At 36.1% G+C, this 72,089-nt stretch overlaps 3 protein-coding genes across 3 annotated transcripts in view; 2 read left to right on the top strand and 1 right to left on the bottom strand.

Annotated features, from left to right (window-relative positions):
- Window positions 1-27,901: 27,901 nt before the first annotated feature.
- On the top strand, window positions 27,902-30,538 carry LOC145167885 (phosphoinositide 4-kinase gamma 4). Its single transcript, XM_079087152.1, has 2 exons — window positions 27,902-29,813; window positions 29,897-30,538. Exons 1-2 carry the CDS (start codon window positions 28,479-28,481, stop codon window positions 30,275-30,277), a joined length of 1,716 nt encoding a protein of 571 aa, XP_078943278.1. The 5' UTR covers window positions 27,902-28,478; the 3' UTR covers window positions 30,278-30,538.
- A 1,054-nt stretch (window positions 30,539-31,592) lies between these two features.
- On the top strand, window positions 31,593-32,432 carry LOC145167884 (uncharacterized). The gene has a single exon (XM_079087151.1). The coding sequence runs from the start codon at window positions 31,734-31,736 to the stop codon at window positions 32,352-32,354; it is 621 nt and encodes a 206-aa protein (XP_078943277.1). The 5' UTR covers window positions 31,593-31,733; the 3' UTR covers window positions 32,355-32,432.
- A 35,643-nt stretch (window positions 32,433-68,075) lies between these two features.
- Window positions 68,076-72,089, bottom strand: part of LOC145167883 (uncharacterized) — a 5,069-nt gene continuing 1,055 nt past the window's right edge. Inside the window, exons 1-5 of the mRNA XM_079087150.1 lie at window positions 71,044-72,089; window positions 69,145-69,761; window positions 68,851-69,060; window positions 68,559-68,773; window positions 68,076-68,484 (exon numbers count right to left, since the gene is read on the bottom strand). The exon at window positions 71,044-72,089 is cut by the window's right edge and continues 1,055 nt beyond it. Coding sequence (XP_078943276.1) covers window positions 68,445-68,484; window positions 68,559-68,773; window positions 68,851-69,060; window positions 69,145-69,761; window positions 71,044-72,089 — 2,128 coding nt within the window. The 3' untranslated portion in view covers window positions 68,076-68,444. The remainder of the gene's footprint in view (window positions 68,485-68,558; window positions 68,774-68,850; window positions 69,061-69,144; window positions 69,762-71,043) is intronic.

Below are 72,089 nucleotides of genomic sequence, written 5' to 3'. Positions count from 1 at the left end.
TTACCCCCTGTTTTGAGAGTTGTACCATTTCAGTCCCTTGAAAATCATATTTTCGCAATTTTTGGGCCTATGGGCCGAAAAGCCCAAAAATTGGCCCATTAAGCTACAAATTACATATCTAGTCTTTTGAAGAGTATAATATTCATAAAAACATTTATTTTAACTGTTTTGACTCTTTTGGTCCTTAAGAAAACCGTGAATGACAATTTTTAACCCAACTTTTGTTTATTTGACAATTATAGTCCAAAAATGAGTTTTATGTTGCAATATGTTTATTATAACCTTAGAGGGTAATTTTTCTTGACTTGTTTAGTGTAATATATCTTAGATCATGTTTATTTTCCTTCTTGTGCCATAGATCTCGAGATTTCTTTCCTTTTTGTTACATATTTACCACATAAACACATAAAATCACACATACATACATGAAATCACACATAACATACACATACACATAGATCTACACATTTTACTTGTATTCTCCCCCATAAAACTTGTGAAAACCGAAAATAGAGGGGTATGAACTCACCTTTGCTTGTTGTTTTCGATTTGAAGAAGAAAGGGAAGAGTTTGATGCTATTTTTCGGCCCTAGCAAGCTTTCTTGGGTTGATTTCGAAGTTAAGAAGCTTCTAAGGAGTAGATCACGAAAATGGTGTGAGTTAGGAGGAAGTTTTGATGAAATAAAGAGACTAGGTTATGGATCTAAACAATAACTTACCAATGATGATGATTATTGTGGAATAACCTCCTTGAAAAGCTTTAAATCTCGAAAATTTGGAAGGAGAAGTGAAGAAGTTGTTGTGAGTTCTTGAGAGAAGCTTAAGTGAATTGTGTGTGTGTGTTTTTCCTTTGGCCGAGAAATAAGAAGAAGAGAAGGAGAAGAGAGAGAGGTGAAAGGATGGATTGCATGGAGATTTGTGATGGTGCATGGAAGTCCATAATGTAATAAGGAGGTGGCTAACCCTCCTTATTTCATTAATTTCTATTTTTTTTTTGGTTTCCTCTTGGGCCGAGAAAGAGAGAAGGGAGAAGAGGATTTGGGCCTTTTGTGCTTAAGTCTCCTAATGTGAAGCCCAAGTTAATGGTTTTCAGCCTAATGGGCCCTTAAGAGGTTTTACGGCCCAATTTGTATAAAAGAATGAGTTTTATGGCCCTTTAGGGCTAATTAGATTTGTTATGGCCCAATAAGGGTATTTTATTTCATTCTAGGCCCATTATGGCCCAAAATGTTAAAATAAATGAAAGTGAGTCCAATTAGAGCCTATATAAGAGTTCTAAGCCCAAAATAGTCAAAATTGGAAACATATTGGTCCATTGGGCCCAATAAGAAAATCCTAGTCCAAAACGGACTTAAACCGGGATTTTTAGGGTTTCCAATTTTTTTTTGTTGACTATTTGAATGTTTGTATAGGGTATTTGATGGAATTTTGTTGTCATTGAATAAACACCATACATGTTTCCAAGTTCTAGCTACCATGTCATTCTTTGTTAAGTGTTTACAACGTATCAGAATTCCCAGTTGTGACAGGTTTGGAACTAAAGTATTCAAAAGTGTAACTTTACAAATTCCAAAACTTGAGGGCAAGTTTTGAACAATTCAAAAAAAAACTTTTGGAATCCATAACATATGAGTTTAATATGGCGTTTAATGACAAGATACTTGAGAATCCATAACTTGAGGACAAGTTATGGATGTCATAAAACAATTTATGGAAAAATACTCTTCAAGTTTTTATAACCTATGGCTTTAAAAACTCTTTTAAAGAAAAACTTTTGGTTTTCCATAACTTGAGGACAATTTATGGAATCCATTAAAGGTCATTTAGATCATCTGGTAAACAAATAAACATGTCAAGAAAAACTATGATCTAGATTAAACTCATATGAACAAGACAATTCAAATCAAACAATTTTCATGTAATTAGCCTAACCATTAAACTAATACAAAACATGAATCTATTGACAATTATCTTTTGAATTGGATTAGAATGATCATTACCACATCAAAAACAGGTGTATAAGTTCAAAAACAGCTTAGGGTAATTATTCTAGTCCAATTCCAACCTTAAAAGTCGAAAATCTGCACTCAGGGCCTCCTACTCGTCGAGTGTATGAACCTACTCGACGAGTAGGATGATTTTGTTCATGGACTCGACGAGTTCCTCAGTGGACTCGGCGAGTCCACACTCCAGACAGCCAGAAAATCGATTTTTTCAGCAATTTGCATCAAGTATAACTGAAAACAAGCCTTGGCTCTGATACCACTGATGAGTTTTGAGCATTCTAACACCCTATGGTGTGCATGCAACCCTATGTGCTTTGGATCTATGTTTTCACTATTATACATGCAAATATACAAAATTCTAAAGCATCATCCTAACTAGCATATTATGGAGCAACTATAATACAAAAGTCTAGTTAGATGACATACCTTTTGATGGAGCTTGATGTCTTGGACCGTTAAGAGCTTAGTGCCCCAAGTGTTGCACCTCAAATGCTTCACACAACACCACCAACTATTGGAATAACTTGAGAAGAAGGTTACTTTGGTTCACTCTATAAATCGGCTTTTCCCTCTAGTGTACACACACTAGTGTCATTTCATGAACCTTGGGGTCCTTTATATAGTGTGGCTCATTTAGGGTTACACCATGTAACTCATGACTTTCCATTTCCTTCATGATCCATGGGTTTTAACCTCCATGGAGTATCCATAGGTTACCACATGGGTTAAGTCCAACATGAAGGACAATGGACTACAAGCCCACATATATAAGAATGAATGATTTACATAATCAATCCCCATATATTTAATTAGTCTCTTTTGATCACAAAATTAATTCCAAATTAATTCTTGATCAATACTAATTAAATAATATGATTTCATATTAATATATTAGAACTTATAATATATTAATATAAATCATAAATAACCTTTTTATCATTTTGTCCATCCAATTGTTCCGATGCCATGCAACCCAAATGGACCATGCTACTCTCGGGTCGAATACATACCAATAATAGTTATGGACTTAGACATCTAATCCAACAAAGACCACGTGGGGGTTCCCGTGGCACTAGGTGTAAGACCCTGGAGGGTTTCCATGACTTCCTTATATGATTATATGTAGGGCTTATGTGGTAGAGATAGCTTTTACAACTAATTTGATATGTGTTATGTGGATTGTGTGTGGGGTATGCTTTGGGGGACTCACTAAGCTTTGTGCTTACGGTTTATAGTTTTGGTTTCAGGTATCATCGAATTGGAAAAGAAGAGCTCGGATTGATCGCAGTGCACACACCTATGATTTCCGCAATGAATGATTTTGGGATGAACTCTGATAAATGTTTTACTCAATGATGATTTGAAATGTTTGAAATAAATGGTCTCAATGTTTTAGCTATATTAAAAATGAAAATTTTACCCTTGATTCTTGGGTCGTTACACATAACTCAAAAGAGGCCTTCGATCCTTTCCGAGCAAAGAAATCACGTGCCACCGATTTATTAGGAAGAATGTAGAGACCATGATCACATCATCCGCGAGCTAGAGCCCGCTTCGTTTCCCGGTCCTGAATTTCACAATAATATTTGGAGAAAAGAACATCCACGTCATTATCATAAGTTAACGGGCTAATTGAGAGTAAATTTTTCGAGAGACGGGGAACCACTAACACATCCCGTAACCGAAGTCCATTAGCAAGAGAATAATGTCCAATAGATAAAATAGGAAGAGTATTACCATTACCAAATTGAACCGAGCCATCACCATTGAACGGTGCGGGTTGAGAAACCGATACCGAGGAAGACACCATATGATCCGAGGCACCAGAATCAACATACCATATGATTCGAGTATTCTTACTAAATTACAGAATTAATCGATCGATTAATGGCAAAATTTAATCAATTAGTCAATCAATCACCTTTGCAACTTCACGAAGCTTACGGAATTTGGGACTTGCTTGGAGTTTAGCTAAAGTGCTACTCAGAGTTCCGACGGGAGTTGCAGGTCCATCTAATGTGGTTGTGGGTAAAGGTCCATCTAATGTGGAAATATATAATTCAACGACTCCTAAACTTGAACTTAAATGGCCATCGGTTTTTGTAAGCTTGTTTTAGTGAAGCAATCTTTTTCTTGTAGACATATTTCATCTCTTCACCTGTATGTTCAGTGTTGAACATCATCAGATCAACTGTTTAGGGAACCATATGACTCAGATACATACCTAGGTTATTTGTAGAATTAATGTGGTATTGCAACATATTAGCCTCAAGAATCTTTGAAACCTCATGAGCACTCTCAAAAGCTTTCACAAAACCATATTTGATCTCTGTAATTTCCAGCAACAAGTTCATACTCTGCACATCTTCTTTCATGGATGATAGTGGTGGTTCTTTCTCATTCTCCACCACTGCCCGATGATGGCAGCCACCACCACCACCATCTCCACTCTTATCACCCTTTCCATCAACTTCGGCCAATTCAAACCCAATGACACCCTCCATTGACATAAAAAAAGAAGTCTCATGGAACGATTCCATCGTTTCCCCGTGGAAGAGGTACATTATCATTTCTTATCTCCCGTTTTGATTTACGAAATCTGCTACCACCATCGGGTTGTGGTGGAGGACGATGGGAATCATATATGGCGGCATCATGTGGAGATGATCAGGAAATTGGAGCTCCCCTAGGGCGTAATAACTGAAGGTGGCACCAGTACTTTTTAGGGCATTGATGTAGGCGGTTTGAATCATGATTGCGGTCGCTTCCTCCCTTGATTTTCCGGCATACCGACTACTGGTGGCTGTCGTTGCTGTTATGTCAGCGGTTATTGGTGGATTAGCCTCCACCTTAATTAGAATCACAAGTCTATCGAAAGCTAGGGTTGCAAATATGGTTTTGTTTCGGGAAAATTTGGTGTTGGATTTGTTATAGTAGGAAGATACTATCAAGGAAGCAACGAGAGAGAACAAAGGCTTTCACCACCGACATAGTTTTAACTGGAAAAATCCACGTGGATGACATATGGGTGCCATGTGGACCATTTCAATTAACTAAATGCCACGTGGCATATCAAAACTGATGAATAGGAAAGGGTTCATCAGGTGACCCCTTCATATTTTTTATAATAACCTTTTAAAACGGTAAAACACAAGTACAAACGGGTGAACCCGGTGAAGGTGTCATTATAAAAAGGTCATTATAAAAAATATAAAAATACAAAAAGATCATTATAAAAAATATAAAAAAGGTCATTATAAAAAATATGAAGGGCTCACTCGGTGAACCCCTTCCTAATCATCAGTTTTGATATGCCACGTGGCATTTGGTCACCTGAAATGGGATACGTGGCACGCATATGTCATCTACGTGGAATTTTCCTATTAAAACTATGTCAGTGGTGAAAGCCTTTGTTCTCTCTCGTTGTTTCCTTGATAGCATCGTCCTACTATCCTCGTTATTCACTAAATTCAGCAAAACCAACACCAAATTCGCCCGAAACAAAATCAGATTTGCAACCCTGGCTCTCGATAGGCTTGTGATTCTAATTGAGGTGGAGGCTGAGACACCAATAACAACCGACACAACAGTAGCGAAAGCCACCATTAGTCGTCATGCCGGGAAATCAAGGGAGGAAGTGGCCGCAATCAGGATTCAGACCGCATACATCGCTGCCCTAAAAAATACTGGTGTCACCCTCAGTGATTACGCCCTAGGGGAGCTCTAACTTCTCGATCATCTCCACATAACACCGCCATATCCTCGTTATGATTCCCATCGTCCTCCACCATGACCTGATGATTCCCATCGTCCTCCACCATGACCTGATGATATTCATAACATAAACTTGTATGGGTAATTTGGGAGTACTTACTTGAGCTCGGCTGATCGCATGCACCACACCCTTTTTCCTTTTCTCAAAACTCTTTTTCTTTTTAGGTTTTCTTTTTCAAAAACCTTTTTGAAAACATTTTTTTTTGAAAATCTTTCTACCATTTCCTCAGTTTGAGTCCAGTCACACCCGAGAGTGTGCCTGAATCCCTCAAACCAAGGCTCTGATACCAACTTGAAACATCCCAAAAATACGACCCAAAAATTTTCGTTTAATTAATAATAAAATCATGCACTGAATATCATATCATAGCAACCATACGTCAAATATCTAAAACCATAGTAAAATATCATAATAAAACTGTATCAAACTGTATCATCTCATATCAAAATAAACTGATCAAACTCCCAGGACTAAACTGAAGCTGTGGTGTGTGCGATGCCATCATCCCAAGCTCTTCCCTTTACTTGCGGAAGTACCTGAAACCAAAACTGAAACTGTAAGCACAAAGCTTAGTGCGCTCCCCCAAACTACCACATACCATACAATAACATATAAGCAACTACTGGGCCTTGCCCACTGCATCGGACCGAAGTCCGGAAACTGCATCGGACCGAAGTCCGGAAACTGCATCGAACCGAAGTCCGGAACTAACCAGGGCCTTGCCCTCTGCATCGGACCGAAGTCCGGAAACTGCATCGGACCGAAGTCCGGAACTAACCAGGGCCTTGCCCTCTGCATCGGACCGAAGTCCGGAAACTGCATCGGACCAAAGTCCGGAACTAACCAGGGCCTTGCCCTCTGCATCGGACCGAAGTCCGGAAACTGACTGAACATAGCATAGCATAATCACAACTACTGGCATAAACACATATACTGCATACTGCATCGGACCGAAGTCCGGAACACATAACACAAAATCATGCTTGAATCACAAAGACATCAAGCACACTGAACTACTGCATCAGACCGAAGTCTGGAACTACTGCTAACTAAACGGGTCGGCATTGTGGCCGTAGACCCGTTCCTACTGGAAGGAAACTCACCTCGTGATGCTGACTGCTGAACTCCTGAATGAGAAATCCCTGACTGCTGCTCCGGCTGCTTCCCGGCTATCAAGGGAAATAAAACACTAGATCAGAATAGGGATCCTCCTATGGGTAAAATGACCCTTTTACCCCTGCTATGGCATGGGTCACAATATGGCCCAAACCCTTAATTCCTTCTAAGTCTATTAATGGCCCCACTATAGGCCCACTAAAGGCCCAATTTTCTATATTGGGCCCAAAACCTTTTATTGGGCCTTACTCAAGCCCAATACTAATCCTTGGACCCAAAGCAACTGAATTCTGATGGCCACTAAGGCCTAAAGACCCTAAGTCTAAAACTTAGCCCACACCGAGGCCCAAACACTCGAAGTCCAAACTGGCAGCGTATGCGGGGCGTACACCAAGGTACGCTGAGCGTACTGGCTGCTGGCTTGTACGCGGCGCGTACCTCCTTGTACGCCCAGCGTACAACCCTGTTAAGCCAAAAATCCCATTAAGTGCTTAATAATCCGATCCAGAAGCTACAAATCCAGATCCTAAGCTTGTTCCACGTCTTAAGCCATAAAGTTGCTTACTTGATGGATTACAAGTCTCATAAAGGCTCAAACTTCCATAAATAACATTCTACTTCCATGGACTTAGCTAGATCTCATGCATGGTTCCATATAAGCCACAAAGGTTGCAACTTTATTGCTAGGAAGATGTTTCTGAGCCTTAAGGATGGCAATCCAAGCTCCACAACCGACTTACAAGATCAAGACTCAACCTTTGGACCTAAAAAGGTCCAAACTTCCATAACCTAGATCTAGAAGGAAAGAGGAAGAAAGTTCAGAACTTTATACCTTCCTTTGCTGACAAAGAATGAGTCTAGACCAGATCTCTGAGCTCAAGCTCCTTCTCCAACTTTTGCTTTCCTTCTTTACCACTTCTTTCTCACTAAAAACTCTCACAAAGAGCAAAATCACACAAAGAGAGGGTAAGAACGAGTTAGGGTTTTCTTGTGGGTGAGGAGGCTGATGAGAAACCAGGGAGTGAGGCTATAATGGGGTTTATATAGCTTTGAAACCCCGAAATTAGGGTTTAGTGTCTGACCGCGTACGCTGGGCGTACCTTGTGGTACGCTGCGCGTACGCCTCCACAACTCGCGCATCCAATGCCACTATGCCCCGCGTACAACGGGTTACGCCCCGCGTACGGCTTATGGGCAGCCTACAACTCGGTCCAAAAGTCTAAAGGTCCGAACCAAGATGTCAATTTCAAACATAGCCCAACTATTCACTTAAGAAAAATTAATTAATTAATACCTCGAAAGACGATCGTTACAATCTCCCCCACTTGAATCAGACTTCGTCCTCGAAGTCCGCTGCTACTGAATCTGAGAACAACTCTGGGTAATGCTCCCGCATCTCCTCCTCGGACTCCCACGTCCACTCTGAACCCTTCTGTTGCTGCCACTGCACCTTCACTAACTGAACCACCTTGCTCCTCAAGGTCTTATCCTTTCGATCTAAGATCGCAACTGGTCTCTCGATATAATTCAGGCTGCTATCAACCTGAATATCCTCCATGAGTACTACTGCTGACTCGTCCACCAAACACTTCCTCAACTGAGAAACATGGAAAGTGTTGTGGATCTGGCTAAGCTCTACTGGAAGATCCAATCGATAGGCGACCCGACCCACCTGGGCCAAAACCCTAAAAGGACCAATGAACCTGGGGCCCAGCTTGCCCCTCTTTCGGAATCTGATGACACCCTTCCAGGGAGATACCTTCAGGAGGACCATATCACCCACCTGAAACTCCAAGTCTGATCGCCTCCTGTCGGCATAACTCTTCTGCCGACTCTGCGCAGTCTGCAGTCTACTACGAACCTGCTAGATCAACTATGTCGTCTTGAGCACCACCTCGGTGGTCCCAATGACATGCTGACCGACCTCGCCCAACCAAATCGGGATCCTGCACTTCCTCCCGTAGAGCATCTCGAAAGGAGGGCGGTCAATACTCGCATGGTAACTGTTGTTATACGAAAATTCCGCTAACGGAAGATACGTATCCCAACTGCCACCGAAATCTAGAACACATGCCCGGAGCATGTCCTCGAGAGTCTGAATCGTCCTCTCGCTCTGCCCGTCCGTCTGAGGGTGGAAAGCGGTGCTGAAATGGAGACGAGTCCCCATCTCGTCGTGAAACCGCTTCCAGAATCTGGAAGTAAAATGGACGTCTCGGTCTGACACCACCGAAACAGGCACTCCATGCCGTGCCACAACCACTCGCACATAAATATCGGCTAGCTTCTCCGCCGATATACTCTCCTGGATCGGTATAAAATGAGCACTCTTCGTCAACCGATCCACAATGACCCAAATCGAATCCACTCCACGTGCGGTCCTGGAAAGCTTAGTGATGAAATCCATGGTGATGTCTTCCCATTTCCACACTGGAATGTCTAACGGCTGCATCTTGCCGTGAGGCCTCTGGTGCTCTGCCTTGACCTTCCTGCAGGTCAGGCACCTCTCCACATACCAGGCGACATCCCGCTTCATGCAGGGCCACCAATAATAGGGTCAAAGATCTCTATACATCTTCGTCGCCCCTGGGTGGATGGAAAATCGAGACTTGTGGGCCTCATCCATCAGTACCTGTCGTACTCCTCCCCAGTACGGTACCCAAACTCTCCCGTGAAGGGTCAACAATCCTCAACTGTCATAGTCAAAGGAAGCTACTCGGCCCACGATCCTCTCACACTTCTGCCTCTCCTCCTTGAGGCCCTCGACATGTGCCTCTCTGATCTGCTCCAACAATGGAGTAATCAATGTCATCCTCAGACATATATCCCTGATCGGGGCTGCTGCCGCCTTGCGGCTCAGGGCGTCGGCCACCACATTGGCCTTCCCTTTGTGATAAAGGATCTCACAATCGTAATCCTTCAACACATCTAACCATCGCCTCTGCCTCATGTTCAGATTCGGCTGATCCATGAGGTACCTCAAACTCTTGTGATCCGTGTAAATGGTACAACGGACCCCATAGAGGTAATGTCTCCAAATCTTAAGGGCAAACACCACTGCCCCCAACTCTAAGTCATGTGTAGGATAGTTAGCCTCGTGAGGCTTCAACTGTCTCGAGGCGTAAGCTATCACACGTCCCCGCTGCATCAACACTGCTCCCATACCTGTGATCGAAGCATCACAGTAGACTACAAAATCCTCTACTCCATATGGCAGGGTAAGAATCGGTGCCTCACACAATCTCTGTCTAAGGGTCTCGAATGCTGTCCGCTGCTCAGGCCCCCAGCGAAACACCACCGACTTCTTAGTCAGTCGGGTGAGCGGTACAGCTATCTTGGAGAAATCCTGGATGAATCTCCTGTAGTACCCTGCCAAACCTAGGAAGCTCTGAATCTCAGATGGAGACTTCGGGACCTCCCACTGCATCACGGCCTCTATCTTGGCCGGATCTACCAGAATACCCTTCTGGTTGACGAGGTGACCAAGGAACTGCACCTCGCGCAACCAGAACTCACACTTGGAGAACTTCGCAAAAAGTCTCTCCCTCCTCAAGGTCTCTAGCACCTCCCTCAGGTGCTCCTCGTGCTGCTCCTGAGTCTTGGAATAAACCAAGATATCATCAATGAACACTATCACAGACCGATCCAGCATCGGTCTGCATACGCGGTTCATGAGGTCCATGAACGCGGCTGGAGCGTTGGTGAGCCCGAACGGCATCACCACAAACTCATAATGACCATAACGGGTCCTGAAAGCAGTCTTCTGCACATCCTCATCTCTGACTCGCATCTGATGATACCCGGAGCGTAGGTCGATCTTGGAAAACCAAGACGCTCCCTGTAGCTGATCAAACAAATCATCTATCCTCGAGAGTGGGTAACGGTTCTTCACCGTTACCTTATTCAACTCCCGGTAATCTATATACATACGGTGCGACCCGTCCTTCTTCTTTACAAACAAAATCGGCGCTCCCCAGGGCGAACTGATCGGCCTGATAAAACCCTTGTCTAGCAGCTTTTGCAGCTGCGTAGACAACTCCTGCATCTCTAGGGGAGCCAACCGATACGGTGCCTTGGCTATCGGAGCCGCACCAAAGATCAGGTCAATCCTGAACTCGACCTGTCTCTCGGGAGGTATTCCAGGCAAATCCTCTGGAAATACATCCGGGTAGTCTCGCACTACCGGAACATCATCAACCGTTGTCTTGCCCTTCTCCCGGGCATCTAAAACATAGGCAATATAACCGGCGCAACCCTGCTGGAAGTAGCGCCTCGCTCTCGCTGGTGAACACAGAACTGGTCCGCGCTGTGGCTTCTCGCCCTGAATCACTAACTCTCCCCCACTGGGAGTGCGGACCCTCACTAACTGTAGCTCACAATCTATCACCGCACCATTGGGGCTCAGCCAATCCATGCCTACTATGACCTTATTCCCTCGCAGGGGGAATAGGGACTAAGTCTACCGGAAACTGCTCATCGAACAACTGAAGGGAACATCCTCTGTGTACTCTCGTAACCCTAACGGTCCTGTCAGCTGCTATCTCAACCTCAAGTGGACAATCTAGCTCCCCTGGAGCTCTGCTAAACCTCTTGCTAAGTGCAAGAGAGACGAATGATCAGGTAGCCCCCGAATCAAACAATATTGTGGCTGATATGCCGTTCACCGAGAACGACCCCGTCACCACGTCAGGAGTCGCCCGCGCCTCCTCTGCTGTCAACTGAAAATCCCTACTCTTCGCCACCGGCGTCTCAACTCGGCCCTGACGGCCATCTGTAATCCTAAAAGTAGCAGGGGCAGGTGCTGACACCTTCCCTGCAGCAGCTAAACTCGGACACTGGGACTTTTTATGTCCCCTATGATTGCACTGAAAGCAAATCAGATCTGATGCCGCAATGGCGGTAGTAGTGGCCGTACAATCTCTGCTCATATGCCCAGTCCGGCCGCACTTATAGCAGCCGGCACTCCCTGCCTTGCACGCCCCATCGTGCAATCTACCACACTTGCCACACCGAATGTTGCTCTGCTGACCTCTGGACCTGTGATCTAACATCTTAGGCTTTTTGCCCGAACTCCCTGTACCCGAAGCCGCCTCCGACTTCCTCTTTCTCTCCATCTCAAGGTCAATCTCTCTCTCTCGAGCCCTGGCAATCATGTCATCCAGCGTTTTACAGCTGGACCGACTCATAAACTGGCGGATATCACTCTGCAACATCTCATGATAACGGGCCTTCTTCATTTCCTTATCATCTGCGTACCGAGGAACAAGAAGAGCCCTCTCCCTGAACTTGGCGGTAATCTCCGCCACTGTCTCCGTAGTCTGGGTGAGATCCTGGAACTCCCTGGCTAACTGCTGCACCTCAATAACCGGTGCAAACTCGGCTCTGAACTTGGTAGTAAAATCAGCCCAAGTCATGGCATCAAGTGCTCCGTCATCCCCGATGACATGCCCTACCTCCTCCCACCAATCTCGTGCCCTGTCCTTCAGAAGACAGGACACCAATCTGACATTGTCCCCCTCGGGACACCTGCTCATGCGGAAAGCGTTGGCCACATCCGCCAACCATCTAGTACTCGCTATGGGGTCCCGCGCCCCGTGGTAATCTGGAGCTCCACATGCCCGGAACTCCCTGAAAGTAAGCGTGCGCGACCCCATCATGGCCGCCACCTCAGCACGGAAGGTGCTCAACCTCTCGTCCATCAACTCTAAGATACCCTCCTTGATCGAACCGAAGATCACAGGAGTCTGCTCAAGTATGGTGCGAGTAATCTCTGAAGAGAGAAACTCCCTAGTCTGCTCATCCAACTGCCCGGCCTCCGGGCCTGATCCTGATCCCTCTCCGGCACCTGAACTGCCGACTGCTGGTCTAGGGCGTAATACCACCATTCTGAAAACACATCATAATAAACGTCAGGAACACTGATATATCTCGAGGGATCACTACTACCACAAGTTTCTTGGTCTCATCTCAGCTTTCCTTGATTCGAGTACGGATCCTCTACTTTCAGTAGTACGGGCCCATACTACCTTCCACATCTATCCGTACTTTCCTCAATTATTGCCCCGACTCCACCAAGTCACCACTACTGCTACTGATCTCTGTTACTCCCATCCTAGGCTTGCCCTAGGGAAATCCCTGACTCTACCCAATCCAGTCCTCAGCTGCTGAAGGCCTCCTTATAATGCCAACTAGCCATTACCTGAATACCATCACATGTGGCGAGGCTGAGATAATCCTTCGAGTAAAAGACTCGTCCCTACAACGGTTAAACTCAAACAAGAGCTGCGCAATAGGGCCAAATCTAGCACTCTGAGCTTATTCAACCCTGTTCACATGTGACGTGACGTATTCACCTAATGGCTAACTCCCATTACTCCGAGTCCCACAAAGCACAAAGCAAGCAGCATTCAGACACAAAAGACTACTCAAGCAATTCTATCCTCATAACAAGAAACTGTACTAGCATACAATGCTAAGCTCAGACTATCAGGCATAACCTAAACAGGCTATCCTACTGCTGTCTACTCAATACTAGCATGCAATTCTCATAACGCTGAAACACATATAGCAGGCACATAAGGCATCCTCCTAGATCCTTAGTCCTATTCTAGCATGATGTTCTACTGAAATTGAAACTGATATTCATAACATAAACTTGTATGTGTAATTTGGGAGTACTTACTTGAGCTCGGCTGATCGCATGCACCACACCCTTTTTCCTTTTCTCAAAACTCTTTTTCTTTTTAGGTTTTCTTTTTCAAAAACCTTTTTGAAACATTTTTTTTTTGAAAATCTTTCAACCATTTCCTCAGTTTGAGTCCAGTCACACCCGAGAGTGTGCCTGAATCCCTCAAACCAAGGCTCTGATACCAACTTGAAACATCCCAAAAATACGACCCAAAAATTTTCGTTTAATTAATAATAAAATCATGCACTGAATATCATATCATAGCAACCGTACGTCAAATATCTAAAACCATAGTAAAATATCATAATAAAACTGTATCAAACTGTATCATCTCATATCAAAATAAACTGATCAAACTCCCAGGACTAAACTGAAGCTGTGGTGTGTGCGATGCCATCATCCCAAGCTCTTCCCTTTACTTGCGGAAGTACCTGAAACCAAAACTGAAACTGTAAGCACAAAGCTTAGTGCGCTCCCCCAAACTACCACATACCATACAATAACATATAAGCAACTACTGGGCCTTGCCTACTGCATCGGACCGAAGTCCGGAAACTGCATCGGACCGAAGTCCAGAACTAACCAGGGCCTTGCCCTCTGCATCGGACCAAAGTCCGGAAACTGCATCGGACCGAAGTCCGGAACTAACCAGGGCCTTGCCCTCTGCATCGGACCGAAGTCCGGAAACTGCATCGGACCGAAGTCCGGAACTAACCAGGGCCTTGCCCTCTGCATCGGACTGAAGTCCGGAAACTGACTGAACATAGCATAGCATAATCACAACTACTGGCATAAACACATATACTGCATACTGCATCGGACCGAAGTCCGGAACACATAACACAAAATCATGCTTGAATCACAAAGACATCAAGCACACTGAACTACTGCATCAGACCGAAGTCTGGAACTACTGCTAACTAAACGGGTCGGCATTGTGGCCGTAGACCCGTTCCTACTGGAAGGAAACTCACCTCGTGATGCTGACTGCTGAACTCCTGAATGAGAAATCCCTGACTGCTGCTCCGGCTGCTTCCCGGCTATCAAGGGAAATAAAACACTAGATCAGAATAGGGATCCTCCTATGGGTAAAATGACCCTTTTACCCCTGCTATGGCATGGGTCACAATATGGCCCAAACCCTCAATTCCTTCTAAGTCCATTAATGGCCCCACTATAGGCCCACTAAAGGCCCAATTTTCTATATTGGGCCCAAAACCTTTTATTGGGCCTTAATCAAGCCCAATACTAATCCTTGGACCCAAAGCAACTAAATTCTGATGGCCACTAAGGCCCAAAGACCCTAAGTCTAAAACTTAGCCCACACCAAGGCCCAAACACTCGAAGTCCAAACTGGCAGCGTATGCGGGGCGTACACCAAGGTACGCTGAGCGTACTGGCTGCTGGCTTGTACGCGGCGCGTACCTCCTTGTACGCCCAGCGTACAGCCCTGTTAAGCCAAAAATCCCATTAAGTGCTTAATAATCCGATCCAGAAGCTACAAATCCAGATCCTAAGCTTGTTCCACGTCTTAAGCCATAAAGTTGCTTACTTGATGGCTTACAAGTCTCATAAAGGCTCAAACTTCCATAAATAACATTCTACTTCCATGGACTTAGCTAGATCTCATGCATGGTTCCATATAAGCCACAAAGGTTGCAACTTTATTGCTAGGAAGATGTTTCTGAGCCTTAAGGATGGCAATCCAAGCTCCACAACCGACTTACAAGATCAAGACTCAACCTTTGGACCTAAAAAGGTCCAAACTTCCATAACCTAGATCTAGAAGGAAAGAGGAAGAAAGTTCAGAACTTTATACCTTCCTTTGCTGACAAAGAATGAGTCTAGACCAGATCTCTGAGCTCAAGCTCCTTCTCCAACTTTTGCTTTCCTTCTTTACCACTTCTTTCTCACTAAAAACTCTCACAAAGAGCAAAATCACACAAAGAGAGGGTAAGAACGAGTTAGGGTTTTCTTGTGGGTGAGGAGGCTGATGAGAAACCAGGGAGGGAGGCTATAATGGGGTTTATATAGCTCTGAAACCCCGAAATTAGGGTTTAGTGTCTGACCGCGTACGCTGGGCGTACCTTGTGGTACGCTGCGCGTACGCCTCCACAACTCGCGCATCCAATGCCACTACGCCCCGCGTACAACGGGTTACGCCCCGCGTACGGCTTATGGGCAGCCTACAACTCGGCCCAAAAGTCTAAAGGTCCGAACCAAGATGTCAATTTCAAACATAGCCCAACTATTCACTTAAGAAAAATTAATTAATTAATACCTCGAAAGACGATCGTTACACGAAGGCACCAATGCTGACCCATTGCTTATTATGTAGAATGTTTTATGCCTTGTGATAATTATATGAAAGACCAGGATCTGGACCCTGTCAGTTATATGACAGACTAGGATCTGACCCCTAGTAGTTATATGAAAGACCAGGATTTGGCCCCTGGCAGTTATATGAAAGACCATGATCTGGCCGCTGACACTTGTATGCAAGACCAAGATTTGGCCCTCGACACTAAACAGAAAGACCATGGTTTGGCCTATGGCAGGAAATGATTATATGATTATGATTTGGGTCATAGCATTTATTTTCTTTTATGTGTGGTATGTGGTACTTTGGGGGAACTCACTAAGCTTTATGCTTACAATTTATGTTTATGGTTCCAGGTACTTCTAGTTTAAAAGGGAAGGGTCTGGCGTGATGGCACAACATCCCCCCCTCCTTATGGTTTCCGCACTTGATATATTTGTACTCTGATGTTTTGAATAATGTAATGATTTATTGTTTTTGGTACAATCAATGAATGAAATTAATAGTTTTAAAATGAAAATTTTTAGTACTGTTTTTGGGTCGTTACACCATCGGTCGGCATCAGAGTACACAATAAGTCCGAATGTGGTCAAGTGATGGAGTTAAAGCCGGTGGTGGCGGTAGTGTGTGGGACCGAGAAGGAGTGGGATGGTTAGATCTTTGATACCATATTACACTCGAGATTTTCCCATAATCTTGATCTTCATTACTCGACGATAAATACACACAAAAGATTACATGAGCCTGACTATTAGCAGTGTTGTAGAACTCGACAAAGCACTCCAACCCGGCCTCTTACTGAGGCAAGTTAAACCAACTCGGCCAAATAACTCGAAATTTGGTCAACGTCGGTCAAATTCGGACCAACTCAGTCAAACTCGGCCAACTCAGTCAAACTCGATCAAATGATCAAAATTGACTAAAAAGGAAAAAAAATCATGAATTGTATATGTTTTCCTCTCTCATTTTCATATTCAAGATTTTCATGATTAAAATCTTTTCTTTTTTAAACTAGTTTAACATTCAAACATGTATCTTTTTTATTGATATCTTACATACTTTGTTATGGATTGATTTTTCATATATATAATTTCCCCAAAATTAATTTCCTTATAAAATACAATATCTGAATACTCCCCGCCTAGGCTGAGTACTCGCTACTCCTCAGTCGACCGAGCGAGTATCGGATAATGAGTTTCGCAACATTGGTTGTTAGTATAATACAACTTGGGCTAAACTAATGACTTAAATACAATACAAAGTGTATAACACTAATACCTATATATATATATATATATATATATATATATATATATATATATATATATATATATATATGTTTGTATTGAACTCATATAATTTTACTATGATTTACTATATTATATGTCTTATTGCACACCTTTACTTAGTCTCTCCTTATTTGCTGCATCTCTATGTTCTCATTTTTGCATATATTTGAAATCATCTATATGATGTTATCCTGATGGAGACATAAATGTCAACATCTACATCCCCTACAACATTTTAATGAGATTGTTGGGGTCTGTTGTTGTTGTGTCTAGAGATGCACAAAAAAATCGGTTTGAGGCATAGGACCCGATCCTATCCGGAAACCGGATTTGGTCAAAACCGGTTTTGACCAAACCGGTTCGGATTGAATCCGGTAACCGGATTTGAGTTTTAGACTAGATATCAGATTGACCCCCGGATCAGGAACCAGTTTTGCGCCGAACCGGAGTGGAAACCGGCTTGAAACCGGATTTTCGATGTTACCGTTAAAAAACAGGAATTTTTGGAAAAAATTTACTTTTTTCTAGCTGTTAAAAAATGGGTATAAACTGCTATAACATTTTTTTGTGTCCTTTTTACCCCCCCTTAACACTTATAAATAGTATGTATTTTGCTAGATTTCAAGTTTTTAATATACACACATATTTTTCACATCTTCTAGTTTTGTTAACACTTCAACAAAATGAGCTCGAGAGATTCTACCGCCACCGGTGCTCAAGACTCGGATGCAACGGTGATGAAAATCTTACCAACCGGTCGGAATAATGAAGTGTGGGAACATTTTGATATGGTGCTATTGTGGAACGGGAATCAAAAAGCTTGATGCAAGAAGTGCGTGTTGTTAATGGGTAAAGATGGCAATAGTACGTTGAAGACTCATGCAACTAAAATTTGTCTGGTTGTAAAAGGTCAAGGCGATTCGAGTCAACCTAATATTACTCCCGATGGGGCGATAGTTATTTACAACAATGAAGACGTTCGTCAAAGCTTTTGCAAGTTCGTGATTCAAGAGGGATTGCCTTTCAGTCACTTCGACAACCCACGATCGACACATATTTTACGGGAAAAAATGCAACCTCAATACCGGCAAGTAAGTCACACTACTCTTAGACGTGATGCTATAAAGTATTGGGGTATAGCCAAAAAAGATATGCAATTGAGATTTTTAAATTTAAAAACCGGTGTTTCTTTAACTTGTGATGTTTGGTTCTCCATCGGAAGTGTTTCCAAAAGCTATCTTGCCGTTACGGCATATTAGACAGACCCTCTACTTGGGTAATGAATAGACGAGTTATTGTTTTTGAACTTTTTGCGCATCCTCACATGGGGGCACGGGTATTTGCAATTTTAGTAAGCGTTATAGAGACTTATAATTTAGGAGACAAAATCTTCTCTATTTCGTTTGACAATGCAAGTAACAAAACTCTGCCGCAAAAAGATTAATTGCAAAATATAGACCTATTTTGGATGACTCATTTTTTCATACTCGATGTTTTTGTCACATTATTAATCTAGCGGTACAAGATGGTTTAAAAATGATAGATTCTACGATTGAAAAATTCAAAAATGTGTTAACTAGAGTTTTTGGAAAAAATAAAGCTACAATGGAAAAATATCGAAAATTTGTTGTTTCCACTAACGTAACTTCATAGTCCTCATTGGAATGTTGACACTAGATGGAGTTTGACGTGCATGATGTTTGAAAGTTTGACATGTCAAAGAATCGCTTTGCAATTATTTTACGACACAATTTCAAAAGAAAAAACCCCAGTTTCAGATTTTAATTGGGATTTGATGGAAGAGTTTGTGGAAATGTTAAAAGTTTTTAAACAATCAACCACTTTTTTATTGGACGTGTATTATCCTACAAGTCCTTTGTTACTAAATGAATTATGGTTGATGTCCGCACAATTGGAGCGTTTTGAACAAAGAAGTGAAATAGTTGTTTTGGTTACGAAACCAATGAGAGAAAAATTAGTCAAATATTTCAAAGAAATATCACCACTTATTACTTGTGTTGTGGCATTAAACTCATGTATCAATGTTACAAGTGTAGAGACTTTGATTACCAAAATTTTCATCTCTTTAAATTTGCAAAAAGATTACTCAAACTAGATCCGTAACCAAATCAACAATTTTAATAATATTTTTACTAATTTGTTTAACAATTACACTACAAAATATGGCAATATGTCAAACACTTTTGCAAGTGTAACCGACTTTACTAGTGGTGCATCGAGTAGTGGTGGGGGTCGAACAGATTTTCATATCGACCTCTATAACTACCTTTTGGAGGAACAAAACAAACGAGCACGCACATTAACTCCTAGTAGCGAACTTGAAAGTATGGGGTCAAACTTTTTAAAATTGATGAGTGCATCACAATTTAAAATTTTGGATCTTTTGGCTTGGTGGAGAGAAAATGAAGCACAATTTCCTATTCTCTCCGTCATGGCCCGCGATTTACTAACTGTTCAAGCTTCCACGGTAGCTTCAAAATCCGTTTTTTTCTTTTAGTGGTAGAGTTTTATCAAAGTTGAGGACGAATCTTACACCGGCTATGGTAAAGGTTTGCTTTTGCTTGAAAGATTACTAGGATTCGTTGGAACGTATACAACACTTGACATCACTAGAAGGCCCACTAGCACAAAATGTTGAACCGGAGATAATGGAAGAAGAATATGAACAAGGCTTATCAACACCTCCAAAAGTAAACAAAGACGAAGACGAAGATGGTATTGATGAGACCCCTTACCACTTGTGTGGCGGTTGAAAAAACATTTTAGTGAAGGAGACACGAAGTAGAACACCACAAAAACTCTTTCTATTTGGCAAAATGTTATAACGCTACTTTATTATTATTATTATTATTGTTTAACTAGTTTCTAAACTCTTTCTATTTCGACGTTTGATGCATGTTTTAAGTATTTTAATGAACCTATGTTGCATTTTGTGTTATAAATGAGGCCCTAAAAATGTTTTTAAATTTTTTTGTAAATTCCGGATCGGATCCAAACTGGATCGGATTAAACCGATTCGGATTCGCGGAAGGGAAACCGGTCAAAACCGGTTTGAAACCGGATCAGATTTAAGAGGAAACCGGTTTCCGTTTGACGTCATCAAACCGGATCGGATCGGATCGGAGCTTTGTGCATCTCTAGTTGTGTCTCGTGTCTCACTAGGAAATGGATGATCAGTGGAAGTTGCAACATTTTAGTTGTGTATAAGTGTTCTATAAAAATATCTATAAGCTTTTGAAATATGTAAAATTATATAAAACATAAAAGCTAAAAACTCTTAAAAGCTTTAGGGATAATGACTTGAAAGGGTAATGCACTTTCGATTTTGTTCACATTTAGTCACTAAACTTTTTTTCATTATCTATTTGCCACTGAACTATTGAAACTGTTCACATTTTACCCTTATGACCGGTAACAGCCGATCATAAGGGGAAAATGTTATTTATTTTTGTTAAATTCAAGATATGAAATTAACCCCCCCCCCCCCCCAAAAAAAATATATATTTAAAAAAATAAAAAAAAACCTAAACCGAAATAAAAAACCAATGGTTTGGTATTTTTCCAAAATAAAAAATCAAAATTTCCGATCTGATTTTAGTTTAACAAAAAAATAAACCATTCTCATCCATAGCTATTAAGAAATTGTGTTTCATGGTCAGAAATTACGTTGTATTCTAAAGAACAAAAATTAAAAACCTTATTTTTTTAAAATAATTATTTAAATATGAATTGTTTTTTCTAAAACCTTTTAAAAGTATGATTGACTTTTTTGAAAGAAAAAAAAAATAGCGCAGTTTTAATTGTTGAATATATAACTATTTTTTTTTCTAAACAAAAAAATATTTTTGTAAAGGTAATATGGATGAGGTGGTTTGGGCGCAACACTTCATAAAACATGTTAACGGTTTTACTTAACTCTATATGTCTAGTTAAATAATCATAAATTTCATAAATTATTCAAATTTTTTAAGAAAATACTATCTCAAATATAAATCAAATGTCCGGGTAAATTAAAAAAGTCTAAATTCTAAACAACTTGACTTTCATTTTCGATATTCTTTTTAATAGTAAATATACTAATATGATGTATGTTAATACATAGAGTATAACAACATATATAATGTATCAATGTATGTATGGTTTAATGTATGTCAATTTATATGTTGCATAATTTTATAACACAAAATTCATACATATAATATTAGGATAATTTTTATACATATAATATTGCATAGTTTTATAACATAGAACTTATACATATAATATTGGTTTCGTTTTTCGTTTTTTTATATCTTTTTCGGGGTTTTTTTTTTATTTAATAGATTTCTTCATCAACAAATGTTGTTAAAATTTAACAAAAATACATAATTTGCTAAACCATAATACAAGAGGAAAGTTTGTTTACATTTAGTTATTGAATTTTTTTGAGAGGGAAACAAACTTTCAATTTTGTTCACATTTAGTCACTAAACTTTTTTTCATTATCTATTTGCCACTGAACTATTGAAACTGTTCACATTTTACCCTTATGACCGGTAACAGCCGATCATAAGGGTAAAATGTTAACAGTTTCAATAGTTCAGTGACAAATAGATAATGAAAAAAAGTTTAGTGACTAAATGTGAACAAAGTTGAAAGTTTGTTTCCCTCTCAAAAAAATTCAATAACTAAATGTAAACAAACTTTCCTCTTGTATTATGGTTTAGCAAATTATGTATTTTTGTTAAATTTTAACAACATTTGTTGATGAAGAAATCTATTAAATAAAAAAAAACCCCGAAAAAGATATAAAAAAACGAAAAACGAAACCAGTATTATATGTATAAGTTCTATGTTATAAAACTATGCAATATTATATGTATAAAAATTATCCTAATATTATATGTATGAATTTTGTGTTATAAAATTATGCAACATATAAATTGACATACATTAAACCATACATACATTGATACATTATATATGTTGTTATACTCTATGTATTAACATACATCATATTAGTATATTTACTATTAAAAAGAATATCGAACATGAAAGTCAAGTTGTTTAGAATTTAGAATTTTTTAATTTACCCGGACAGTTGATTTATATTTGAGATAGTATTTTCTTAAAAAATTTGAATAATTTATGAAATTTATGATTATTTAACTAGACAAATAGAGTTAAGTAAAACGTTAACATATTTTATGAAGTGTTGCGCCCAAACCACCCCATCCATATTACCTTTACAAAAATATTTTTTTGTTTAGAAAAAAAATAGTTATATATTCAACAATTAAAACTGCGCTATTTTTTTTTCTTTCAAAAAAGTCAATCATACTTTTAAAAGGTTTTAGAAAAAACAATTCATATTTAAATAACTATTTTAAAAAAATAAGGTTTTTAATTTTTGTTCTTCATAATACAACGTAATTTCTGACCATGAAACACAATTTCTTAATAGCTATGGATGAGAATGGTTTATTTTTTTGTTAAACTAAAATCAGATCGGAAATTTTGATTTTTTATTTTGGAAAAATACCAAACCATTGGTTTTTTATTTCGGTTTCGGTTTTTCTTATTTTTTTAAATATATTTTTTTGGGGGGTTTTTTTTTAATTTCATATCTAGAATTTAACAAAAATAAATAATTTGCTAAAACATAATACAAGAGGAAGTTTGTTCACATTTAGTCATGAACTTTTTTTTTAGAGGGAAAAAACTTTCGACTTTGTTCACATTTAGTCATTAAACATTTTTTCATTATCTATTTGCCACTGAACTATTGAAACTGTTCACATTTTACCATTATGACCGGTTGTTCGTTACCTTTTCAGTGACAAATAGATAGTGAAAAAAAGTTTGTTACCTTATGACTGGTTGTTTGTTACCGGTTATAAGGGTAAAATGTGAACAATTTGAATAGTTCAGTTGTGACAACCATCAAATTTCGGTCAAGTCAAAGTCAAACAAAGTCAACTAGTCAAACCGGTCAACTCCATTAACCCTTGTATGATAGGGTTTACGTTATGTAATCACTGTACAATTCGCTATTTTAATGAGAAAACATCATTTGGAAAGTTCATGTGTTTGATTTTCCTTAGCCTTAACAGTGCTAAACAATGAACCAAAGCGATAAAACACTATTGCACAATCATCGGGATTGTGTAGGACACTAAATCATGGCTTAACGGGGTCTATGGACCTTGCGTTGCGAAGCCGGACACTCAAAAAGATCACAAACGAAACCTCTCTCAATCTCATTCAAACCCTACTCAAGATTACTTGACGCTAATAGGATCAAAACCCATACACTACGATATAAATTGACGTTAATAGCAACATAGTATAGTACAACGTTATAACTATAATCAAATTAAATTATGATACCATATTAAAATCAAATCAAAGTATAATGCTCTAATTAAATTAAAAGAATCAAACTTGAATGCTATAATTAAACTTCAAATCAAAGTAGATTGTTATAATCAAATCATAACCTATCTTTTATAAAACTCCATTTTTATAAACTTTACATTAAATTTTATAAAACTCTATTTTTATAAACTTTACTTTAAATTTTATAAAACTCTTATATTAATTATGTAAAAGATGCTTGTGTTAGTGGGAAATTATGAAGACCACCAAAAGCAAAAAGATTATTCCCATGGTCTCCCACTCACACCTCCCATCCACTTTCCTTTCATTTTTCTCCCAACACATTATTCTCTTCACCACTTAAACCTTCTCTATTCTTTCTCTCACACTCAATCTCGAAATTCATCCAAGAAATACTCATATTCCAGCCAAGAACAATCTATTATACTCAAATCTTCATCCCTCTTGAAGCATTCATCAAGGTATGTTGTTAAAAGTTTCATATTCATACAAGAAACAAATTAAATCCACCAAAATATCTAAAACTCATTTTATGCATAAACCTGATTTTTCTCAGAGTCCCATCAATAAAATAAGAAGTTCTGGAAATTTTTAGAAAATAACTTATTTTTATTGAATTACTATAATTATTGCAATAAAGTAGGACAATAATTCACATAAAATACTTTTTGCATTCAATAAATTCTGAGAAAATTCTGGGATGACCTATATACTGATTAAACATGATATATGAAGTTTCATGCATTTATATTACTTTTTACTATTATTTGTGATTTTATTGATTAATTAATAATGAAATATATAAAAAATACTTCCCATAGTCACAAATATCTTAAACTTATACAATGAGCTCTACATCATGTTATAAAACTATGGTTAATTTTACAGATGTTTTGAGAATCATTTACTATTTTTCCCGAATTTTGTGTTGTTTAATCATTAAAATATTAAATAAATACTAAAACAGTTCAGAAAAATATACAAATTTTACAGTAATTCATATTGTATGAAATAATGATTTCCTAATAATTTCATAATTTTTCAATACTGTTTACTATTTAAAACTATTTTCCTAAGTATTTAAGCATGTAAAAATGCATTTTAATGATTATTTCATATAAATAATTGTTAAAATCTGTAAATAATTATAATTGGGCAAGTTATTATTTTAATAAGAAATTATTAAAATCTGGCCTAAATTGAAAATATAAATTAATTATGCAAAGTAAGTAATTCAATTTAAAATTCATTTAACAAATAAATACCTTAATATTATAATCAAAATGAATTATTGTTAATTCATCTAATATAAGAATATGTGTCTAATTATTTGTATTAATACTCCATTCTCGTTTAGCAGTTCCTAAACCAAAACTATTAATTATATTAGGTTCTACGCCATTTTGACCCGAATCGTCTATCGTACGACACACGCATTTCGTTTTGGGACTAATGTGAGTAATCTACCCCATATTTTATAATTTTCAATACTTTTGGGGTGTATCATGTGGTTCTAATATGTTCCAACTTCATTTTATTGTTTTATCATAATTGAGACATTGTTGGGACATTTATACGTGAATCATTAATTGTATAACTATTGTTTGTTTACGCTACATGTACTTGTAGTGCATTATCATTTTTAGTCTAATCTCCATGACTATGCCCGTATTCTTGAGGTACGTTATGAACAATAATAGCGCTATTGGGTTGACCACCCCGCCTTGGGACGCTAAGGTGATTGATCGCACGTGGTTGAGTGTGTATGATGATTAGATGCTCCATCCTATATATATATTTATATATATACATATGTATATATAGGGTGAGGACTTATTGTTGTTGTTATCATTTGTTAATTAATTTTTGATTTATAAACCGTTATCTCAAATACAATTGTTTGCCGACTTTAAAAGAAAACAAATTTCCAATTATAAAGGTTTCAACTTCACAATTTTCTCTACTAAAATTAGATTACTCACCAACTCTCGTAGTTGACCTGTTTTTACCCATGATGCAGATTTGAAGAATGAAGTTGATGAAAAATAGGTTGTGCCTTAGAAATCCACAAGACTATTTAAATTTGATGTAATAAATGTTGTTCATATTTGGATTTGTATTTGTATGTTGTGGATCTTATTTGCATACTTAGTACTTAATTGAATCTAATCATATTATAACATAGTTGTCATGAGACTTTGAACAATATATCACGCCTCGATCGATTCCGACAAGGATCGGGGTGTGACATCAGTGACAAATAGATAATGAAAAAAAGTTTAGTGACTAAATGTGAACAAAATCGAAAGTTCGTTACCTTTTCAAGTCATTGCCCCAAAGCTTTATGTAGCTTTGAATTTGAATATTAAAACTTTTTCCTTTAATTCAAATTTTTTCTTCAGATGTAAAAATTAAAAGCTATTAAAAATACACTACCAAATCATACCCATAAATTGTCATATAAGTTTTATGCAAACACCACCGAAGTCGATACTTACTTGAAAAGTTAAATGTACATTCGTGCAAGATTCATATACAGGAAAATAATAATAACTAGCAAAGAACTCGCGGCTACGCCGCTTTTGGGATAATATGGGGAAAATCGGCAAACTTTAAAAAATACGTGCTGAAAGTGTAACTCACCGCAAATAGGAGAGAAAGTCGACAACTCCTAAAATCAGATGTCCAAAGTGTACGACAACCAAAAGAAGGGACACTGATGGAGAAAATCCAAAAATGTTGTGGCAATAATGTGAAAGTTGCCAAAGTTGAGAAAATATGGTGGCAAAATTGTAAAGGAGGTTTTTTGTGTTTTTTATGTCAAAATGTAAAAGTTTTGACTATAAGGACGAAAAATGTCAATTTCATTAAAGATTTGTGGCAAAAACACCAAAATATAAAACTTTTCACTGCAAGGATGAAAAGTGTCAAAGTTACTAAAGATTTGTGGCAAAACCCTAAAAGCACAAAAACTTAATCAAAACACAAAATTGTAAAAGTTTTCACTTTAAGGACTAAAAGTGTCAAATTCACTAAACATTTGTGGCAAAAACCTAAAGACATAAAAGTTACTATTGCTAACTTCCTTTAGATTTAATATATATATATATATATATATATATATATATATATATATATATATATATATATATATATATATATATAATAATAATAATAATAATAATAATAATAAGGAGGTTCGCTTGGATCTTTTATAAGTATGATTCCAAACTGGCTCTTGTAAAACTCATTTTTAATTAAGCTGAAACGGTTATATCAAAAGTTTGGACCCACTATCAATGGTTTGTGTATGATTAAAAGTTTGGACCCACTCCACTTAACAATAAGAATGGGTTGTATGCTATCATTATCATACCAATTTTTGTTTTGTTTAATTTCAAATGATTAAAGCATCCTGATGTGCTTATTTGTAGTAACTAATACCAGATAAAAAGTTCAGACTTATATGTACTACATTCATAAATTTACATATTAAATGCGTTTTTTTATCCAAACATTTTGTAAATAGTCTGGTATAATTGTTTTGTTTGGTCGTATTCTAAATAAACTTGTTGGCGAACTTTGACATTTAAGGACAAAACCATATCCAACAACCATTCCTTTTACATATATCTCTTGCTCACCCTCACACACCTAATTTTTTCATGTCAAACACTACTTTTGATTAGTTTGGTTTTATGAAGAAAGGTATACAAATTGAAATGCTTCAACAAAACTTTAAAATGTTCGTGGTTGATATGTAGAAAAAGTTACTACGGACAAAATGATCATTAAAACTTGATTCGGGGATAAAGCCAAAACCAAATAAAAAAATAAAGACCGTTCAAATGAATAACTCTTTATAAAAACGAAACCTATTGATTAGACAATACCAACACGACTATTTGTTAAACGAATCCACGTATTTCTTCATTTATGTAATCTATATGTATATATATCCGACGAAATGACTACAATCATAATGAAAATAGTGAAAATTTTTAATAGGTGATTAGGAAAAATAAAAATAAAAATAAAAATGTTACTAGTGATTCCTATTGATTGTCACTAGTAATCACTAAAAACCGCACGTAAAACGAATGATTAGGATTAAAATCCGTAAAACCATTGTATAAAAACTCACGTAGATGAGTGATTACGATTAAACTTTAGACCCAAAATGAAATTAGTGAATAAGATGAAGTGGAGGACCGGAAATTACTGAAGAAGAAAGTACGTGGATGATAATTGCTAGATTTCAAAACTTCATAATCATGGCTGTCGGTCTAATCTATGTCTTGCTCAAAAAGTCAGTAACTCATTTCAACGTTCAAAGCGCGTATAACACTTTTCTGATTTGTCTACGTTCAACTTTCAACAATCTCTTCCCTTCCATTCCCTTCGTCATCGTCACAAACCTCGGTCGATAAACGCTTCTCGCTGAATTTGAACCCTAAACCCCCCGAAAAATCACCCGTCAAAACTCAATTTCCCCCAAAAATCGATCGGTTGTATGGTCTCCTCCACGTAGCGCTTTCATTTTGGTTCCCGTTTGATCCAGTTGGTAATAATCATCCTGTCTTGTTCATTATTATTTCTACCACTTGTGTAAATTCTCGTTTTCGATTTGTTAATTCTCGGTTGGTTAAATAAAACCTGGATTTCGATTTTCCCAAATCGATTTCCTTGGGTTTAATTTGATTCGAGAGCGTTTACGTTTCTAGGGTTTGTATAGTTTGACGATCGTAATTCGTAATTGAATCGATCATGGATGCAATCAGGATGATCCCTTTATAGTTTTCACGTCTTGTTGTTTTTTCTGTTTCTAGTGTTTGAGTTTCTCAAACATTTTTAGGGCTTGTAAAAAGTTAGTTCATTTAGACACATAATGTCGTCATCCGGCGTTTTAGCAATCAACCCACTTTCCGATACACTGATTCTCCCGCCGAGGCCTTTATGTAGCGAAGACCCCATCGTTGTTCATTTGGCTATGTCTGGTTCAGTCGTTCCAATTAGGGTTTTGGGGTCAGATTCAATCCAGTCTGTGAAACTTCGAATTCAAAGCTACAGAGGCTTCGTTGTAAAGAATCAGAAGCTAGTTTGTGGTGGCAGAGAGTTAGCAAGACCCGATTCTTCAGTCAAAGACTATGGCGTTTCAGATGGAAACGTGATCCATTTAGTTGTCAAGCTTTCAGATCTTCAAACAATCAATGTCAAAACTTCTTCAGGTAAAGATTTCACATTGCATGTTGATAGAAACCGTGATGTTGGTTTTGTGAAAAAACAACTTGCTAAGAAAAAGAAAGGATTAATCGATATCAATGAAGAAGACATCATGTGTGAGGGCGAACAGCTTGAAGATGAGAGACTTATACATGACATCAGCAAGCATAACAACGATGGTGTGATTCATTTGTTTGTAAAAAAGGTTGCAAAGATTCGAGTCACACCTAGAGAGAAGAATTTTGAGCTGGCCATCGATGCACCACAGGTGAATGATTCAAGAGAGTTTGATTCTTCTAACATACAACATAACAGTGGTGCTGACATAGTTCCTAGAGAGAATAGAGAGTTTTGGTTGGATCCAGTGATCGTTAACCCAAAAGCTGAACTCCCTTGTGTTGTTTTTGACTTAGTCAACTCTACTTATCAAGGTTTAGAAAAAGGAAATTACCCAAAAAGGTCAAGCGAAGGTACAGGTGGTGCTTACTTCATGATGGATCAATCAGGGACTAAATACATATCTGTATTCAAACCGATTGATGAGGAGCCTATGGCTGTAAATAACCCTAGAGGACTACCTTTATCTGTCAATGGTGAAGGGTTAAAAAAAGGGACTACAGTTGGTGAAGGTGCATTACGTGAGGTTGCCGCCTATCTTTTAGACCACCCAAAAAGTGGCCGGAGATCTTTTTCCGGCGAACACAAAGGATTTTCCGGCGTCCCATCGACTTTATTAGCTAGATGTATGCACGCAGGGTTTAATCATCCAGATGGTGTGAAGGAGAAGATTGGGTCTTTACAGATGTTCATGGAAAATTCTGGAAGCTGTGAGGATATGGGTCCCGGTGCTTTTCCTGTTGAAGAGGTTCATAAGATCTCAGTGTTGGATATCAGGATGGCTAATGCTGATAGACATGCTGGGAATATTCTGGTGACTAAAGGAGAAGATGGACAGTTTGTTTTGATTCCAATCGATCATGGTTACTGTTTGCCTCACAGTGTAAGCGTTTGATCATATTTTTTTTTTAATATATATATATATATTTTTATATATAAATAGTTGACTTGATTTACAATTTACAGTTTGAAGATTGCACGTTTGATTGGCTATACTGGCCACAAGCTCGCAAGCCATTCAGTTGTGAAACTATTGACTACATAAACTCGTTAGATGCTGAAGAAGATATTGCTTTGCTTAACTTTTACGGATGGAATTTACCATTAGAATGTGCTCAAACACTTAGGATTTCCACCATGCTTTTGAAGAAAGGTGTTGAGAGAGGTTTGACTCCTTTTGCAATTGGGAACATAATGTGTAGGGAGAATCTGAATAAGAAATCTGTGATTGAGGAGATTGTTGAAGAAGCAGATGATTGTGTTCTTCCTGAATCAAGTGAAGCTGCATTCATGGAGACTGTTTCTGAGATTATGGATCGTCGTTTGGGTCTGATGGTGGGTGTGTAGATGGTGGTGAAGTGTTAAGTAAATATGTTGGTGTTGGTGTTGGTGTTGTGTAGTAAGTAAGTACTCTGTGCATGTGGTGTGGTACATATGCATGTATGAGAGTGGATTTGTCAAGTGTTTTTACTTCATAATCTGGTGGACCTTTGTAGTGTTTAAATGTTCTGTTTTCTGTTATGACTCTCTCATATTTTCATTTTATTGGTGTTAATTGTATGATGGTATAAGAAGAATTTAATGAAGATTTGATTTTAGGTAACACAATCTATTCTCAAGATTATGAATGTTTAGAAATAACGAATGTAAGGTGGTGTTTGGTACGAAGGAATCATGGTACGTTCCATATGAATGAAAAGAATTTGATTGTTTTGTTAGATGATACAATGTAATTTTGTATCATGATTTTTTCAAAGTTTTCATTGTTTTAGTTAAAATCACTCTTACTTTTAAAATAAATAATTTTTTTTTTAAACTTATTTCAACTTATATGAGATTTAATGGACTTTGATTATGTTTATAAATGAAAGCTTGTTATTAGGTTGGAAGGCTTGTGGGTATACATGTGTACATGACGTGGTGGTGACATGGCAGAGGGGACATTGTACACATCGCCCCTCCTTTGTGGTGGTGACATGATGAGGTTTGGCATGCTTAGGCATAGGCTTTGCCCTCTTGTTATGTCTATTTGTTTCTTGTTTGGTGGATATATGTATACCCAATGAAGTTATGTCTATTTGTTTCTTGTTTGGTGGATATATGTATACCCAATGAAGATGAGGTAACCATATTTTCTTAACAAATGTATACCTCAAAGCCTATGTATACAACCAATGACATACACGTGTGTGGCCACACATGAACACCACAAATACAATATTAAACTAAACTACTCCTAAATTATTCCACTTATATCCACAGTGGGACTTGAACCCTCAACCTCAAGGAGGGAGGTCAACATCGGATACCACTAGGCTAGAAGCCCTTTGGTTGTCATGTTGTTTTCTTTCATTAAATAGATTTTGTTTGGTTTGTCTTAAATGTCTCTATCGTACTCCCCCTTGCTCTTTTTCGTTGTTTATTACTGCCTGTTTTCACTATTTTACTCTTGTTCTGCATTTGCTAGTTTTTGCTATATGCTTTATTTGTAATATACGTTTCCACTGTTTGTGTATTTGTACAATACCCACATTGGTTGTCTTGTCCCTTTATCTGCACCTTTATTGACCATGTACTATTGTTTGTCCTCTATCATGATTCATGAACTAATACATGTTACATAATGTCTGAAACGGTGGTAACAGAGAACACTGATTATTATTTTAATTATATATAATATCAACCTCACTTCAAGTTTGGGGATAAATAGGGGGAATCTTTTTAATTCAAGTGAGGCTATGTTTTTACAGCTTTTCGCTTCCATTGTCATTTTACTGTTGAGCTCTCTCTGGAAATAGATAAGATGGAAGGCATGTACGAGCCTCACAACCATTACAGATCCAAACCAAACAAGAACACCACTCTAGCTTCATGTTTCGTAGCCACGCTGTTCTTGATCTTCATCGGCACTGCTCTACTCATCGTCTACTTTCTCATCTTCAAACCAAAGACTCCCAAGATCGCCGTCGACGCCGTCCAGTTCCCCACCTTCGCCATCTCAAACGCCACCGTTAACTTCACATTCTTCCAATTCGTCTCCGTCACCAACCCTAACCGTGAAGCTTTCACTCACTATGACAGTTCGCTTCAGCTCGCCTACTCCAACGGCAATGCACCTCTCGGTTTTGTTTTCATCCCTGCAGGAAAAATCGACGGAGGCCATACACAGCACATGTCGGCGAAGTTCTCTGTACAGTCTTTTCCGCTTCCGGAGAGACCGTCGCCGTCGACGGTGACAGCAATTGGAGGTGATGGTGGAATGGAGTTTGGAGTTGTTGGACCAACAATGGAGATCGAGACGAGGATGAAATTGGTTGGCAGGGTTAGGGTCTTGAAGATATTTACGCATAGAGTTGAAAGTGGGATTAATTGTGGAGTAGCCATTGAAGTAAGAAGTGGATCTGTGTTAGGGTTTCATTGCTAGCATTGATCAAGTAAATAATGTTTTATGCCGAATTAAATCTCTAACTCTACATTTTGATCGGAAGGAACTATACTTTTACGCCTGTTACCCGAGTTTTTTTTTTCCTTCGTAAATTCATTAAAAGAAAGGGCATGAAAATTTTGTTAAAAGGGAAGTGGAGGAAAATATTCATTATTCCGTGTTCCGAGTTCCCGAGTTCAAAGGAGGAAAAAGAAAATAAAACTTAAAATTTTCATTTCTCTCACTTTCTTCTCAAATCCGTCCAACTTTGGAAGAAATTTTGGAAGGAAAAATATGGCTCCAAAAATCATTTCCCTTCCCTCACTTTCCTTCCATTAATGAAACTCGGGAACACGATTTTTCTTCGACGCCCCTCACTTTCCCTTTGTATATTCCAATTTCTCTTCTTAAATAGAACTCGGGAACAAGACGTTAAGGAAATGTTTGTACGTGAAAAATCTGAGTAGTATTTTCCAGGCCTTATGTTTGGGAAAGAAAATGAAAAGGATAATGTAAGGCTGGAGGGAGTAGTACCACACTCCCTCATTTTGCCACACTGCCACGTAGGCGTCATATGTGTTTTTACCATAATAGTGTGGTTTGTTGCCGCATTTGAGTTTGTTTGTTTTTTTAATGGATAGAATCTTTATTTTTTTTTAAAATATAATATTTCATTAATTAAAAATAAAAATACCATACATTGCATATCTTTAAAAAAAACCTAAAAATTTAGAAAAGCAAATTAGAAACATAAAACTTATAACTTAAAAGAAAAAAAAACACTAGCAATTAGCCACGATTAGCATAACTTTTTTTCATTTCCTCATTCATCGCCAAAATAACTTGAAGGTCGTCCCCGGTTGTAACATCCTGAGATTTTGCAGGAATTTCCGAATCCTCTCTTCTATTATTATTTTGTCATTTGTAGTCCTTGGGGTTAGAAGAGTCGACCCATGAGAAGCCTAAGGGCTAAAGTTGCAACTTTGAGATCAGGGCTAGTACGCTAAGCGTACATAAGGTACGCTAAGCGTACTCACGTCAGGTGGAAACCATAATATTTAGGGTTTGAGTGTTATATAAACAACCTTATGAGCTCATAACCCTCCCTTACCTCAGCCTCCACTGTTTAGATCCGTTTTCCCCAAACCCTAATCATTTCCTTGAGTGTGTGAGCTTATAGAGTGTGTTTTGAGTAGTTGGAGAAGAAGGTGTTGCATCAAGAAGTTGGAGAAGGGGAACAAGCTTGTAGATCTGAAGTTGTTTTGTGCACTAGAAGCTCCAAAAGGTAAAAAGTTTCAAACTTTATGCTTGTATGATAACGATCTTGTCATGCTAGCTTTAAGGAACCATTTCTTGTCCCAAAGTCCCTGAATTGGTGCATGATATGATTTGGACGAATAAGCTGTCCTTTCAGACCCTAGAAAGGGTTCTAAGTGATAAAAATGATGTCCCAATTGCCTAGAATGTCCCATGCATGTAGTAGAAATGTCTTAATGGATTAAGACCATGTATTAAGAGCTTTCTGGACGTCCAAAGTCTTAAAGTTCGAGACTTTATGGTTCTAAGACACTTTTGGTCGATGAATCTGAAATATGGGCTTAAGTGCTTAAGCCATTAAGCACTTATTAGAGTTTTGGTAAAACCCTGTGTACGCCCCGCGTAATTTCTGTACGCCCAGTGTACAGAGTCAACCACCCCGATGGTGGTCAACACAATGCAGAGTACGCCCAGCGTACGACCCTGTTGGGCTTTTGCGATTTGGGCTTCGGGATTGGGCTGCCTTTATGTGACATCCCCATTTTCTCGGCCAGAAAAGACCGATTTTGTTTATGGTTTATAAAAATCAGAGTACTTCTTTTAATAAAAATGTTGCGGAATTTGTTCCCAGAAAAACATGATAAATACATTATCCAAGCATTTCCTAAGAAATGTATTTTTATTCCTTTTAAAACCTTGGGATGTCATTGTCAATACAGAAACATAAGCATAAACAGAACTTACATTTATTTACACTAGTGATCTACATCTCTTTTAAATCTCTCAGTGTAAAGTGGCTTCGTATCGACACCTGTGATACAAATAAGCTTGAGTGGGTCAGGTTGGGAAACCTGGTGAGTACATAGGGTTTTCAACCCACAATAATATAATGATTATGTTTAAACATCAAACAATCAGCCCAATTACCCATCCCCATTATATTCCTTTCTCTTAAGAATCTACCCTAAGAGTCATCTATCCTGCATTCGTTTATTCTGAAGTCCATTGCTTTCAGGGTTTATATGATAGACACTAAGTCCATAGCTGCCAATGCTTGTTCGTAAAGCACTAATTCCATAGCTGCTAAAGTTCATTCATCGGGTACTAAATCCATAGCTACCGGTGTTCAGCTAATAGGTACTACATCCATAGCTACCAATGTTTATTTAACAGGTACTAAGTCCATAGCTACCAATGTTTATTCTATAGGCACTAAGTCCATAGCTGCCGATGTTATTTGTTAGGCACTAAGTCTATAGCTGCCAATATTCACTTATATCATCTTTCATCATTCATCTACCCATGTTTTACACAACATATTCGTAGATATAAAATACATATACATTTTAAATTATTTAAAACATGTATAAAATCGTTCATCCAACATAGAAAACAAGTATTCAAATAATATGCACATATACCACGTAATTTATATAAAATACTTCATATCTATGTGTAAGATGAAAGTAACTATGCACTCACTTGAAAAGGTGGTGATTCCGAACTCAGACAGCGCTTTGCTTCTTAAAAATAATTTCCTTCGACGAAACCTAGTATTATTACCACTATAGTTTAGTATATTATTCGCCGAGACCAATTAATAGTCTAGCTATTATTACCAGTGTTGTAAATATCGGCCTAGGCGGCCGCCTAGGCGCTAGGCGGTCTGCAACTGATTACGATTAGGGGTGCTTGGTGGAATTTGGTCAATATCGGTCAAACTTAGGCTAGGCGGTCCTCGGCGGTCCTTGACGGTCCTTGGCGGGAAGATTTTAAAAAATTCAAAATTTCAAAATTTCAAATATTACACCAAAATTTACAAAACTTCAAAATTTTAAACTTTTAAATATTCAAATTTTCAAATATTATACCAAATATTTCAAAATTTCTAAATTTTAAAATTTTAAAATTTCAAATACTATTTTTTCTTATGATATATTAAGTTTGGGAAAATGACTCTTGAGGGTAATTAACTTTTGCATTTTTACTCATTTGGTCCCTTTCCTTTTTTTTGTATTCAATATACCATTGAACTTGTTGTTTGCGTTCACCATAACCCTTTTGACCGACTTTTGACATGTGATAGCCGGTCAAAGGGTTATGGTGAACATAAACAACAAGTTCGATGGTATATTGAGTACAACAAAAAGGAAAGGGACCAAATGAGAACGAACTCAACAGGTGGTTACCCTCCTGAGTCATTATCCCCGAAAAGTTAAATGAAATTAAAGTTGCAAAATTATCAAAGACTGCAACCTTCTTTGGCTATAACGTATATGAAGAGCGTTTCAAAGGGGTAACCTCGTTAAAACATGGTCTATGTTATGCTTACTGTGGTTAGCTGTCAACACCTCTTTGCAAAAGGATATGACTGTGTATGAGAGGTATATTTATCAGCATAAACGTTTACCTCAAGGTATATTATGGTGATGTGTCTACAAAAGCAACATGATATTGTGCATATTGATGTTGTATCTTATCCCATGAATTCAATCTTAAAGCTAAGTAAACTCAAAAATCACAGAACTTGTGATTCCACTCGTTTGTAGACTTGTCTAGAATCCATGATACGATAAATCATTTGATTGGAAATGTAAATGTAGTCATGAAATGCGTCTGCTTAGTCAAGATTCCCCTAATAAATATTCAGGTGCATTACAAAGTTATACATGTATGAATAATGTTCTTTCGTGTGTTATGTTTTGAAGAGAAGCAATAATGAATATCATAAAGTCATTAATATCAGTAGGAGATGACGTGATATTTGCTGTAAATGAGTAAAGGGAAAATGAATCAGGAGGGTCACCAACTGTTGCATTTGTTCTCATTTGGTCCCTTTCCTTTTTTTTGTACTCAATATACCATCGAACTTGTTGTTTGTGTTCACCATAACCCTTTGACCGGCTATCACAGGTCAAAAGCCGGTCAAAAGGGTTATGGTGAACACAAACAATAAGTTCGATGGTATATTGAATACAAAAAAAGGAAAGGGACCAAATGAGTACAAAAGCAAAAGTTAATTACCTTCAAGAGTCATTTTCCCATTAAGTTTTGAAATAGTTTTATTAGTAATTTATGGTCCCCGATTAATCCCCGCCAAACCGATTAGTCGCTTGACCCCAGTCGACCGTCGAGCTACCGCCGAGCGATTTTTCCAACCTTGATTATTACTATTATATAAGCGTTAAAAAAATACTTATATAACCCATAATAATAGCTCAAGTACGTATTATAAGTTCCTAATAACGTTACTATAATTAAATAAAAGCTATATTAAAAATAGCGTAGACGTAGCTCACTTAAAACGGGTTTTATAGAAAATCGGGCTTTGCTTGAAGCAGCGTTCCCGAGCCGAAAAGCTCTTCTTCTCAGAGCCGTCAAGCACTCCGGGGCTTCCGCCTCGTGCTAGGGAGGTTCCCTAGGCTTTTCGGGGGGTTTCAGGGCTAGAGAGAGGTTCTAGAGAGAGAGTAAAGAGAAGAAAGAATGGGAAATGTGTGAAGAAAATGAGGGTGTGAGAGGTTCTATTTATAGGGTGAAAAATGGCTGAACTTGGTGCCACATGTCACCATCTAGTGGCAAGACTTGGGGAGAAAGCAATGGCCAAGATTGTGCCACATCACCCATTTTCGCACAGCACACTTCCGACTTCTAAAATCCGTAACTTTCACATACGACCTCCGTTTTTGACGTTCTTTATATCCACGCGTAGGTAAAAATAAGATATACAACTTTCATTTTGACTCCGTCGGCGAATTCTCGACCGATCTTAAATTTAACAGTACGAGGAGATTATGCTGTTAAATGTCCGTGTAAAATTCATAACTTCTACATACGGACTCTGTTTCCGTCTGTCTTTTTACCGTTGAGTTCCTATTAATGAGATCTTCAATTCTCATTTAGGTCGCGTAGGCCAAAAACCGCTCGATCTAAAATTCGAGTTTCGGGCTGTGCACTGCTAAGCCAAATCTTAGAAAATTCATAACTTCCTCATACGAAGTCAGATTTGGGCGTTTTTTTTTGTATGTTCTCGGTTTAACGTATACTACAACTTTTGTTTAGATTTCTAAGGCTAAAAAGTCCTCCATCGTAAATTCACTATTTACGTCTCCCGGTGTCGTGCCGGTTTTGCGATAAAACTTCGACGGACCATAACTTCTTCGTTATAACTCGGATTTCAACGTTCTTTATATGTACGGAACCCTTGAGACGTATTATAAAACTTGGTTAAGATTATTTATTCTAAATAATCTTTTGTCAAAAAGTCGTTTTCGACCCCTATTATCTCTAAATTGACTAGCTCGGATCTACGGGCGTTACAATTATCTCCCCCTTAGGATGATTACGTCCCGGAATCATCAACGAAACAGGGCTCACATGATGACTCCATATGTTATCTCTTCATCCTAAGTAATAACCGTAACTTTGATGTTTCTTTGAACGAATATCTAACTCTTAGACTCCTTGACTATAGGTGGTGCCCGATCTTGCACCTGTTCCCTATCTCGCATTAGACTCCAAATTATGACCTTCAAGTCACAATCTCGATCCTTACTGGAGACTCCTTCTTCTTCTTGACAAACTTAAGAATAAATTCTTTGATTTCTATAACAGATTGACGTGCCTCGTTCTAACGACCTCTCGTCGTATGTTGCAATGCTTAGACTCATGTCTCTTAGAATCAAATTCCAGAACAAACTCTACCTTCCTTCATGATCTAATGTGATTTAATCACATCCTGGCACGTAGTACTTCTAACTACAAGTTTCTTACAACGATCACAACTGCTTTGACTATCTTTTACTTCAATCTTCTGGCTTAAGTCGAATGCTACATCAAACTTGGTTCTCTGAACTACGTAACATACTCGTCTTAGTCGGACTCAATTCGATATGACCACTAGGGTCGGAATAACAACAATCTTCTTAATCATTACCAAAACAATGGTAACAACATACTTGAATAAAATGGTATCAATTACTAGCTTCTTGGTAACCTTGTGACTTTCCCTGATCCAAGTGTGAGTCTTGTGCTTCCGGTAGTATAGGCCTCTACTACCATTCACACCTACTCATACTCGTTCCAAGTATTGTCCCCCAGTTTATCCAAGTCACCATACAAGAAAATCACACAATCATTCAACACATCAGATAACAAAAAGAAGGTTTATATTATTCCTTGAAACAATTACATAGGCGTTTAAGTTCACCCTATATTATGCCTCTAATAGGCTACACCACACCATACTATCTACATGACTACTTCGTGACTTGCTCTTCGGATATCTGTCCTCACTACTGATTCCTTGTATTGTTAGATGCTTCGTTAAGGATGCTTTTTGGCTTCGGAGGTGCATCCGCTCTTGCTGCTTCATTTTTCTTCGGACGGTCCCTAGATAAATGCCCTTCTTTGTTACATCCGTAGCACACCCTCTTTTTGGATGCACACTTGCTGGCGTAATGCCCTGTCTTTCCACATTTATAGCAAGTCACCTCCTCATCGTGTCTCTCATAGTGCTTCAGTGGTACATTTGGCGTCGTAGCTCTCATCGGGCAATCTTGCTTGAAGTGTCCCTCTCCACTACACTTAAGGCAAACTTCCTCCTTGGTTGAGCATTTGTGGGCATAGTGACTATTCTTCCCGCATTTGAAGCAAGTTACTTCCTTAGGGCATCTCCCGTTGTGTTTCCTTCCATACTTGTTACACCATTTTGCTTCACCCCTTCCTCCTCCAGACTGTGAGAACATGTTGTTCCCGTTGGACCTTAAAGATCCCTCAAATTTCCTCTTCTTGCCAACTCCAACCCAGACGGATGCCTTAAGAGTGGGTGTCTGGCGTACTGGCACAATAAGTTCGTCCTTATTTTGTTGAAGTAATCGTCTTGTCTCTTCCATCTGACGATCCAACATCATCTGCACCATTGCTTGCACTCTTGCCATCGTGATTGGCTTAGGTGTGGCTGCTACCTCTGGTGCACGCTCAATCACTTGTGGCTTAGGCTGCGGGTTACTATCTTCGAATCCGCTTTGAATGTTCATCATGTCGATCTATACATCGAATTTAGACGTTCGGTGTTGAGTGACGAGAATTAAGATATGAAAGATTTTATTTACGATTGACGTATAACTCTCCCTATTACTCCGAAAAGTTACATGTCAGTTCTAATACCGTAATTAAACGTTTAGAAATCTGAGCACATAAAATTTCCAGATCTGGTCGGCAACAGACCATAGATCCGATCAGACATTTAGCATCATAAACCATCATAAATCATTTAGCACATAAAAGCAATTATAGGCATCTTCCCTAAATGAGCTAGTGCTCGTGTCTATTCAGGTGCACTTCCTAAAATATATTAGACACACTCCTCACGATCATCGCTTAGCATTCTAAGTTTAAGTCTAGAAATAAATCCTTATTCCTAGTTCGCTTAAACTAATGCTCTGATACCAACTGTGACATCCCCATTTTCTCGGCTAGAAAAGACCGATTTTGTTTATGCTTTATAAAAATCAGAGTACTTCTTTTAATAAAAATGTTGCGGAATTTGTTCCCAGAAAAACATGATAAATACATTATCAAAGCATTTCCGAAGAAATGTATTTTTATTCCTTTTAAAACCTTGGGATGTCATTGTCAATACAGAAACATAAGCATCATACATTTATTTACACTAGTGATCTTCATCTCTTTTAAATCTCTCAGTGTAAAGTGGCTTCGTATCGACACCTGTGATACAAATAAGCTTGAGTGGGTCAGGTTGGGAAACCTGGTGAGTACATAGGGTTTTCAACCCACAATAATATAATTATTATGTTTAAACATCAAACAATCAGCCCAATTACCCATCCCCATTATATTCCTTTCTCTTAAGAATCTACCCTAAGAGTCATCTATCCTGCATTCGTTTATTCTGAAGTCCATTGCTTCCAGGGTTTATATGATAGGCACTAAGTCCATAGCTGCCAATGCTTGTTCGTAAAACACCAATTCCATAGCTGCTAAAGTTCATTCATCGGGTACTAAATCCATAGCTACCGGTGTTCAGCTAATAGGTACTACATCCATAGCTACCAACGTTTATTTAACAGGTACTAAGTCCATAGCTACCAATGTTTATTCTATAGGCACTAAGTCCATAGCTGCCGATGTTATTTGTTAGGCACTAAGTCTATAGCTGCCAATATTCACTCATATCATCTTTCATCATTCATCTACCCATGTTTTACACAACATATTTGTAGATATAAAATACATATACATTTTAAATTATTTAAAACATGTATAAAATCGTTCATCCAACATAGAAAGAAAGTATTCAAATAATATGCACACATACCACGTAATTTATATAAAATACTTCATATCTATGTGTAAGATGAAAGTAACTATGCACTCACTTGAAAAGGTGGTGATTCCGAACTCAGACAGCGCTTCGCTTCTTAAAAATAATTTCATTCGACGAAACCTAGTATTATTACCACTGGAGTTTAGTATATTATTCGCCGAGACTAATTAATAGTCTAGCTATTATTACTATTATATAAGCGTTAAAAAAATACTTATATAACCCATAATAATAGCCCAAGTACGTATTATAAGTTCCTAATAACGTTACTATAATTAAATAAAAGCTATATTAAAAATAGCGTAGACGTAGCTCACTTACAACGGGTTTTATAGAAAACCGGGCTTTGCTTGGAGCAGCGTTCCCGAGACGAAAAGCTCTTCTTCTCGGAGCCGTCGAGCACTCCGGGGCTTCCGCCTCGTGCTAGGGAGGTTCCCTAGGCTTTTCGGGGGGGTTTCGGGGCTAGAGAGAGTAAATAGAGAGAGTAAAGAGAAGAAAGAATGGGAAATGTGTGAAGAAAATGAGGGTGGGAGAGGTTCTATTTATAGGGTGAAAAATGGCTGAACTTGGTGCCACATGTCACCATCTAGTGGCAAGACATGGAGAGAAAGCAATGGCCAAGATTGTGCCACATCACCCATTTTCGCACAGCACACTTCCGACTTCTAAAATCCGTAACTTTCACATACGTCCTCCATTTTTGACGTTCTTTATATCCAGGCGTAGGTAAAAAAAGATCTACAACTTTCATTTTGACTCTGTCGGCGAATTCTCGACCGATCTTAAATTTAACAGTACGAGGAGATTATATTGTTAAATGTCCGCGTAAAATTCATAACTTCTACATACGGACTTTGTTTCCCTCTGTCTTTTTACCGTTGAGTTCCTATTAATGAGATATTCAATTCTCATTTAGGTCGCGTAGGCCAAAAACCGCTCGATCTAAAATTCGAGTTTCGGGTTGTGCACTGCTAAGCCAAATCTTAGAAAATTCATAACTTCCTCATACGAAGTCAGATTTGGGCGTTCTTTTTTTGTATGTTCTTGGTTTAACGTATACTACAACTTTTGTTTAGATTTATAAGACTAAAAAGTCCTCCATCGTAAATTCACTATTTACGTCTCCCGGTGTCGTGCCGGTTTTGCCATAAAACTTCGACGGACCATAACTTCTTCGTTATAACTCGGATTTCAACGTTCTTTATATGTACGGAACCCTTGAGACGTATTCTACAACTTGGTTAAGATTATTTATTCTAAATAATCGTTTGTCAAAAAGTCGTTTTCGACCCCTATTATCTCTAAATTGACTAGCCCGGATCTACGGGCGTTACACTTTAGACTAGTTGGACTTGGGCCTTGATGGGCTCTCTGGATAAAGAGTATTTTGGGCCAGTTTTGGTATTGAGTCTTTAAATGAGATCCGATTAGGGAGTTGGGCCCAATTTGTAAAATTGGGCATACAATGGGCCTTATATATATGTGGACTTATAGATCATGGATTTGGCATTGGGCCTTGGCCCAAATTAGGGAAAAGGGAAAATGGACTATGATTAGTTGAAGGACTCTTGGTCAAGATTAGTATTCCCATTTATTGACTTAATATTCGTTATTTTGGATAGTTCAGGATTTTTGGTGAGTCAACGATTCGGGAGTTCGATTTATCAGTTGAGATCAACATTGCGAGGTGAGTTGTCCTCACTATACTAAGGGGTCTAAGGCACCAAGGCCGGCCCATTGGATTTGATATCCCAGTAGTTGATGACGTGTTGAGTATGAGATAGTTATACATGCTAGTTTGCTATGCCAGTTAGGTAGATCTGTAGGACTACCTGTGTTACTGTTTGATTATCTGTATGTGCAATTAGTTGTATATGTAGACATGTTGTGTGGGTAGGGTTGAGGTTGCCCTGCCTCGTGCAGTGACCAACAAACCCTGGAGTATGCCAGATATGAGCTGAGAGCCGGGAAGACATACCAGACTCGTACTGAGGACTCATTAGCATATCAGATACGAGCTGAGGACCAAGTGGTATGCTAGACTCGTACTGAGGGCAGATCAGTTATGTTTCAGTTTTAGGACTGAAGGGGGAAAGCCAGTCATAATCTGTGGGCTCGAAAGCAAACCAGACTTATGTTGTGGTCTCGGAGGCAAGCCATATGTGAGTTGTGGGCCTGGAAGGCAAGCCAGGCTCACACTATGGTCCCAGAGGCTAATCCAGTCTGTAGAGCTGTGGACCCATTACATGTTGTTATTATATGTATTGTTTGTTATGTATATATTAGGGGAACTCACTAAGCTTCGGGCTTATAGTTTCAGTTTTGGTTTCAGGTACCTCAGATGATCGCGGGAAGGTAAAGGCGTGATCGTACAGCTCCTCACATTTTATGACTATGTTTTTGGGATACTCTGATATAGAACTATTTTGAAAACAAATTTGTAATAACTGTTGGTTTCTAAATGTCTTAAAAAAAGTTTAAATTTGGCTTGATTTTTATAGATGTTACAAGTTGGTATCAGAGCCTTTGTTTGAGTGAATTGGAGGAACACTCGTGTGAATCCAGTCTCAAACTATGGAAAATATTTTCAAGATTATTTTTTTAAAATGGTTTTCAAAAATAATAAAAAGAGGATGCAGAGGGTACGATCAGCCGATGCCAGAAAGTAGACCCCAAAATACCATGCAGTTATTTGATTATGTGATATGTTAGAACAGTATGCTAGTACTAGGCTAGGGATCTTCAGGAATTGCATGATAGAATTGTCTGATTGTATGATGCCTGATAGCCTAAGTTTTTTCCTTATATGAGATTGACATCATTACTGTAGTTACTTAGTGTATGCATCACGACCGTACATAATTAAGATCTTATAGCCTGAGAATGTTTGGTTTGGCCTTATTTCCTGTTCTTGTTTGATGAAGGGCTTAGGGTAGGATCAAGTATTCGAAAGTCTATAGGGTCCAACGTTATGTATGGTTAGCATACACGAGTGTTGCAGGGTTGGTGGAAGTTTCATGGATGAATGGGTTGTTTGGGATGAGTCCGCCGGTTATGAGATATTTAGCCTTCCTCTAGGATTGAGGATTGAGCGCATGCCATGCTTATGTATATTTTTAGGGCGTTGTGATGATACTTGAGACAAATACTTGAGATATTTAGCCGATTTCATACTCCCTCTCCCTCATTCTTTGCTTGTGATGTTTGTGACTCCATTAGAAGTGCAACGCTTGGGGCACTAGGCTTTCGAAGGTCAAGGAATTGAAGTGAGGATTACTTGTTACTACTAGCTAACAAGAAAGGTATTCTTCTAAACCCTAATATGTATAGATTTCGATTAGATATAGTAGATCTAGGGTTTTTGCTTTGGTAAATTAATTTGTATGTATAACTTGAGAAAAACCTAGATCCAAAGCAATTAATGTTGCATGTACACATATGAATGTTGTAATGCTCAAAACCCATCACATACAACTTCACTTCAACTCCCAATCCTTGCACTATAAATCAATTCTTTCTTATGTACAATGCACGATTTGCATTCTCAGATCTCGCTACCACTGTTTTTCCTTTTTGCGTTTATGTTTTCGAATTACGATTGAGAGACTAGGAGAAGAAAACAAAGTATTGTTTCTTCTATAAACTGTTTTGTATTGTTGGGAAGAGGAAAATACATTAAAAAAAATCAAACCAAATTTGTTTATTGACTTTGAGGCTATGGTTTTATATTCTGTTTATAAACTTTTTTATTAGTAACTAAAAAGTGTTGTTTATGAATTTTCTATCAAATGTGTAATGTATAATATAGTCATATATCTTAACTATCTTTTTTTAAATATAATCTATATTAGTTATTTTGATTTGTTATTTAATTGAGAATTTTTTAAGTTTACTGTATTAACATAGGTAGTATTATTTCATTCAATTTTTCGTAAATTATATATTTTGTATTATTTTATTGATTTAGCTATTGCTTTATATATATATATATATATATATATATATATATATATATATATATATATATATATATAGGTTCAAGTATTCTAACTAATTATTGTGTAGATGTAGGAATCAGTGTGACCCAATTATTTCAAAACCTAAATAAGGTAAATTTTTAATGTTATCTATTAATTAATTTTAGTAATTAAATAAATATTTAATTAACCCCTTTAATTTAGGCAAGATAGTTTAAGAATTTAAAACCCTAACCGACCATACAAAACACATCTCGTTCTTCTTCCTGCGTCTCATACCTCACCGTCGTTCTCTCTCTCTCTCTCTCTCTCTTTCTGGTTTCAAAGGTCTCGATTTGCTTCAAATCAACGGAACAACAAAAGTCGAGATTTGGTTTTTCTACATTCCAATTGCCACATGATCAATGTTGGAGGGATTTAAACTTCCGAATAATTTTAGTCGCTAAAGCGAAGAATGTTATTTGTTGGAGTGGAAAGCAATTCAAGGTAAGCAAACAATTTATTCCCTAGCAATCTTAATTCCATCAATTTTATGTGTAATCACAATTTTATGTTTAATTATAAAATGTCATCGAAAACAGAAATTAATCAGTCATTTGACCTTAATTCCCTTTAGTCCTTATGCTTGTTCCTCAATCCTTTTTTTTGATTTATTTGTAGTTGTTTACATTGAGCGAATTAAAATCAGACACAAATTCTTGATTTTAAGTTCATGTTTGTCGGTTGTTTTTTTTGTAAAAGAGAGGGACTAAAGGCACATTTATTTTTAAATAAGAGAATGATAAAATCATTAATTCATAAGTAATTAATTTACATGTTTCATGGTTTGTGCAATTAAAGTTATTAGTTTAGACTCATGTGGTATAATTCTGAATTGATGATTGGTTTGGTTCTAACCATATGATATGCATTCTGTCAGAATTACTAATGTTTGTTTTATTATTTTTCATAAAAAAACATTCTTAGAAAATTTTATTTTTACATAATTTGATTTCGTGGCAGGTATTCTCATAGAATGCGTGAATAGAACATGATGATCAAGGGCTCGAAGGTTGGATGAATGTGTGTGCGGAGGAGATCAATAGTGGTCATCGAAGGTTAGATGATATAGTAATGACTAACTGTATGATGTAATTTTGGTTTAATTAAATGAATATGCTTGACTGGTAATACTAATGAGAAATGCATTTGTTATTCTTTCAGAATGGCTTGAAGAAGTAATAAAAAATTAGAATCAAGTTGATTATTTAGACCATTGAAGAGGATCAAATGTATTTGTTCAATAATTGTATATTTAAGGATGTTATTTAGACTATTATTTTGTAATAATATGTATGAATCTATATTTGCATTTCAATGTTTGAATATATAAGGATCATGTTATATTTCAACTGAAGGTTCAAGAATGTTGTTTCTCTACAAGAAGTTACTTCAATCAAAATATGTACTCTATCAGAATATATTCTGGCACTTTCATAGAATATCGTTCTAACATAACTGAATTTTAAATGAATAAAATCGAGTAAAATTAAAAATTATGTTAGAATTAAAAATGCATAAATTAAAAAAAATAGAATTCAAAATTAAAAGAATCAATATCCTTTAAAATCCGAAATTTTCATTAATTAAACATGTGTTTCTTAATTTAAACATGTGTCTTCTAATTTAAAGATAGGTAAATCATTTACTTAAAATAACTAAACCATTGGTCTACGTTCATACTTCATCCCAACATCCACACAATAATTAATTAGAATACACTAACCTAAGCATATATATATATATATATATATATATATATATATATATATATATATATATATATATATATATATATAATGGCTAGTCAATTTAGAGATAATGAGCATAAAAAAATGAGTTTTTTATGGAAGATTATTTATAAGGAATAATCTTAACCAAGTGGTAGTATATGTTACAAGGGTTCAATACATATAAAGAATGCCGAAATCCGAGTTATAACGAAGAAGTTATGGTCCGTCGAAGTTTTACGGCAAAAACCGGCACGACACCGGGAGACGTAAATAGTGAAATTACGATGGAGGACTTTTTAGCCTTAGTGATCTAAACAAAAGTTTTAGTATACGTTAAACCGAGAACATACAAAAAAAGAACGCCCAAATCTGACTTCGTATGAGGAAGTTATGAATTTTCTAAGATTTGGCTTAGCAGTGCACGACCCGAAACTCGAATTTTAGTTCGAGCGGTTTTTGGCTTACACGACCTAAATGAGAGTTGAAAACTCATTAATAGGAACTCAACGATAAAAGGACAGACGAAAACGGAGTCTGTATGAAGAAGTTACGAATTTTACGCGGACATTTAACAATGTAATCTTCTCATACTATTAAATTTAAAATCGATCGAGAACTAGCCAATGGAGTCAAAAGTAAAAATGTAAATCTTGTCTTTACCTACGCGTGGATATAAAGAACGTCAAAAACGGAGTTCGTATTCGAAAGTTATGAATTTTTAAAGATTGACTGTTTTACTTGCGTCCGGCGCCACGTGTCAGCACCAGACTTCGCATTGGAGCCTACGCAAGGCTCACGACGTGAGCACCCTTTCTCACGACGTGAATCGGCCCAGACAGCCTATAAATAGAGGCGTAAATCACCCCCAAAACTCACACCTTACATACTCTTTCTCTCCCATTACCCCCAAACCCTCTTCCCCCTTCCCTAGCACCTCCTAGGTGTTAGAGGCGAGTCCCGGAGCCCCGGAAGGCTCCGAGAAGAAGAGCTTTCGGCTCGGAAGTTCTGCCCCTGCAGAGCCCGACTCCTAGCCAAACCCCTGGTAAGTGAGATATGCTTACCCTACCTTAAGTATAGCTTATGTTTAAATATAGTAATGTTATTAGGACCTTATAATAAATATATGGGCTATTATTATGAGTTATATAAGAGTGTTACTTAACGCTTATATAATAGTAATAATAGCTAGACTATTAATTAGTCGCAATTAACGTTAGACTAAACCCTAGTGGTATTGATACTAGGTTTTGTCAAGGGAAAATTGTTTTGAGATAACGAAGTGCTGTCCGAGTACCGAGTCACCACCTTACCAGGTGAGTGCATAGTTACTTTCATCTTACACATAGATATGAAGTATTTTATATAAACTACGTGCTATGTGTGCATATTATCTTTATACTTGCTATCTATGTTGGATGAATAATTTTATACGAGTTTTATATGATTTAAACTGTATATGTATTTATATATACATAATATGTTGGGTAAAACATGGGTAGATGAAATATGAGTTGGACGATAAGTTGAGAGGTAATATAGACCATAAGGTAAGGGTGAGAGGTGGACGATGTGAGAAGCCTTTTTCCCAAATGATGTCTCCGTCATCTAGCAGAGTATGGATGACAACCACGGACTATTCTAGACAGTCCAGTGGAACACTAGCAGGCTCGCAACCTGTAGGTGTTGTGAACGATGTGTTCACCCGGTGTACTCTAAACCCTGGCGACCATGCAGATTTGGTGCCTAAACCTTGGCGATCATGCAGACTAGGTGCCTAAACCTTAGCGATCATGCAGATTTGGTGCCTAAACCCTGACGACTATGCAGACGTAGTGCCTAAACCCTGGCGACTATGCGGACTTAGTGCCTGCTGTATAAATCCTGGCGACTATACAAACTTAGTGCCTAAACCCCGGTGACGATGGACTTCGTGCCGATTCCTTAGGATGATCCTTAGGAATGAATGAACGAGGAATAGTTGATTCTTAGGGTAGATCCTTAAGAGTAAAGAAGATAATGGGGATGGGTAATTGGGTTGATTGTTTGATGTTTAAACATAATAATTATATTATTGTGGGTTGAAAACCCTATGTACTCACCAGGTTTCCAAACCTGAACCACTCCAGCTTATTTGTATCACAGGTGTCGATACGAAGCTACTTTACACTGAGAGATTTAAAAGAGATGTAGATCACTAGTGTAAATGAATGTAAGTTCTGTTTATGCTTATGTTTCTGTATTTGTAACACCCGTAAAATTTAAGCCAATTTAAAACTTTTTAAACAATTCAAAACCCATTAGTCATTACAAAATGTTTTCAAAATAGTTTAATATCAGAGTATTCCAGAAACAAAGTCATAAAAAGTGAGGAGCTGTACGATCACGCCTTTGCCTTGCCATGATCCCCTGATGCACCTGAAACAATAAACTGAAACTGTAAGCCCGAAAGCTTAGTGAGTTACCCCCAAAATACCGATACACATACAGTCCACGTAACAACATCAGTAATATCATAACATAACAATTGAACAAAACAACACGTAACGGGTCCACAGCTTTACAGACTGGAATACCCCTGGGCCCACAGTGTGAGTCTGGAATGCCTACAGGGCCCTCAGCTCACATCTGGATTGCCATCGAGCCCTCAGTACGAGTCTGGAATGCCTACTAGGCCCTCAGCTCGAATCTGGAATGCTCCCGAGTCCTCAGTATGAGTCTGGAATACCTACCGGGCCCTCATCTCATATCTGGAATACTATGGGGTTTGTTGGCTACCGCACGGAGCAGTACAACCTCAACCCATCCCACTTAACATGTCGACATGTAACAGATAAATGCACGTACATGTATTCAATCAGTATCACATGTAGGTAGTCCTACAGACCTACCCTCTAGCATATCAAACTAGCATGCATAACCAACTCATACTCAACATAATACAACTACTAGGATATCATATCCAATGGGCCGGCCTTGGTGCGTTAGACCCCTTAGTATAGTGAGGATAACTCACCTGGCACTGCTGAAGTCCCGCAGGTAAAGCTCCCGCTGCTGGTTGACAGATTCCCGAACTGTCAACATCAAACAATACCTAATTAATAATTGAGTTCCAAGCCCAAGGTCCAACTCACACTACCAAAGCCCAAAAGTAAAATAATGGGCCAAAGTCCAACATATGGCCCAATTTTCCAAATTGGGCCCAAGTCCTCACATGGGCCTTATCCTAAAGCCCATCTACTTATTTTGGTCCATTAACTTGTTCTTGGACAATCCATTAATATTCCAATCGCCAAAGCCCAATAGGAAGGCCCAATTCAAGGTCCGAGTGAGATTAGGGCTTTCACATGAAATGATGATTAGGGTTAAGTGTTTCTTACTTAACCCCTTAATGACTTAACCCATTAAGGACTTAATCCATTAATGACAACATTAGCCCCTCCCTTTCCCTTTTCTTTCAAAACAGGTCCATAATTTACTATTTACACCCTCCTCCTGAAATCCTTTACCAATTAAGTCCAAATATTTACTCTTTAACCCCTGCTTTCATAAATTCATTTATATTAGGCCTAAATAATACCAAATAGCCCCCTCTTATAAAATCTTTTCAAAATAAGCCCCTTAATTACACTTTAACCCCCGAAACTAACATCCTGATAATTATTATTTGATTTTTGGTCTACGATAATATAAAATAATAATAAAATTACTTCTCAGGGTCCCGGTTTATTATTTAATTTTTGTATTTTAAATGGGACGTTACAGTATTGACGATGACATCCCAATGTTTTAAAAGGAATAAAAATACATTTCTTCGGAAATGCTTTGATAACACATTTATCACGTTTTTCTGGGAACAAATTTCGCAACATTTTTATTAAGAGAAGTACTTTGATATTTATAAAACATAAACAAAATCGGTCTAGTGAAAATGAGGATGTCACAATATATATATATATATATATATATATATATATATATATATATATATATATATATTGGCGACTAGTATAGAAATAACATTAACACTGATTTTATTTTATGAAGAACAAGTTACATAATAACATTGATTATCAATTTTTACTCGTAACTTAGAGAAAAATTGTATTTTAAAGTTGGTATTGAACATATTATAAATCACTTTCAAAGTAAAGGTAAATCACACCTACCTGACCACCAAAACCGAACTGGGCCCAAAATGATTTTTTTTCCTTATTTTAATATTGATCGATATTCACCACATAGGCGCATACTCTATTTATTTTTTCAAGATCCGCCACCGGTTAAAACTGCTAACCATCATACTTGTTCAAAATCGAAATTAACTGCTAATTAACTGCCACTCAGTAAATTAGATTAGAAAATAATATTAATTCAAATCAATTTTCTAAACTATATATATATATATATATATATATATATATATATATATATATATATATATATATATATATATATATATATATATATATATTCATGATTAATCTCTTACAAGGTGGATAAAGGAAGTTATATATATATATATAAACTCCCTAGGTTCATTACATATACAAGGGGTTTGGATATGCATTCTTTGTTACGTATGATTTGTGAACATGCTCTCGAGTAGGGATGAGCGTTATGCTTATTCGGTTCTCGGCTTTTTCGGTCCAAGTTACCTAAATAAAAGCTTATTTGGTTCTAAATACCCGCCCCAGAATTGAAAAGTCATTTATTTTTAATCCTAGTAATTTTGGATATGGTTAAAAACTTAAGATTCATATTTTAGTTTGGGTGTTGAATGTTTAATGTTTAACTTATATACTTATATATGGATTTTTTTTGGGTTTAATGTTTAGTATTTAATATGTTGCTTCATAAGTATATCTCGAGATTTTGGTGTTTGGATTTTATATTCTATCTTAAAAATAGTTAATTCTTGTTTACAATAAATTTTAATCAACAAATTTGTTTCTTTAGAAGTTTTGTTATGGAATCGTAAGCTACAAAAGTAATAAAAAGTACAGTGTTTATAATCATATTGTAAATGTTATTCGGGTTAATCATAATACGGTTTATTTGGTTCTTTTCAGTTATATTAGGCCGTTAATCATATTGTGAATGTTATTCGAGTAATAAGCGACCCAGACCAATTAATACCCACCCGAACCGAACCCGTATTAGGTTAATCGGTATGAGTTTCGGTTCCACCAATTACTTCAGTTTGGTGGTTGTCGAGGCCAACAAAATTAATAACCCTAAATCTTTTACACTAAAATAGTGTATAGTGGTAAAAGGATCGTATCCACGGAGATTGGTTCAATTTTATAACTCTATGATAATCTTGTTGTACAAATACTTGTAAAACTAAAATAAAATAAAATTGGGGGATTTTGATCTTTTTGAAATACTTAAATTAAAACTAGAATTAAACTAGAACTTAAATGAACGATTTGGCAAAAATAAGGATTTGATGTGAAATCAATAAGATAAAGATGGTTGACTTTGGACTTTCATTACTTGAACATTTGGTTAATTAATCATGAGAATACCAAGGTGCAATACTTGTGTTTATAATCTAACTTGGCTATGACAATTTATAAGCATAACTTGCCTCAACTCTTATTTTGTATTAAAATGACTAGAGAAGATCATAACACATTTCCTAAATCAAAGTCACAAAACTAATGAAGCATGTAATTTTGTGAAAATCAATTAGCTTTAGGTTTTAAGAATCACCAAGTCCAAAAAGTAATCTATTGCTTTCATTACTACTATAGAGAAAATATTTTCCTAGTCTAAATGAAATGAAAACAAACATTTAAACTAATTGTTGCTTGTTAAATTTAATACCCATTACTTAGCCAAGAATTTAACCAGCAAAAATAACATTCACATATCAATATTCATGACTAGAGATATATAAACATGAAGGAAGTTTTCATAGAAAATATAATCATAGATATTGAACACAAGTTCATGTAGTTCTTCAAAATAACCAAAACATTCAAGCAATTACATCCAAGTCAACCAAATGGTAAATCTAGCCTATCATGGCTAAGATTAAAGAAAAACAAGAGAGATTAGAGATACCAAACATTGTTCAAGATGAAAGATGAAAGAAATCCACAAATCTTCAAATCTTCTTAGAGAGTAAAATGTGTTGTTCTTCCATGTGTTTTCTTTCCTTCTTGCTTCAAAACTCCAGTAAAAGTCGTCAAAAATCGGAATCAAAAGTCCCCCAAAAGCATTCCACCAACCTTCCCAAAATAGAGTCAAAGTCAAAAATCCGGATTCTTCACAGTGCGATCCACGCAGACCGCGTGGATTCTGGGCCATTTGGCCCATTTGATTGGCTTTCTAGTTTTGCTCATTTATTTCTTGGTCCAGCCCACAAGTAAAGGTTCTTGATAGCCCAATTGTGTCTTCTTGACTCTCCCAAGATGGGTCATTGCTTCCTTGATCTTCTATAGCTCAAAATTCTCTTCACATCATCATCATTCTTCATCTAAAATTAAGCCCAACTTGCTCCTTTGATTATGTTGACAACATGCCCAATCACACCGCTTCAAATCCACAAGCAAACCGCAAGCCTCCAAAAGTCCCGCACTCCTTCCATACCTCCAATGACAAATAGTCTTCGATAAATCCTGCAAATAAGCTCAAAAGACTGGAAAGCACCCGGTAAAAGGAGAAAAATAACAAAAAGAGAAAATATGCATGAACATTAACTAAAACGAGATGGAATGTGCTAAAATAAACTATAAAAAGAAGTAAATAAAATGAAACTATCAAATCAACCCAAGCTTAAACCTTACTTGTCCTCAAGTAAGACAAGACTAAAATGAACTCGGGATGAACTATCCTAAGAAAATAAAAGGAATGGATAGAACCACGGAACCTGATCACCGTTAGTCAACATGGTCAGAATTAATCTTGCTATTATCTCATGAATTTTTCATCCGATGACAATGGAACCATAAACCAGAGCTAGGACAACTCCTCTAGGTGAGTAAGTAGGGATGGTCAGTCGCAGCCCCAATGGAACATGCATACAATGAAGAACATATGAAATAGGGAGAAAGCAAATGGATGGGCTCGCGTGGAGCTCTTCTTTTAAGTGTACACTCTTATCACGAAAATTGTGTGATCTCACGTCTGCTGGCCACTCTCAAGTGTGATTGGGGTTCATCGCTCGGGCACCGTTGTAGGAATCAGTTCACTTAGTGTTGGCCCAAACCTCCCGTAGTATCCGACTCGACAGTCTGCCTAACATCACCAATTTGCGAAAACAACTCGCTCTATATACAATAAAACATTCCTAAATAAATAAGTATCAAACGCCGGGTGACCAAAATGTAGGAAAATTTGTTCAATAATTGAACCGGTCACCTATCTAAGATTAGTACAGCCATGAACCTTTTTTTTTTACTAGAGTACTAGAATGTAATGCACTAACATATTGAATTTTTGCTTTTATCAAGAAAACATTTTTGACTAAAAATTTGGTTCCCAAAATTATGTAAGTGGAACCGAGGGAGTAACGATAATAATCCGAATGGTCTAAGTGTGAAAATGACCATGTGTGGAGCGTAAATATGCAAGCTCCTTTTTAAACTTGTGATTTTTCAAAAATAAAGAAAATGTCCAAATGTGGACTAAAAGACTCTCTAAAATCCTAAGAAAATCGCAAAGAAAATATGGTGATGTAAAGAGACCGGATATGGATTCTACTCGGGGACAAGCACCAGTGCTTCATCCTAACGGTTCAAACATGATCAAGTGTGATCCTCTCGGCGGTAGTGACCGCAACGCTAAGAACATCCATTGCTATAGTATATCCTATAGTTGTTAGTATTGCATGCATAATTCTTCGTGAAACTACCTGGCCATGATCACTTACCCCTTTAAGCTTCCAGCATCTGATCCCAAGTATGAAGTCCCAAACTGCAGCTAGTGGTCCCGGTTCGATGGGTGAGATTACAACAAGATCCTGGACCAATAATGATACAAATACTATGAACCTGTTCCATGGCATCCAAGGGGGTGAGAATAAACAAATAACAAAAATGCATGAATGCTAATGCCCTAAGCTAAATGTCATGTAAAAATAAAAAGTGAAAAAGAAGAAAATAAAATCTTTTTTGGAATTTTATAAAAAAAAATGAATGCAAATTAAGGCTAAAATGTTATGCAACCTAAGTTAGAATGCATGAGAAAGCAAAAAGAAAAAGGGAATACCCCACCCTAAGCTTAGAAATAAGCATTGTCCTCAATGCTTGGGGCGAGGCGAAAGTACCTAAACCGGGGGATCTGGAGGAGGATATGGGTATTGGGGGTAAGGGTAGGGGTAAGGTGGAGGTGGATAAGGTTGAGTGGGTGGAGGGTTTGGGTTAATGGTTTCTTGAGGGAGAAAGAATGTATAGAGAGAGGGAAACAACCGGTGCGCTAATGAAGAAGAAACGTTGCATGTCACTTAAGTTATTTGGTCAACAAGTCAATGGAAGTCAAATATGGTCAACGAATCCACGCGGACAGTTCCGGAGTACACGCGGACCATTTGTTTATTCACGCGGACGGTCCCTTGAGTACACGCGGACCATTTGTTTATTCACGCGGACGGTCCCTTGATTACACGCGGTCCTCATGAAAAGTTCTGTAATGATGCTAAATTCAAAGAATGACGCGGACGACTTGGGCGAGTGCACGCGGACCATTTGTTTATTCACGCGGACGGTCCCTTGAGTACACGCGGACCATTTTTTAACCGGTGAAAAATCTCAAATCTTCGCTCTTGACTTAAACGAACATCGTGGGCTTAAAATTCAACACTCTTTCACTGCAAGAAGGAAGAAGAAATGTGAAATGCAAAAATGGTTTATCTAAAAACATTTATTCGGAATTAGAAAAGATGAAAACACAATGTTTTTCCAAAAATGCCCTTCTTTAACGTCTTTGGCGAGACGTACTTCCCTCTCAATTTCAGTATATCGGGGCATCCAAATGGATGACGTCTAGGACATTTGCATTAAAACCTTCATAGAAAGGTTTCAAACGATGCCCATTGACTTTGAAGATTTTCCCCATGTCGACATTTTTTTAATTCCCACACCTCCATTATGACTCTTTTCTTGTATTTGACTTTCTTTTTACGGGAGAACCATATCGGACTTAGACCTTTGATAATAGCAATCATCCAACCATATTCTTTCTTGTACTTGTTTAGTAAGGTGACCAACTCTTCCCTCTTTTACATGGTGGTTGAGTAGATGACCGGTTGGGCGTTTTCTTTCTCGGGATACGTATCCTTTGAAGGGTCTAACAGATTTAGCGTTTTCGGCTCTTGTGGTTGGTCTATCACTGGAGTTAGTTTCTCAATGGTAGTGGGTGGTTCAAACTCTCTTTCGTTAACCCCCAAAACATCCTCTATAGTTGCATTGACATCTTTCTCAATTTCTTCTTCCTCCTTGATAGTCTCTTCCACTTCTACTTCTTCTTCCACTTCTCCATATAACACTCTTGGGGCATCAAAATTTTTCTCATCTTTCAAAGGAATGGCACATGCATTATGCCATGGGCTCACTTCAGATGGTAGTTTGTCTTGAGCTTCCATTATACTTATTGTTTGAGCAAGTTGTGTTATTTGTTGCTCTAAGCTTTTGAGGCTAGCTTGCGTTGTTTCCTGGAAATGTTGGGTAGAAGTGGCAATGCTCTTCACAATCTCCTCTAAGGACATGCTTGGTGTTTCAAGTTGTTGAGGAGGTGGAGGATATGGATGTTGGAATTGTGGAGTTGGTTGGTATTGGTCACTTATCCAAGCTTCGTATGGGCTTTGGTATTGGTTGTATCCCCAAGCTTGGTTGTTGTCCCACCATTGATCATGTTGAGGTTGATCATAACTCCATTGGTTTGACCAGTAGTAGCTTCCCTTTTCTTGTGCTTCTTCCCATTCTCCTTGTAAATATGGACACATATCGGAATGATGTCCATTTTGGGCGCAATTATTGCAAGGAAGAGTTGTGGGTTGCACACTTTGGTCACTTCCAATCATCATAACTAACTGAGCTAGCTCAGAAAGTTGGTCTTTAATGCAAGGATTGTTCATTTTCAAACCATATTTTTTTTTTCAATTTTTGAGTTTTAAACTAGAGTACCTACACAATGAGATCTAGGCATAGAGAAACAAACTGATTAAATATAAACCAATCCCCGGCAACGGCGCCAAAATTTGGTGGTTGTCGGGGCCAACAAAATTAATAACCCTAAATCTTTTACACTAAAATAGTGTATAGTGGTAAAGGGATCGTATCCGCGGAGATTGGTTCAATTTTATAACTCTATGATAATCTTGTTGTACAAATACTTGTAAAACTAAAATAAAATAAAATTGGGGGATTTTGATCTTTTTGAAATACTTAAATTAAAACTAGAATTAAACTAGAACTTAAATGAACAATTTGACAAAAATAAGGATTTGATGTGAAATCAATAAGATAAAGATGGTTGACTTTGGACTTTCATTACTTGAACATTTGGTTAATTAATCATGAGAATACCAAGGTGCAATACTTGTGTTTATAATCTAACTTGGCTATGGCAATTTATAAGCATAACTTGCCTCAACTCTTCTTTTGTATTAAAATGACTAGAGAAGATCATAGCACATTTCCTAAATCAAAGTCACAAAACTAATGAAGCATGTAATTTTGTGAAAATCAACTAGCATTAGGTTTTAAGAATCACCAAGTCCAAAGAGTAATCTATTGCTTTCATTACTACTATGGAGAAAATATTTTCCTAGTCTAAATGAAATGAAAACAAACATTTAAACTAATTGTTGCTTGTTAAATTGAAGACCCATTACTTAGCCAAGAATTTAACCAACAAAAATAACATTCACATATCAATATTCATGACTAGAGATATATAAACATGATGGAAGTTTTCATAGAAAATATAATCATAGATATTCAACACAAGTTCATGTAGTTCTTCAAAATAACCAAAACATTCAAGCAATTACATCCAAGTCAACCAAATGGTAAATCTAGCCTAGCATGGCTAAGATTAAAGAAAAAAAAGAGAGATTAGAGATACCAAACATTGTTCAAGATGAAAGATGAAAGAAATCCACAAATCTTCAAATCTTCTTAGAGAGTAAAATGTGTTGTTCTTCCATGTGTTTTCTTTCCTTCTTGCTTCAAAACTCCAGTAAAAGTCGTCAAAAATCGGATCCAAAAGTCCCCCAAAAGCATTCCACCAACCTTCCCAAAATAGAGTCAAAAAGTAAAAAATCTGGATTCTTCACAGTGTGATCCACGCGGACCATTTGTAAATCCACGCGGATCGCGTGGATTCTGGGCCATTTGGCCCATTTGATTGGCCTTCTAGTTTTGCTCCTTTATTTCTTGGTCCAGCCCACATGTAAAGGTTCTTGATAGCCCAATTGTGTCAAGGCCTGGCAATCGTGTCGTGTTCGGGTTGGCGTGTTGCGGGTTGGCGGGTCAAAATATGCTGACCCAAACACGACCCATTTAAATATACAGGTCATGGGTTGGCGGGTCACGGGTTAGCGGGTTTGGAACAAAAACCCATATATGACCCGCCAACCCATTTATTTATACGGGTTCACAAGTTAGCGGGTTCGTGGGTCCGATTTGGGTTCGTGGGTCAGATTCCATAGATAAAATTGACAATTAAACATGAATAAATTCTTGATGGTTGATGCAAACATATCCGAATTTTAGACACTTAAGCCTTCAACATCCAAATGAAAATTAAAAACATTCATAGAAACATGTTCAAACTAAACATTAATACAAACATAGATAATTCAAGTGCTAAAGTAATAGCCACAATTCCCATTTTTTTCTCCCAAAAAATAAAGTCAATTCTCCAACACCATTACGATACCTGATTTCGATCACAGAGTAACAGAGGGGAGAGTGAGACTGTGGGAGACTGGGAGACTGGAAGTCTGGAAGAGGGAGATACACTCATACACAATTTGATTTTGAGATTATTATTTAGGACAAATGGGCAAAATGGTTACAAACTTAGGCTTACAGGTTACGACTTACGACCTTTGAATATCCACCACGAGTCAAAATGTCAAAACAGTCAAATGGTCTATGAATCAATGGTATATATTATATAATACTTATTAAATATTAATACTTGATACATAAATACATTTAAAAATAAAATAATTTTTTTAATAAAAATATAAACGGGTTGGCGGGTCAACCCATTTATTTTTTGAGAAACCCATATATTACCCGTTTAATAAACGGGTTAGCGGGTTGAAAAACTCAACCCAAACCCATTTATTTCGTGTCGTGTCGCGGGTTATGTCGCGTGTCGTGTCGAGAATTGCCAGCCCTAATTGTGTCTTCTTGACTCTCCCAAGATGGGTCATTGCTTCCTTGATCTTCTATAGCTCAAAATTCTCTTCACATCATCATCATTCTTCATCTAAAATTAAGCCCAACTTGCTCCTTTGATTATGTTGACAACATGCCCAATCACACCGCTTCAAGTCCACAAGCAAACCGCAAGCCTCCAAAAGTCCCGCACTCCTTCCATACCTCCAATGACAAATAGTCTTCGATAAATCCTGCAAATAACCTCAAAAGACTGGAAAGCACCCGGTAACAGGAGAAAAATAACAAAAATAGAAAATATGCATGAACATTAACTAAAACGAGATGGAATGTGCTAAAATAAACTATAAAAAGAAGTAAATAAAATGAAACTATCACGGTTCCACCAATTATTTCGGTTTTCAGGTTATTCGGGTTATGGTCGGGTCGGTTAACATCCATACTCTCTAGTATTCCTCCCATATTTTCTTTCTTTGTTCCTTTTCGGCTAGCATTGTTTCACAAATGAGTTGTGGTGAGGTATATTGGTTCCCCATTTATCTTCTTATGCAAATTAGTTGGATTGGTTTAAGGCTCTACAGTTATCGCCTCTTGCTAAACGATTTTTGGAAGGTGTTTTTTTACATTGCTTGGTGGTTCATTTGGGAATTTAGAAATTATCGGCTTTTTGTAGTGATAAAACCGAGAGTGGCAAAAAACTCAACTCAAACCTGTTTATCTTTGTATCGAGTATGTGTTGTGTTGTGGATCATGTCTACAATTGTCACACCTACCTAAAACTAACCCCGCCTTGTTCAATAGTTGGCATTATGAGTTTAGAGAGGGTATATTTGAGGTGAACAAAGAAGAATATAATCCAACCTTGGCTTTGTTATAATCATCAAAGTTAGAAGTGATCCACACATAAGTTAAAGAGATAATACTATAAGAGCATCTCTAACAGGGACTTATTTTATAATTTTTTACTATTTGATTCCCCACTTATTATCATTTAATACTTGGAGTGTATAGTTTTTTGTTTATTTTTATTGAACACTGAATATATATTTTGAATCTACTCTAATAAATGAAAATCTTTTTGTCACATGTCACACTCTAATTGATTTGGCCACATGTCATTTTGTGGTTATTTTCAATTAAATTTTTTCCACATAATATTTTGTGGTTTTTTTTTCATTTTATCAAATTTCACATAATATTTAAAATGTAATAATTATAATAAATGCTACAATAAATGAATATCAATTTCATTAATTGACTTTCCTTTTAATTTTAAAATTTCTAAATTAAAACCTCATTAGTTTCCTTTGTTTATTTATCTAAATTATTTGTTTAAATTTAAAAAAGAAAAAAACACATTAATTTTAATAATTCCTTATTTTTCTAATTTTTCTTATAAATCCAAACTTTTTAAATGTTTAGAATTTCATATTTAATTTTTTTCTTTTAAATGAACTCATGTAATACATGAGTTTTACACCTAGTGATCAATATACTATAAAGTTTTGAACATCTAACCTTTCCTTTATATCATATTTTATTTTACCCGCCCCCCCCCCCCCATTATTATTAAAGACACATTATTGAAGACATGTGGCCTTTCAATATGGAAAGGATTTGTTATTGTTTATATAATTTATGTGTCGGTAGGAAGTTTAGATAGAATAATTATTAAGTGTGTATTATATTATTTGATGTAACATAAAGTGTGTAAGTCCCTCAATAGTCTAGGGGGCTATAATGTAAATAGGTTTGTCATATTGCAATCAAACGATTGCAACTCAATTATTGTATTCGGCTCCTTTGAGCCTATAAATAGGGCCTTTGCCCATATGGAATAGACAAGCTAAGTTTGAGTGTTTAAGATTTGAGTTGTTCTCAATCTTCTTCTTTAGGTACTGATTGAGATGATAGAATTTGTATTGTTTGTCGTAGTTGTTCTTTTTCTCGTCTGACTGCTTCGAGTTGTCTGACTAACGATGCTTCTTGATCTTCTTTCTGTTTGAACTGGTGTTTGATTTGTTTCATGATTGCTTCCATTTCGATATATTTGTGGACTGAATGTTTGCGTTTCTTGAGTACCTAAAGAAGAAGATTGAGAACAACTCAAATCTTAAACACTCAAACTTAGCTTGTCTATTCCATATGGGCAAAGGCCCTATTTATAGGCTCAAAGGAGCCGAGTACAATAATTGAGTTGCAATCGTTTGATTGCAATATGACAAACCTATTTACATTATAGCCCCCTAGACTATTGAGGGACTTACACACTTTATGTTACATCAAATAATATAATACACACTTAATAATTATTCTATCTAAACTTCCTACCGACACATAAATTATATAAACAATAACAAATCCTTTCCATATTGAAATGCCACATGTCTTCAATAATGTGTCTTTAATAATAATGGCTTTTTATGTCATTGCTTACGTCATTCCTCCCGCCTCCGAAAAGACATATTTTTGTTCTATTTCTGAATAGCAGAGCCCTATCCAAACATATTCATATAATCATTCATATAATCATACAATCCATCGTCAATCCATCCCGACGCATCATTCAGGTATAATCATATCCTAATCCTTTTTATTAATTCCGTCATGTCGTTCAATTTGAAAAACAGCTACTTAAAGAAAAACCATTTACTATTAAACGACCTTTCACATGGTAAAATAAAAATTATGAGTAATAAAACTCAAGAATGGAGTAATAAAATGGGAGTACAAATTCAGTTAACCGAAGAATTAAGAAATTTACACCCAAAACATTTTCTTAATTATATTATTCATAAAACGCAAGGTAACACATATCGTTTTCTTTCATCTCTTGATGAAACGGAAACAATGATGATAGCTACTACTGATGCTATGGAAACATTTAAAAATGTATTAAGTCGTCTTATTCAGGAATTCATAGGAACACAAATTGAAGATAAAATATCAAAAGAAGATTTTCAATTAGAATCATTATGGCATCTAACTAATTTACGAATTTGTAATATGTGTTATCTAGAACCATTTATATGCGAATATTCCGAACATTATTATAATTTAGATCCCACTAGAAAAAAGGCAGCGTTAGATATGTTCTATCAAAAACTACCATCATCAGTAAGCCAAAGTGTAATAAAAGATTTCCAAGAAGCATTACAACAAAATAAAATTGCAGACACTCTAGGAGCACGGATAAGTATATTAAAAGCATGGATGCAGAAAAAATGTTTAGAACAAAAAACAACACAAGATGCAAAAATAGATTTATGTTGTGACATCCTTTCTAATAAAGTAAATCAGTATGGTTGTAAAGAAAAACAACAAAGTAAAAAGAAGAATGACGTAAGCAATGACATAAAAAGCCATTATTATTAAAGACACATTATTGAAGACATGTGACCTTTCAATATGGAAAGGATTTGGTATTGTTTATATAATTTATGTGTCGGTAGGAAGTTTAGATAGAATAATTATTAAGTGTGTATTATATTATTTGATGTAACATAAAGTGTGTAAGTCCCTCAATAGTATAGGGGGCTATAATGTAAATAAGTTTGTCATATTGCAATCAAACGATTGCAACTCAATTATTGTACTCGGCTCCTTTGAGCCTATAAATAGGGCCTTTGCCCATATGGAATAGACAAGTTAAGTTTGAGTGTTTAAGACTTGAGTTGATCTCAAAGTTCTTCCTCTGTTGAAATAGTTGTTCTATTTCTGAATAGCAGAGCCCTATCCAAACATATTCATATAATCATTCATATAATCATACAATCCATCGTCAATCCATCCCGACGCATCATTCAGGTATAATCATATCCTAATCCTTTTTATTAATTCCGTCATGTCGTTCAATTTGGTATCAGAGCCAAGTAACGTTCTTATTATTCTTATTATTAGTTTGCATATTCAATCTATCGTTAATAAGAATATATGCATATGCAGCATCATAAACATGATAAACATCATAAACATGATAAACATGATAAACATGATAATGAATAACCATTGTTTTTAAATATTCATATTTAAAAAAAATTATCAACAATTAAAATATTTATCGTAAGAAGATTTAATACTATAAAAATGTCTCAGGAAATAGAAAACTCACCAATAGTTATTAATAACGAAGAAAATGAATCTGGATACACTTTTGATGCTTTAATTAATAAAAATAACATCAATAAAGACGCTATAAGAAAATCAAATTTCACACTATCCGAAAGACACAATTTTAGATATAACACATTTAAAAATTTCTTTTCTAGAAAAAATATTATATATTATGGAAAAATTATAGGAGAACAAGCAATACCTATAGAATTAACTCAAGGAAATATTACTATACCCATAATAAATAAACAACAAATTAGAAATAGATTATCTCATATTAAAGAAACAGATAGAATAAAAATTGCTTATATTCATATATCAACTATTCAAATAATTTTAAAAAGTACTGTAAGTAATCTAAATACACCAATAGAATTAGAAATCAGAGATGATCGTATAATTAATAACCAAGAAAGTATTATTGCAAAAGGAGAAGGTAACTTAATTGAAGGAAAAATAAAATTTGATATTAATATTTAATTAGGATTAAGTCTTAAAGATAAAAATTTAAGTAATAGTATTACTGTACGATATAAATTATTAAGACAAAATTTTATGATAAAAGGTAATCATCCATTTACTATTACATATCAAATAAATTATGCATTAACAAATTCTCATCATAGTATTACATTTAAAACAGAAGATATAATTTATATAGATAAATTATTCACCCCTTTATTATCCCTTGAATCACCAAATATGACTAATAATAGAATATTCAACGAAACTAATTTTCAACCAATAATAACTACTCCGTTAATAAAAAGAAGTCCAATTATAGAACCTCCATTTTCAACTATAATAGGTAGATCTTCTATTTCAGAATGTCAGCCTTCAACATCTAATGAAAATAACGATGAAAAGCTAGAAGATATTAAAGAAATGATTAGATCATTAAGTTTAAGAATATGACAGAATCATCTAGTAATTCTCTAAAATATTTTAAAATACTTGAAGGATCATATCAAAATACAAAACCATGTATACCAGATAAAGAAATGATTATAGAAATACCGCAAAATTTACCACAAGGAACAATATATAACATCGGTCTTAATCCTGAAGAAGATAAATCAATAGGAGAAAAATTAAACATAATTAATCAAAAATTAAATAATATTATAGAAGTAGAAAGTTTAATTGTATTAAAACAAATTCCTGAATTATTACAGAATTTAACTCAACAGAAAAATCTACTTGAAAAATATTTAAAAATAAAAACTATTAAAGAAGAACCACTTAATGAAAAACAGCTACTTAAAGAAAAACCATTTACTATTAAACGACCTTTCACATGGTAAAATAAAAATTATGAGTAATAAAACTCAAGTATATTGTAGTTACGATAATAAATATAAAGTTGATCTACTTAAAAAATTATGGAAAGATTTAGAAAAATCCACAAAACATTTAAAAGAAAAAGAATCTGAAGTACACGAACTAATTTATAAAAACAAAAATCATACTGCATATCAATTAGTTAAAATTGGAAGATTAAAAATTGAAGTTAATCATTTAAAAATAGTAATAAAAAATATTAACAATTCAATTAATTTTCTTTCAGATACCTTAGTAATTTGTTAAAATGAATTCAAAAGTACAAATTAATTCTTCAAAAGATAACATGCTTTGGACTAATATATTAAAAAAAAACCATTGGAAAATAAATTCTAATATCTCTAATACCATTAAACATTTAGAAAATACTTTATCATATGAAGAAAACTATTTATTAGAATTACAACCAGTAAATAATGAATATAATAATCAATTAAAAAAGATATCTAGATTACAAGAAAAAACATCAATTAAAAGAAATTTATAAACTAATCCTAAAATGAGTAAAAGAAAAACAAATATTAACCCAAATAGTACATTTATTACAACCAAAATACAAGATAAAGAATTAGTTTCATATATAGATACAGGAGCTACTTTATGTTTTGGAAGAAAAAAGATATTAAAAAAAAAAATTGGGAAAAATTAGAAAAACCATTAAAGATTACAATTGCTGATAAATCAATTCACAAAATTTGGTTCGTAGGAAGAGATATAGATATAGTAATTGAAAAAACACCATTTAAAACTCCAACTATATATCAACATGATTCAGGAATAGATTTAGTTATAGGAAATAATTTCCTTAAATTATATCAACCATTTATACAAACAAATGACGATATAAGTCTCAATTATCCAACAAAAGGTATTATAAAAACTGCAATTATCAAACATTATGATCTTATTAAAATAATCAAACAAGAGGTTGGCTTTCAATTACGCATACTACTAACATTTGCTAAAGAAATTGCTGAAAAACAACTTGAAGAAGTATGCAGTGAAAATCCACTAGATCATTTAAAAAATAAAAATAATCAAGAAATAATAATATTATTAAAAAACCCTAATGATGAAATAAATGTTCCAAATAAAATTCCATATAGTATAAAAGATGTTTCTGAATTTAAACAGGAATGCACTGAACTATTAGAAAAAGGAATCATTCGACCTAGCAAGAGTCCTCATTCAGCACCTGCATTCTATGTAGAAAATAATAATGAAATAAAACGAGGCAAACGAAGAATGGTAATTAATTATAAAAAGATGAATGATGCTACTATAGAAGATTCATATAAATTACCACGAAAAGAATATATTTTAGAAAAAATAAAAGGAAATACACATTTTAGTACATTTGATGCAAAATCCGGATATTGGCAATTACGCTTACATGAAAATACGAAACCACTAACCGCTTTCTCATGTCCTCCTCAGAAGCATTATGAATGGAATGTTCTTCCATTCGGTTTAAAACAGGCACCAGCAATATATCAGCGATTCATGGATGAAACCTTAAATGGTTTAGATCATATTTGTCTTGCATATATTGATGATATAATTGTCTTTACAAAAGGAAACGAACAAACACACATTGATGCAGTCATCAAGGTTTTACAAAGAATTAAAGAAAAGGGTTTAGTTTTATCAAAAAAGAAATCAAAACTTTTTCAATCTACAGTTGAATATCTTGGTTTAAAAATTGGAGAAAATGGTCAATTATCATTAACAGACAATATACGCGAAAAATTAAATATGTTTCCTGATAAACTTGAAAATAGAAAACAAATACAACGATTTCTTGGTTGTTTAAATTATATTGCAGAACAAGGATTTTTAAAAAATTTAGCAAAAGAAAGAAAAGTTTTACAAAAGAAAATATCAGAAAAAATACCTTGGTCTTGGACCAATACAGATACTATTTTGGTACAAAATATAAAACAAAAGATTCAAGTTCTCCCTACTTTATATAATGCAAAAATCGACGATTTCCTAATTGTAGAAACAGATGCATCACAAGACACTTGGGCAGGATGCCTAAAAGCAATTATACGTGGAAAAGTATTATTGGGTCTAGATAGTGAGGGAAACCTCATATCTAACTCATCAAAAGTATACAATGATAAAGCATACATTGGTATGAAAATACCATCCGAAGTAAACAATGATAAAGTATACAGTGATATGAAAATATCACCAAAAGCATACACTGATACAGATGTATCATCTGAAGTATTAAAAACAGATAAATACGAGCAAAAACTATGCAAGTATATATCGGGAACATTTTCCCAAACGGAGCAAAATTACAGCACACATGAACGAGAAACACTAGCATGTCTCAGAACATTGAAAAAATGGAAAGTCGAGCTACTTCAAACCAGATTCGAATTACGCACAGATTCCAAGTATCTACTTGGCTTTTGGCGGTATAAGTTACAAGAAGATTACTGTCGAGGACGATTGATCCGGTGGCAATTACAATTACATCAATTTCATCCATATCTCAAGTATATCAAAAGCGCCAACAATCATATAGCAGACACATTGACAAGAGAATGGAAGCCATCATAGAGAAACAGTTAAAAACATTCCTACTCGATTATGAAAGAGGCACCATTCATGGAAGATTAACGTCAGCCATGACACAAGCAAACATTATTCAAAAATATGTCTTTTCGGAGGCGGGAGGAATGACGTAAGCAATGACATAAAAAGCCATTATTATTAAAGACACATTATTGAAGACATGTGGCCTTTCAATATGGAAAGGATTTGTTATTGTTTATATAATTTATGTGTCGGTAGGAAGTTTAGATAGAATAATTATTAAGTGTGTATTATATTATTTGATGTAACATAAAGTGTGTAAGTCCCTCAATAGTATAGGGGGCTATAATGTAAATAGGTTTGTCATATTGCAATCAAACGATTGCAACTCAATTATTGTACTCGGCTCCTTTGAGCCTATAAATAGGGCCTTTGCCCATATGGAATAGACAAGTTAAGTTTGAGTGTTTAAGACTTGAGTTGATCTCAAAGTTCTTCCTCTGTTGAAATAGTTGTTTTATTTCTGAATAGCAGAGCCCTATCCAAACATATTCATATAATCATTCATATAATCATACAATCCATCGTCAATCCATCCCGACGCATCATTCAAGTATAATCATATCCTAATCCTTTTTACCCCCCACCCCCCCCCCCCCCCAAAAAAAAAAAAAAACCAATCATATTTTGGTTCAAAATCTTTTATATTTCTTTAACTAATTGATTATTTCTATCGTAATTTTTCATTTATGGAATGTTTATATACTAATTCTAATGATAACCTTATTAAAATATTTCATATTAAAGTATAATATGTTTAAAAAACGACCGACTAAAAAAGAAGGGTTATGGAACATTTTAGATAGATAAGATTAATAAATTAAATTCATAAAAAATCTATTGAAAAAGCTTAACCACTAGAGAAGTCATTTAATTGGGGTTAAAAATTTAGAATATGAGGCAGCAAAAATATTAAATTATATGTTTACCATTAGAGATGCTCGAAGTTATAAAGATAAAACACAAAGCTCTGCCAACACTCTTAGTTGAACACCTGACCCACATCAAAGTAAACACCTGACACATCGTGATAAGACGCCATAAGTAAATTACATATAACCACGATACCTCATATTTCCGTGGATGGCATAATACTGTTGTAACAAAAAAATAAGTATACATGACCTTTCTCACGTCTCACCAACCACCAACCGGTCCCACATCCAACATGAGAAGATGAATCACAGTGTCCCACTAGAAACCTGACAACTAAGACCATCGCTCATAGATTCTCACTTCCTTACTGTTAAGGCAAACACATGAGGACCACTCTAACAACACTAAAGTCAAACTTGGTTCAACATCACAAACAAGCATCATATAGTTGGCCTCCTTAACTTCTTTCTTGATCTTCGTCTAAAAAAAAATAAGAAAAAATTATTAAAATATTAAACACATCGAATACCAAATGCTCAAAGAAATATACTCACCTTTTGGTCGGTTTCTTTAGTCCAAAAACACCTTTCATTACCGAATCAACATTTACATTTCGACCCTTCATGATTTTATCATGGTACATTTTGCTTCCAATCTCCTCAATTTTTTCCTCCACCTCTTCCAATGTTTGATCCACATCCATTTTTAGCTCCCCTTTTCTTATAACCGTCATATTAAAACCATTTGCCTTTGCTTCACGATACGTATCCTACATACAAAAACAAGGACATTTTGGTCATTTTGCACTATAAAATAAACGACTAGTTTGACTTTGACTATACTAACCTTAGGCAATTGTGGCACAACAAATGCATTCCCATTTCCAATCATTTCCATATGAGCTTGTATAATATAACAAAGATTCTTGCAATCACCCGCATCCTCAAAAGCAATAATATGATGCGGTTTTGGATCTAATTCAAGATCCGATGCCATCTCCAATGAATAGAATCCAATTCTTTCATCTTCATCTCCATCAATGTATAACTCAATACACTGCAAAAAATTTGAATTAGATAAAACAATAATTCTTTTTAAATATAATTTAGAAAATATATACTAAGTGTATTATAATATTACCAGTAGAAATGGAAGATCAAGCCACCAATAATAATCTATTTCTTCCTCATCATCTCCATACTCACTGTACTTGCTCACAACAGCTTGTGGGCCAAATAACTCCATTTCTCTCTTCAACTTATTGATTTTTTCTGAAATGACTTTTTTACCCTTTTCAGGAACTTTATCCATTATATCAGCAACATCTTGTATCTCTTTCTCTGTGATCCATCTATCCAAATCTTTTCCAATATCTTTCATAACAGCTTTAGTTTCGGGATCATTTTCAGCATTATAAGAATCTATAAATCCACGTGACCATTTCTTTGTGTGTTGCCAAAACTCTTTCCCGGATTTTTTCCCAGGTTTAATAGACCCATCACTACCTTCTATTACGGTTTTTGAACTTCCCAAAATACCCTCCTTTTCATCTTTTTCATTAGCACCTTGAGGTTGAAGTGAGTTTTGTGTATCGATGTTTACAAGATTTGAATTCCCCCCTCCTAAGGTTTCAGCAAAAAGTGCTTTCCTTTGATCTAAATAGTGATCAAGGAATTCTTGGGTGATTGTTGTAGATGGTGGGGGACCCTTCCATCTGGGTATCACCTTTTCTGGAGGATCATACAAACTAATGCCATCTAAACAAAGTAACATAAAATTATGTTTAGGATAACACTTTTTTTTTTTTTTTTTTTATCAAAGAAAATAGTAGAAAATTTTGCATATTAAACAAGGAAAAGAAGAATTATAAACTTGCTTTTATGAATCAAGTATTAGGTTGAAATCTGCCATCCAACTATTCATTGCATCAACATCTGGTTACTCCAGATTTGTTTTAAATTTTTTACCGAATACACCATTGTATAATCAAATACAATTAGAAAGATTTTAGGGACACCAAATGGACAAAGAATTCCAGAGTGACCAAATATGGACATCGAATACTTGGGTGTTAAATATATGATTGTATTATTAATAGAATTCTAAGGATGGTGTGAAAATTTGTTTGTAAACTTCTATATTTATATATGGAGAAACTCATTACAAGAGTTCAAAATTAAGGGTGTTGTCAACTTGTCTAAATCTTGGCAGTTTTAAGTGTGGAGACATTATAAACTCAATTATTTCAATCTTTAAGCTTTTAGATGTTGGCATTTTTTTTTTCAATATGTAAAGATTATTATATTTATATATCTATAAGCATGATCCATATTTTTATCATATCTCTAAGTTTATAAGTGTGAGGTTTTTTTTATTGTTACCATTTATAAAGCTTAAGACTATTTTTATGCATTTGTATAGTTTAAGCTTTTAAGCCCATATGATGATAAATTGTAGCCGTTGTGATTTGAAGAATCTACCCGGTTATAACAATGAAAATTGTTTTTGTATTTAAATTAGTATTCGTATAACTGGGTAACTTTTTTTAAAGTACAATGTTGATATTATAATAAGCAAATAAATAAAAAGATTTGACCTTATTTAAATTAATAGACAGAAATCATAAAATTTATATAATTATACGAGTATACAAAAAATTATATATTAATAACAAAATTATACATTGGCAACCAACTATTCATTGTCTACATTTGGTCACTCCAGATTATTTTTGTCCATCAAGGTCCCTAATGTCATTTTGTTGTATTGATCTTACCTTCATGTCAAAACGATAAACTTTTAAGATTTTTATTTGTTGTCCATATTTACATATAAGGAAAAAAAAACTAGTTAAAAGAGATCACACTTAAAGTGTATTTGATACAAATTTAAAATTTTGAAGGACCCTAGATGTACAAAAAGGAAATCCAGGAGTGCCCAAATGTAGACAAAGATAATTGGATCATGGTTTTCAGCCTGTTGAACCCTTTAAGAAAAGAATCCAAATTGACATAACAAAAGGGTATCTAAGTCAATTACCTGCACCATAATCAAGATTTTCAATATTTGAATGAACATACTCATGAAGAACACGTAATTTCTCATTTTCTTTTTCAACTTTCTTCTCAAGACCTTTAAAAAACAAGTCTTTATCTTCACTATCCATTAGATAAAACGGATCTCGACCCATAAGCTCATTTTCTCTTACTTGGAACACAATTTCTTTAAGTTTCTCATCTTTCATCCATTCAAATTCACTTTCATTTTCATCATTTTCAAGCATTTTCAGCTCTAAGATTAGATTCACATCTTCTTTCACTTTCTCTCTAGCTACCATGTAGTTTTCTCTAAATCCACCTCTGATCTTCTCAACTATTGGCTTAAATTCATGGAAATTATCCTCCATCCACTTCTCACGATCCGTTCTTCCTAATTCCTTCACCTTTTCATTGCTACCTTTTACACATTCTGATTTCTCATCTTCTTCACCAATCTTTGAAGCCATAGGAATTTCACCATCATTAGCAATCTTTGGAACATCGGGATTTCCTATATTACCCTTCTCTTTCTTGTCAAGTTTTTTCTTATCAAGATATTCTCTTGCTTCTTTGACAGAACTAAGAATCCTTACTGATTTCTTCTCAGCTTTTTCTGTATCTACACCTTGTGCAACACTTCCATTGTTATTTGGGACTTCCAACTTTAAAACATCGGAATTTACTATATTACCCTTCTCTGGATTATCAAGAAATGTGGGTTCAATACGGTTCACTTCCTTTTCATTTGGTTCATTGTTTATACTTTCATTATTGTCCTCGTTACTTTTGTTACTATCTGTTTTCTCAATTTCTCTTGCATGTCTTGCCATTGCTCTAATTTCTTCGATTTTGTCATCAAAATCAAAAGAATTATCATTCAATGACTTCACCTTCACAATGCTATTCATAAGCTCTTCCTTATCTACCCTTGGCCTTTCTGTAAACACCATTTCAGGCTTTTTAGAATCTTGAATTACTTCCACACTGCCCTTTATTGATTTCTCTTTAACAGACCTAGCTTTTATTTTTCTTCTCAACATCTCTTTC

This window comes from Lactuca virosa, chromosome 3 (assembly GCF_052849685.1).
Source record: "Lactuca virosa cultivar CGN04683 chromosome 3, Lactuca_virosa_CGN04683_v6, whole genome shotgun sequence".
Classification (NCBI taxonomy): Eukaryota; Viridiplantae; Streptophyta; class Magnoliopsida; order Asterales; family Asteraceae; genus Lactuca; species Lactuca virosa.
Note: the sequence above shows the minus strand (reverse complement) of the source record. Positions and strands in the feature narration are given on the sequence as shown.

Coding starts and splice junctions, on each gene's coding strand:
- LOC145167885 (XM_079087152.1), top strand. CDS start 28,479: ATGTCGTCATCCGGCGTTTTAGCAATCAACCCACTTTCCGATACACTG. Junction 29,814..29,896: donor GTTACTGTTTGCCTCACAGT/GTAAGCGTTTGA, acceptor TACAATTTACAG/TTTGAAGATTGCACGTTTGA.
- LOC145167884 (XM_079087151.1), top strand. CDS start 31,734: ATGGAAGGCATGTACGAGCCTCACAACCATTACAGATCCAAACCAAAC.